The sequence below is a fragment of the Peromyscus leucopus genome, chromosome 5, assembly GCF_004664715.2.
Source record: "Peromyscus leucopus breed LL Stock chromosome 5, UCI_PerLeu_2.1, whole genome shotgun sequence".
Taxonomy (NCBI): domain Eukaryota; kingdom Metazoa; phylum Chordata; class Mammalia; order Rodentia; family Cricetidae; genus Peromyscus; species Peromyscus leucopus.
In genome coordinates, this window is record NC_051067.1 from 35,571,662 (window position 1) to 35,643,750 (window position 72,089).

The window sequence follows — 72,089 nt, forward strand, 5'->3', positions numbered from 1 at the left end:
TGATTTGATTTTCTTATAAAATAAATAAAATAAAAATACACAAACTAAAGAAAAGAAAGATAATACATAATTAAAAACACAAAATAAATATCTGAAGTATCTTTTATGTTTCAAGCCTCTCTCAAATATCCATGGTCTCTAAAACATCTGCAGTCTTTCTAAAATAAGCATCTAAAATCTCTCCAATATTTCAAAATTTCCTAACACAAGGCTCCTGTAAAATAATAATAATAAAAACAACAATAATAATTTAAATGCTTTCCTACTCCCAAAATTAAGAATCATAACCTAGTACTAAATTTCAACAAATCAAAATCAAAATCCAATAGTATAAACAACCCAGAGTCCAATGTCTGGGATTCACTCACAATTTTTTGGGTTTGGACCATAATGCTTCTCTGCTCTGCTCTTCATGGTACACAAAGCTTGCCTCCCAGCCCCAGGCTGGTTCCACTCCACAGCTACTGCTGTCCTTGGCAGACATCCCATGGTACTAGCATCTCCAAGATTATTGTGTTTCTGCTGCAAATGGGTTGCACCTTCATCAACTCCATATCCTGAGCTCTCTTCAGGGACTCTAATCCTTCCATATGGTGACTAACTTCAACTTCTCTCCATGATTCCAGAAATTCTGGGACTTCTTTTGCAACCGAGACTTCCCTTGCCCACTGCCCTTTTGGGCCTTTTTTTTTTTTTTTTAAAGGGACTTGATTTCTTCTATACAGTGCCAAGCCTCAGCTTTTCTCTGTGATTCCTACATGTCTTCAAAACCTGTACCACTTGAGTGACTTCTCCACATCACTAAGTTTAGCTTCCAGCTTGAGATGTAGCTTCAGCCCATCTGGATTCCAGCTTCTGTGTGCTGCCCCTGAGGAAATATTCACAGATTTAAAATCCCTGGTGATGCTGGTCTCTTCTTAATCATCACTAACTGCTCAGCTCCAGCTAACCAACATCAATTGTTCCAGTAAAGCAAAGGTTTCACTTTAATGACTCTTAATTCAAAGCATTGCAAGAATAGCTCTTACAGGATCTTTGAGGGACTCTCAAACTTCCCAAGCCAGGCAGACCTCCATTGTCTGCACTGCTCAAAGCACCATTATATTCCAAGTATCCACAATAGTTCACTACGCTCTAAGCACTCAATATCTTACTTAGCCCAGTATTAAAGTCCTTTGACAATCCTCCCCAAAAACATGATCAGGTTTGTCACAACAGAACCCCATGGTCTGATACAAATTTGCCTTAGGTTTTCTATTTCTGTTATTAAACACCATGACCAAAAGCAATTTGCAGAGGAACTATATCTTGTTTAGATTTCCACATCAAAATCCATCATTAAAGACAGGGCAGAAACCTTGAGTTAGGCCCTGATGTAGAGGAATTCTGCTTCCGGGCATGCATCTCACAGATCACTCAGCCTGCTTTCTTGTAGTACCTAGGATTACCAGCCCAGGGGTGGCATCACCCATAATACACTGGGACTTCCCATACCAACATCAATAAAAAGATGCACCACAGACTTGCCCACAGGCCAATTGGGTTGGAGCATTTTCTCAATTAAAGTTCCAAATCTAAAATGAGTCTAGTTTGTGTTCCATTGGCATAAAATTGCCCAGCACATTTTAGATTACTGCATTTTTCAGTATTGATCAGATAAATCTTTTTCTTATGAAGGATGTTGATGAATACAACTGCTTAGTGTTCTTAGAATAAAAGACTATGGAAAGCTCAGCCCTGAACCAGATATTTAAATAACGCTCCTATCCCCAAGTTTCAAGATTCATTACGGAAGGGTGGAAAGACTCTACAACCCACTGTTAGTTAATGACTACAAAGAAATGACATTTTCGTTTCCTATTTTAAAAATAATTTATTTAATTTAATTTTGTGTGCATTGGTGTGAGGGTGTCAGATCCCCTGGAATTGGAGTTACAGACAGGTGTGAGCGGTCATGTGGGTGCTGGGAGTTGATCCTAGGTCCTCTGGAAGACCAGTGCTCTTAACCACTGAGACATCTCTTCAGCCTCCGGAAATGGTATTTTCTGGACACATCAGGCAGTTGCATATGTGAACTCACAGGAGTCATGACAGCACATATAAGTCCCGCATTAGCTGAAGCCAGAACACCCCCCGCCACCCACACACAAAGAAACCAATATGTAAAGGGAACTTGGTCAAGAAGTTCCACTCCTAGTTAAGGTGTATTGCCCACTACCAAGGCAGGGAGATTCAGTATTAAAGACGTAGTCCCTTTGAGGTATACTATGCTATACACCAGTGTAAGAACATACAGTCAAGACTACTTAGGCGGCATGAACTATAGTTGATTGGATTTATAAAAAGGAGGACATATGGTGAGAGAAGATGAAGTAACAGGAAGGAATTGAGAGAGGGGAGTGAATGTTTTCAAAATGCAGTGAACAAAACTCCCAAAGAAGTAATAAGAATTGGGCGAGGTGGGGGAGACTGTATGAGTACTGAAGATACACAAAGTTCTTTTAGTAATAAAAATGAAACAAGTTCTTTCCTAGTTCTTTTGCCAAATTCCTGTCTTAAACTAAGTAGCAATCTGTTGGTTACCCATTGTCAAATCCTGTGAGTTCATAGTTTATTAGAAAATACATAGATGTCAGAAAGCTTTTAATCACATTGGGTTCAATGAATCCGTTTGCATCTACATATATTTTACACCCCTAGTTTTTCATTAATCTGTGTTAAACAGTTACAGTGTAAGGGCACCAAAATTATTAACTTATAATTAACACACACCTAACTATTCTTTTGATGACTAAAGTAAGAGTGGAGATGAAATGAGGACTACCCTGCCTGAGCAGGCATCCTTGCAGTCCGCCAATAAAGACACTTGCCTTTTTGCATTTTATAATCTATCTGCTGCCTGTACAGATGTTGTAATTAGGTTGATGCCTATCTCATGATACTCAAGTACCAAATGATCCTTCAAAGCAACAGCTGACTTCTTAGACAGCTCTTCTACTTCGGAGACTCCACTTGATAATGGATTGTGGTGAAATTTCCTTTAAAATTTTCTCTCTTGAATGCATGCTTGGAAGAATGGGTCTCATCTTGAAAAATAAAAATTTACTCTTGAGGAATGCTAGATTCTGAATTGGCAATTGCTCAAAATTCTTGTGTTTATTTTATTTCATATTTAATACTTTTCATTTAATTAGAATATAATGGCATCATTTTGCTCCTCCTTTTCAGTTTCTATCTCCTTCTTGCAGTTCCTCTCATGTCCCCACTCCCTCAAAAATTCATGGCCTCCTTTTCTTTAATTGTTATTGCTTCAGTAACATACATATACACATATATTTACAATTACACATATATGTATCTGCATATTCAAATTAGCATATGATTGAAGCCTGCTTAATTCATTTTGTATTTCTTATATGCATATGGTTTTAGGGCTAACCACTTGATACTGAATAACCATTTACAGGGGCTTATTCCTAAGAAACAGTAAATCTCTCTCTCAGAAGTCATTAAATGCGTGCAGCTCTTATCTATGGGTAGGACTTCATTGGCATATCACTAGTGTTGTTATTGTTCAGGGCTAGTTTAAACAACCATATTGATGAGATGTCATGAGTGTAGCTTCCTTGTCATATCTAGAAGACACAGTTTTGTGGGAAATTTCCTAGTCCTCAGGCTCATACTGTCTTTCTTCCCCTTCTTCCATGATGTTTGCTGCGTCTAAGGTATAGGGGGTAATTGTAGATGCAGCATTTGTGGCTGGGCATGCCTGTTAGAAGACATTTAGGTGTTTGTTTTGTTTTGTTACATTTCCTATTTATTGGTAATAGATTGGCAGTGAGCACAACTAAGTGTGTGTCTGCAGAGTAAAATGCCAAGTCCTTTGATTATATTCCAAGGAGTAGTATAGTTGATTCATATGTGAATGTTATTCTTAATTCTTTGAAAAATCTCCACACTGAAATCCATGGTGGACACACCAATTGGCAATGCTGTCCATAGTGAATGAGGGTTCCCATTTCTCCACATTTTTGCCAACATTTGCTATTGAGGTTTTTTTTTTTTTTTTTTTTTTTTTTTTTTTTTTTTTTTTTTTTTTAAGATTTTTAATCTTACTCATTTTTGCTGGCTAAGCTGAAATCTCAAATTTGTTTTATTTTACATTTCCCTGATTACTAAGGATTATGAACTCATTTTAGGATATTTCTCACAATTTTCATTTTGTCAACTATATGTTCAAATCCACCATTTTGTATTGGGTTATTTTCTTGACTCTTACTTTAGAGTTCTTTATATATTCTGAATATTAATCTTCTGTTAGATATATAGCTGGGAAAATTCTCTACCATGGATTTCCTTTTCCCTCAATGAATTGTTTCTTTAGCTACTTAGAAAGTTTTTAGTTTTATGAGGTCCAACCTGAAAATGGTTTTCCTTAATTCTTGGACAAATGGAGTCCTGATGAGAAAGTATTTTCCTACACATATATTCAGAATAGTATTCAGTAATACTCTATTTGAGTTTTCTATTAAGAGTTTCAGCATTTCAGGTTTCACACTGAAGCCTTTAATCCATTTGGACTTGATTTTTGAAGAAGGTGATAGGGATTTAGTTTCATTCTTCTACATGTGGACATTCAATTTTGTCAGTACCATTTGTTGAAGATGCTGTCTTTTCTCCAGAGTGTATATGTGTTGGCATCCTTGTTGCCAGATAGCTATAGCTACTTATATTCATGTTTGAGAATTCTCTTTTGTTCCTTCTGTTTACATGTCCATTTTTTTGTGTGTGTCTCAGTGCCATACTGCTTTTATTATTGTACCTCTGTAACTTGAAATCTGGCATGGCAATCCCTACAGCTTTCATTCTCTGGTCTTTGTAGTTCCTTATAAATTTTACAATGTGTTCTTGTTTTCCCTGCTACTGTGAAGAATCTTGTAGGGATTTTCATTTGGATTACATTGAGTTTGTAAATTCGTTTTGGTAGATCAATCATTATCACAATTGAGTCAATTCATGGGCATGGGAGGTCTTTTTCTCAATCTCTTTCTTTAGTGATTTAAAGTTTTCATTGTAGGGGCCTCATGCCTATTGACTAGGTTTATTACTATGTACTTTACTTTCTTTGAGTCTCCATGGAATGGAGATTTGTTCACGAGCTCTTACTCAGCAACTTTGGAATTGATACATAGAAAAGTTATTGTTTATTTTAAAAGTTAGTTTTGAATTTTGCCATTTTACTGGAATTGTCAATCATTTTACAAGTTTTATGGTACAAGATTCTCTATGTATAATATCTTATCATGAAAATATGTGTAATTAGACTTCTTTTCCCATTTGCATTCCTTTGTTTTCCTTGTCTTGCATAATTGCTTCTGCTCTATTGAAAGGAGTGTGAAAGATGGATAGCCATCTTTTGTTCCTGATTTTTAATAGATTTTCTTCCAGTTGTCTCTATTTAGAATAATATTGGCTGTAGATTTGTCATATTTAGCTTCTATTATTTTGAGATACATTCTCTCCAGTCTACCTCTCTCTAGGACTTTTATTATGAAGGGATGTTGGCTTTACCAATGGTTTTATCTGTATCTATTGAAATGATAAAGCAATTTTCATTTATCAGCCCATTTATATGATTTATTATAATTATTGACTTACATAATATGAACCTTACTTGTCTGGCTACTTATCAGACAATATTTTTAGTGTATTGACAGACAATCCAAATGCTATATGATTATGCTGTACTTAAGTACTCTGAAATATGAGATGTGTTAGGATGCAAGTATGAAATGGTTTTCCTTAGCATCATCTCACATTTATATTTATTCTTGACTAATGAAGTTTTATAATAAGTTTTATAATTTGCTTTCTATTGCTGTATTAAACACCCAAACAAAAGCAACTTGGAGAAGAAAGTTTCTTTGAACTTACAGGTTACAGTCTATAATTAAATGAGGCTAAAGCAGGATCTCACGCAGAAGTTCAAGTAGAAACCATGGAGAACCCATACTTATGTCATTGGTTCCTTATCTTGCTCAGTTATCTTTCTTATACTGTCCAGGTACATCTGCTTAAAGATTACACCACCCACAGTGCAATAACAATTAAGATAATGCCTCATATATATGACTTTGGGATAATCTGAACTGCTGGATTTTTTAGTTGAGGGTTCTTCTTCACTGATGACTCTGTGTTTATGTCAAGTTGACAGCAGAAGTATGAGAATAAGGCATTTTGTGATAATATTGACTTCATCTCATTCTAAAAAATTAATTATTGTCCTCCCAGTCTCTGATGTTTAATGTCATAAAGCCTGGAAGACAGAGATGAGCAATTTCTGTGGTGTTTGCTGGGAAGTGGATGAAAGTAGGAAATATTATATTGCATGAGAAAACCTTGGTCCAGAAATGTGGTTCTTGTTCCAAATCTTCAGATGTACATACATACCACAGAAACGAGGAAAGTAAACAGTGACCATGGGAAGAGGAAAGAGCTGTAGTGAAAGGCAAAGCATGATGGGTAATGAAAATGCCATAAATATATATACACAATGGAATATTATCTGTAAATTAAACAAAATAATAAAAACTGTGGATAAACTTGTAGAATTGTAACATATTGTATGGAGTGAGGTCCCCTAAGTGCTCCAATAATAAACTGTGTGCTGTCTTTCATGTGAAATGCTTAGCTTCAAATCTTTCTTTTTTTCTGTGTGTGTTTTATAGATACCAAATTAGGAAGCTAGAAGACTACAAGTGAGCCACTGGGAGAGGGATGCATTTAGGGAAGAGGATAGTCGAGTATAAGTAAAGTGAAAGTAGAGAGTTGGAATACTGGGAGTAGCAGATTTACACAGGTAACAGAATGATGAAACTGGAGAAATGAAGAACCAAGCGAGTCCTTAATCAGAAGGAAGCTCACATGAATGTGCTAATTGAGAACATATGATCCTTTCATTCAAGTAAAAAACTGTGAGTGGATAGTATAACATAATATATGATATGAGAAAACAAGGGAGACTATTGTAAACTATGGCTTAAATAAGGATAGGGACAGATCATCGGGTAAATGAGGGGTAAGGGTAAATTAATGAGTACTAAGGGTGAAATAAAAAATACCAATGAAAGCCACCTAATTTTGTAAGCTAATTAAAATCCCTTTGAATATGATTTTGCACACAAGTGTGCCATATTAGTGAACAATACTGCTCCTAAAAGGCATAGATTATTGATTGGAAATTTCCATGCCTGATACATGGTACCTCCCTATCAGAGAAACTACAGAGGAACCCCCAAATAATAATGGCTATTGCCATTACTCTTAGTTGTCTATCTTATCTAGATAACAAGAATCTATTGTTGAAACTATACACTTTGATTGCAAGATACAGACAAATCACTCCTAAACTGACCAGAAAACAATTGCTGCTAACTTTCATAGTACTAGAAAATCCTATATAGACTGCTGGACTAAATTGAAATCTCAAAGTACTTTTAATTTGCATTTCCCTGAGGATGAATGCTATTGATCAGATTTGAAATATTTCTCAGCCATTTGTATTAATTGTTATTTCTTTTTCTCCTTTCCTTTTATAGAAAGTGGATTTTCATATACAGTATATCCTGATTATAGTCTCCCCTCTATTTACTCCTCCCAGTTGCTACCCCCTCCTCTCCTCTCCAGATCTACTCTCTTTATATCTTTCATTACAAAAGAACAGGCATCTAAGAGATAACATCAAATGTGACCAAATAAAATATAATAAGATGAAGCAAAAACTATCATACCAAAGTTGGAAACAGCAATCTAACAGAAGAAGAGTCCCAAAAGTAGGCCCAAGACTTAGAAGCATACACATTTTCACATTCAGGAGTCTTATAAATATATTAAGCTAATATTAATAGCTATAATATATGTATATACATACATACATAATTACATACATACATACATACATATATACATACATACGTGCGTGTGCGTTCACACACACACACACACACACACACACACACATACACACACACACACACACACATACACAGAGGACCTGGTGTAGACACATGTAGTCCCTGTGCTTTTTGCTTCAGGCTCTGCGAGCTCATATGTGCCTTGCTTAGTTGATTCAGAGGGCCATGTTTTCTTGGTGTTCCGAATCCCCTCTGGCTCTTAAATCTTTCCATGTCTTCTTTTTCGTCAGGATTCTCTAAGCTCTGAGGGGAGGGATTTGATAGAGACCTTCCATTTAAACTCTCTTTCCACATAATGTTTGTCTGTGGGTCTTTGCATCTGTTTCCATCTGCTGCCAGAGGAAGCCTTTCTGATGATGACTGGATAAGGCACCAATCCATGAGTATAGAAGAATATCATTATAATTAATTTTATTGATTCTTTTTTTTAATACCAGTAGTATTTGGTTTTACTCAAGATCTGTGGGCTACTGGCCTCTGGTTCTTGGTTACCCAAGTAGTGTTGGGAGTGGCTTCCTTCTCATGGAGTGGACCCTATGTTGAATGAGACTGTTTGGCTATTGCCACAAGTTCTGTGACAATATTGCCCTAGCATATTTTGCAGGCAGGATAGACTGCAGGTCAAAGGTTTTGTGGCTGCATGGGTGTCCAAGTTTCTCTTTCAGAAACCTGAAGAGTACCTTCCCACACGAAAGGGACTGGAACATAGGAGTGAGGGCTCCATGTAGGCAACAGCTCTACTTCTCTGACTTCTCTGTGTTCCTTGAGTTTTGTGGGTGTTGTGCTTGACAATGGGGCCTCACTGTGTGTTTGCACGGGGCAACCTGTCCTATGTTTGGAGGATTGCATGAGACTCTAAGTTCTTTGAGAATTTCATACATATATTTTGATCATATTCACTTCCTGTCTTAGCCAGTGTTCTATTTCTCTGAAGAGACACCATCACCATGATAATTCTTATAGAGGAAGATATTTAATTTGGGCTTGCTTACCATTTCAAAGGTTTAATCAGCTGTCATCATGGCAAGGGATATGGTGATCTGCAGGCAGTCATGGTACTGGAGGTTCTGGACTCATGGTACATGGAGCTGGGAGATCTATATTCAGATTCACAAGCAGCAAGAAGAGAGAGACTGTGGGTTTTGAATAGGCTTTTAGAAACCTCAAAGTACATCCCAAGTGACTCACTTTCTCCAACAAGGCCACATCTTCTAATCTTTCCAAATAGTTCCTCTCCCAGGTGACCAAGCATTCAAATCTATGAACCTATGGGGGCCATTCTCATTCAAACCGCCACACTTGCTAATCCAACTCCTCCTGGATCTACCCCTCTCCCCTACTCACCCAATGTTATATTGATTTTTTCTTAAAACCATTGTGTTTAACTTGGAGTATTGAAATATTCTTGGATATATGATCTCCCATGGGAACATATTTGACTCACCAAGAACTATAATCATAGAGAAAACTGACTCTTTCTCTCAGTAGCTATGTATTGTTAATAGCTCCATAGCTAGTGGTGAGACTTTTGCCTTCAGTTCTCCATACTGGGATTTGCTCTTGCTTGAGCTTATACAGGATTGTGCATGTTGTCACAACTGCATGAATTCATATATATCACTGTCCTGCTATGTCCACAAATCATTACTCTGACTCTTACATCATTTATGTCTTCTCTTCTGTAATGATCCCTGAACCTTGTGAAAAGAGGGTGTAATTAAGATGTCTAACTTAGAACCTAGCACTTCACATGCTCTTATTGTATTTGGCTATGCCAGTTGTTGGTCTTTGTATTAGTCACCATCAATGGCAAAAGAAACTTCTCTGATGAAGACTGAGATTTGTATTAGTCTATTGTCATAGTAATAAATCATAAGCATTCCATTTATCAGAATAATAACTATAGACCCTTCCTTAGGACCTTTGACCTGACTTAGCATAGGTTTCTGTGCTGGTAATGGTGCCTGGTATGTATTCTATAAGATTAAATCCAATCAGAAAGCTATTGGTTACTCTTATGATGCTAGGGCCATTATTGCTTCAATTGACATGTCTGGCCACGCCAGTTGCTACTATAGTTGGCAGGGATTACAGCTGGATAAAACTGGTAATTTTCTCTTCCTATACCATGCATAATACCTTCCAGTACTTTGATAGCTAGCTAGTAGGGATGAAGCTTCCAGTTCAGTGCCAGCTTGATTTCTCCGTGTTCTTGACCCCAGTAAGCCCTGTCTTCAGCAATAAGGTATTACAGAACAATAAGTTCTGGAGGGTATACAGCAGCATTGGCAACAGACTGTAATGTTTAGGGGTGAGTGTATGAGATGTTAAACTCCAATGTTGTCCTCCCATTTCCTCAGTTTAGCACTTCCTGTTCCATTATTTCCTTTTTAATCATTTTTACCACTGTGTTCTATTCTCTCTCTCTTAAAAGCCACCCTTGACAATGACCACTTACTAACTTCTAGACCTCTATGTGTATTCCAAGTGAAACATAACAATCTGTAGATTCAAATGTATACATATACATGAAAGAATACATAGGAAATATGTCTTTCTGAGTCTGGATTATCTCACTCAGAATGTTTTTTTCCTAGTTCTATAATTTGTCTGCTAATTTCATTTTTCTTAGCAGTTGAGTAATATCTCATTGTGCAGATATACCACATTTATTCTTTATTCTTAGTTTATGGACATCTAGGATGTTATTATTTCCTGGCTATTGTGAATTCAGCAGCAATGGACATGGATGTGCAGGCATCTCTATAGTAGACTATAGGTCCTTTTATTATATACTCAGGGATGCTACAGCTGGATCATATGGAAGATATATTTTCAGCTTTTTGATGAACTTCTACCCTCCACATTGATTCTCAGTGAGGTAAGTCAAACACAGAAAGAAAACACATATGTAGACACTAGCTTTGGATTGTTATGTATATGTTTAAATTAGAGTATGTATACATGTGAGAAAACTAGTAAGTTACTATGGGAGATAATTTAAGGGAAATGGGATATAATGTAAATAGTATGAAGAAGAAAGGGAAATGATGAACAGGATGATTGAAATAGATTGAGGGATAGGAGAACAGGATAGAAGGGGAGTCTAGAGGGGGGTAACTGAAACTAAAGACTTTGAACATGTCTTCTGGAAACCTATAACTGTAGAAACTTACCAAAATATACACAAGGAATCCTGGGGAGAAGAATGGGAAAAATGAAAGACCTGGAAAAGTGGGAGGAGTGCTATACTATGGACATGAGATAGTTGGTGTGTACATGAATTCAGAGCACCTGTCATCATATACAACTTCTGCACAAGATCAAGGCAATATAGTGGATGGACCGACTTCAAAACCCCAGCCTTTGCTGAGGAGTTATTGGCAAGTGATAGTTGTTGAGGAAGGAGAGTCATATTTCTTTATGTCTGTGGACATATGTAATTCCTCAAAAACCAGTGAATGATACTACACTCCTGCCTTTATGGATAACACTAATATTGGACTCAGTGGCTAAAATACACACATAAATTATGATAAAAGAGGGATATGAAGTTGCAGTGAAGACATAATTATGGTGTTGTGAGGAATAGGGACAGGGCAGGAAAGAATGCGTGTGGTCAAGATACATTACATATATGAATGAAAATTTCAAAACAAATACAATTTTAAAAAAGAATGTGAATTACCATATTAAATTCAGGTGATGATAAATAAAGAACCAAAGTGAACTGAAGGATAGTCATGAAAGAAGTGCATGTGTGAACAAAATCTTAACCCAATGTTTCATGGTTTCACTGCTCTGAATTGCAGACTTTTTAAATTTTAAATGTTTTCTATTTGATGATATAAGGCCATTTCAGTGCACATATGCAAATATACTTTGCACACATTTGACTCCATTCCACAATACAATTTGTTTTTTCTCTACTCCCTATCATGTTAGCTCACTTTGTTCCCATAGAGAAAATTATTTTGACTTATGTATCCTCTGGTCCTCTAAAAATACAGGAGCTCATCTGGCTTTGTAAAATTTTAGACTCCCAAATGAAAGAACATATATTTGCCTATTTAGTACTTGCTTTATTGATTTAATGTAATCATCCAATTGCTTCTGTTTTCTTGCAATCTGCCTTCTTTCATGTTTTCAGTTTTAGAAAATTCCACATATTATATAAACCACATAATGATCTTTTTTTTTTTTTTTTGGTTTTTCGAGACAGGGTTTCTCCGTGTAGCTTTGCGCCTTTCCTGAAACTCACTTGGTAGTCCAGGCTGGCCTCGAACTCACAGAGATCCGCCTGGCTCTGCCTCCCGAGTGCTGGGATTAAAGGCGTGCGCCACCACCGCCCGGCCTCACATAATGATCTTTTATATTTATCTATTTCCTATGTTTGTGGTCATATATGGGAGGAATATTTTTTCAGTAGGAGGCAATAGCCCCAGTAAGCAATACACTTAGTCATGCAATAAATTAGAGGGTCATGATTGTTCAGTCTTCTGATCCTTTATGTACTTATCAAAAAAAAAAAAAAAAAAAAAAAAAAAAAAAAAAAAAAAAAAAAAAAAAACCAACATAGGAATGCACTGGGCGGCGGTGGTGGTGCACAACTTTAATCCCAGCACTGGGGAGGCAGAGCCAGATGGAGCTCTGTGAGTGTGAGGACAGCTTGGTGTACACAGAGAGAGATCCAGGACAAGCACCAAAACTACACAGAGAAACCCTGTCTTATAAACCTCCCCCCCAAAACAAACAAACAAACAAACAAAAACCACAAAAACAAAACAGGAATGTAAATGAAAGGAAATAAACATCATAGAAACTGTCCAGCTTTCATTCCTTGTCATGTCACTTTAGCCAGGAGGGGATAAAAGGAAAGTACTGACTAATATAAAAAAGATGTTAAATTTGGTATCATCCAGAGAAGCCTTTAGAGATACAGCATACAGGGTTGATTGAGATGATGTTTAGACAACCAAAATCAGAGGAACTGTTTGAAGACAGTTGGAAAGAAATCAGGAACCATTCTATACTTGTATCCAAGATACTTGAGGTTCTTCAACAAATATCACAGTGCTAGGGAAATATAGTTCACTTGCACTTGTGTTGTCTGTGAGAAACTTAAATGTTATAATGTCAGGATCCTTTCGTTAATGATCCAAAAAATCCCAAGTTTTAGAATAGGCTGAATGAAGAAATTTGTGAAAAATGTCTCCCTTAGATTCTAATAACTTAATGCACATTGGGGTGAATAAGAGACATAACAAGCCACAGCTACCCTCATCTCACCGGATTCTCAGCTGGTCCTGTTTCCTCAGACTGGAAACTTCTGTGTCCTCACCCCAATAAGAGAAATGTGGTGATATCATGTTCCCCAAAATATTGTGCACCCTAATAAACTTATCTGGGCTCAGAGACAGAACAGCTACTAGACACAAAGGCTAGAAAACGGTGGCACTCACACCTTTAATCCTAGCACTCCAGAGGTAGAAATCCCTCTGGATCTCTGTGAGTTCAAGGCCACATTGGAAATAGCCAGGCATGGTGACACACGTCCTTAATCTCATGCAGTGAGCCTTTAATTCCAGGGAGTGATGGCAAAAACAGAAAGATATATAAGGCATGAAGACCAGAAACTAGAAGCATTTGGCTGGTTAAGCTTTTGGGTTTTGAGCAGCACAGTTCAGCTGAGACCCATTCGGATATGAGGACACAGAGGCTTCCAGTCTGAGGAAACAAGATCAGCTGAGAAGTTGGCCAGGTGAGGTTAGCTGTGGCCTGTTCTGTCTCTCTGATCATCCAGTGTTCACCCTAATACCTGGCTCCAGGTTTGATTTTATTAATAAGACCTTCTAAGATTCCTGCTACAATTCCCTAATGGTTAAATTAGTTGTGAAATATGTCAGTTGCATGCCTAACTTCTGTTATTTGTGAAATATTGATGGGAATATGTTAATGGTATAAACAGATTTTTTTTTAATTAAATGACATACAGCAGTTATGATCATTTGGCTGGCCCTTCAGAGGGTAGCATATATGGAGTCAGTTTTTATTTTAAAAGAAGATAACCATCACAACAAGCATGCATTCAGAAGAGAAAAACTTAAAGGACGTTTCACATCAACAGATCATCCAGTAGCATCTCAGAAAAGGTGTGGTGGAAAGGGCTTAACAGTTGTTTTGTTTTAATATTTTGCACTTCACAATCTTGAGAGAAGATTCAACCTTTTGAGCATTTCTGCCTGCACAGCGGATCAGGTTATAAAATGCAAACTGGCGAGTATCTTCACTGTCAGATTTCAAGGCTGCCAGTCCAGACCACACAGGATAGTTCTCATTTCTTTCCTCTTTACTTTGAATCTGATCAACAAAAGGAGAGTCAAAGATCAATTATAGTTTAGTATTTTGGAGTGCACAACTTTTTAAAATGTGGAATGAATACCTGAGGAGAGGAAGGATTGCTAAACTCAGCCAAACCTATGGATTTTCATGAGAATTGAACCAAGGCACCTAGAATGTGACAAACTGATGTATGCATTTTCTGCCTGATAAACTAAAGTCTTGTGGAAGTTAAAGAAAGAACTGACAGGAAGTTACTTGATTTTAGACATGGATTTGAAAAAAGTACAAGGAAAAATCCAGTGTCCACTCAATCTCTTAAGTAATGTTACATGTCTTCAACATAGTTCCTAACTTGTCCTTTTTTTCTCAATAGGTTCTTATATTGAAACATTGTCCTCTCTTATTTTAAATCAAATAAATTCTTCATATAATGTATACACCCCAAATCTGAGATTCAATAACTCTTGCCCTTGACAGTTTTAGGTGCAAATAATCAAGGGATAACCATGCTACAAGATCTGCTCAAGTGCCTAAGTGATTGACTTTTGGACTATGAAGAGTCCTGTCCCAGTATAAATGATGAGCAGATGTTTTCTTCTGAGGTCCCTGGGATGTGCAGTTTTGAGTGAAACACCCCTTAGATGGTTGTAATTAACAGCTTCTCCTTAAATGGTGTGTCTGTGATAGTTCAGTGCCTACAGTCCTCTCTCTTTTTTTAATTCAAACATATTTCCTTTTAATAGGCATATGTCAATTGCATATATATTGTGTACACCATGGTGATTTGATATTTTCTACAATGTTTAAGATTGTAATCATAGTAGACAGATTTCTCTGTTTTTTATTTGTTCTTGCTTTTCAACTATTCTCTTTCAGTTGTACAAATAATACAGGAGATGTGGGGATGCGGAGTGGCTTGGGAAAGAGGACTGCAGGGAGAAGAGGGAGGAGGGGGGATCTGTGGATGGTAAGTGGAGTGAGTAGAAAATTTCTTAATAAAGAAAAATGAAAAAAATTATAAATACAGTTCTTTTTTTATAAAGAGACATTTTGCAAAACTCAATTCTCCTTGCCCTGGTGACTTGGTTTAGTAAGGAGAAAAATAGAGAAGTGGAAAGGACTGCTCACCTGGATGAGAATGCTCCTAACCCCCTCCAGGAGTCCATTGTTCTTTTCTTTAATGTCTCTGGCTTTGGCGAGGACTGTAGCAGGGATGTCTTTCAAGGAAGGCATTTCTTTCACTAGATGATACATGGGGACTTTCCAGGCACTCAACAAGCTTTCCACTAATTTCAGTAGGGCGATTGGCTAAGTAACCATATTTGAACAATCATATGAAAATAAGTGAAAAGGAACAGCATTAGACACAGACAGTTTTTTTTACTCAAAAGGGTTAATTAAGCTTTCTTTGTTACTTGTGCGTGCATTTAAAACATTCTTTTGTAAATTATATGATGATATGAAATATTGCCATTGACCTTGTGTATAAAACTTGAGTGAATTGAATTCATAAATTCTAGTAGAGTACTTTAAAGTTGTTAGCAAAGTAATAGCATTTATTTTTATTTATTTATTTATTTATTTGGAGCTGAGGATAGAACACAGGCCTTTGTACTTGCTAGGCAAGTGCTCTACCACTGAACTAAATCCCCAATCCCTATAGTAATAGCTTTTATTAAATGTATTCTCATCTCAGCTCTGCCTTCCCTGCTTTCTTTCATTAATTCATCATTATTGTAATAAGAATTATAGAGACAAAATGCTATAGCCCTTAAGCCGTATATAGAATATGCATTCTAAGTATGGGGTTATGCAAGGATATACAATAAAGTTTAGTTTAAATTACCTTGAGATCATTTATGGCAGGAGATCAGAAATGAGAGGTGATAAAGATTAGGAATTAAATGAGATGTGTGATATGTAACCTTGTCAGCATGCTGGGGGGATGGTTACGAACTGGGGAACATCTTAGAATGTTAACTGTGCTCCTTTCTTTAGCTGACTTTCAGGTGTGAAAATCAGCAGAAAAGGCAGAACAATCAGTTAGGAATCAACACTTGGGATCAGAAACATAAGTAGAACCAGGGGGTGGAAAGAAGTGGTAAATGAGTTAGTAACATAAAGAGCTGTCAACATGGTCCATTAGCAACATAAGATAAATACAACCACATTGGCATTGTATAAATCCACATTACTGCCCTTAACAGTGTCAATGATAATTTAACTTTTTCTATATGATATGTGGATCCGTAAGTTTTGGCATTGAAAGAGGGTCCTCGCCATAAAGGATTTATAGATTTGTTAAATGTTACTTGTCAGATTTTCCTTACAATTTATGAACTATATAATAAAATTTCTTTTTGTTACTCACTCCATGTCCATTTCTTGCAGACATTGTTCTCATACTCAATATATTGACTACAATAACTTATAGTATGGCAAAGCCAGTGTGAAAGAAATGCTAAGGGTGGGGACTCACATGTGTCTGCAGAGCTTTATTCCTGGGAAGATCAAGAGAAGATGTGTGGCATTTTTTGAGGTTCTTGCTAATGAGCTGGTGGCTCTGGGCATACTGACTATCCTGGAAATGATAAAATATTCAGTTAGTTGGTGACTAGAAATTGTGTAAATGAATCAATGATCAACACATTAATGAATTTGATAGATGTTTCATTTTACAAATAAAATATTAATATAGTAAGGAAACGAGCCATTTAACTACATTTACATTCAATCTGTAGTCTTATTTTTCTATTCATATAACTTCTAAATTCCCAAACTCCCTCCTATTTACTATTCTTAGCTTTGCTACTCAGCAAAAACCAGCAAGGCTACCAAGTACCAATTTTTTAAAGTATCATTTGTAATAAATGGCATGGTAAACAATTTTTCTTACAAATACCTTGGCATCTACACAGGCATTCCTCATTTAGTTCATTAAGAATAACAAAAAAACTATTGTATTAATAACGACAAAAATAAGTTATACTCTATGCATAATATACTAGAAAATATTAAGCCATGAACCAATTAAAATTGAAAATTAATAGATTTTTTTGTATTCTCATCAATATTTATTTGTTATGTACTTCTAAATCTTTATTTTGTAAAATATCTATTATTCAAAACTACTATTAATGACATTTGGCAGTTTGAACGAAATTTTAGGATGATTCTGAATGTCCTAAGTGACCCATCAGGAAATTTAAATGGCAGAAACAATAATATGCGAAATTAATGTTAGGAATATATAGGCTTTGCAAGGACTGAGCCAACTTCTGACAAGCCCATTAATGTAGAGCAATCATCATTGCTTGTTACTTCATTGACTGGATCAGAACATATGCCATGAAGCCTTAAAGATGTCTTCATCATGAATACCTGACCTAGTTCCCTGCATCAGACCCTTTGTTATTAAATTACATATCTTGACTAGTTTAAAATTATTAGTAACATTTGTGAATATGAAGATTGAATATTAATTTTCTTTTTCTCCTAACATGGCCTCAGTGTCTTTAACTCGATTTAACCTTTGCAAGTCACTACAATACATTCTTCTCTTGTAGATAATATAAAATCTAAATGAGAGTAATGCAAACAAAGACTGCCTACCAGATACTTGAAAGAGAGTCAAATCTTTCCTCAGCATGCCTTGTGTATATTCATGTCACAACAATGAATTAATAAAAATTTAACAATAGCGAAAAAAAGATTATATCTAGCATTCCATGAGACTGCCCTATTTTCTGGTTCATAATCTTGTAGCCTCTATTTTTTTTTTCTACCTATGAAGCTACATTGTTTGAAGTTTGGACCACGATGCTTTCCACTTTAGACTATACTATAAACTAACCATTTCAATGGAGAAACAATTTGGTAAGAAGCTGGAAGTAAGGGGGCAGTACTTACGAATTCAGTGAACATTTCAAATGCTTGTTTACTTATGTGCTCAGACAAACTGACTGCTCGATCAAGCATTTCTCCCAAAGGAGCAAAGCAGCGCCCATTCCTCATTAAACACATGGGCACTGAGGCCACATCCTCCCACAGGAGCAGGTTGGACATCAGTAGTAGAAGCAGCGACCCTGTTAAAGGAGAATAATGACTGTGAGATCTAGTCATCTGAGTTTATCAACAGTGACGTCATCAATCTAAGCCTTTGCTAACAGTGGCCTCCTTTGTACAAATTGTTGTTTAATTTTGTGAGAATAATGAGCATTTTCCAAGGCAGATATTCAAGTAGAGGATTATACTTTCTTATATTCATATTTCGTAATATGAGTGTCTCTTGGCAGTTCTTTATTACTCCTGGAGACTTACTTCTGCAGTCTCCAAACTTTTGGAGTCTAACTTAAGTGTGCCAGTGTGTGTTCAAGCCTAACTCTTCAGATAGTCGAAGGTCTTGTGGTTCTCTGCTGGTTTTCAGTAACACCACTCATGAATTTGTATTATTTTTAATAAAATTGTTAATTTTATTTTATGTGTAGCAGTTTTTTATCTGTGTGTGTGTATGTGTGTGTGTCTGTGAGTGTGTGTGTGTGTGTGTGTGTGTGTGTGTGTGTGTGTGTGTGTGTGAGAGAGAGAGAGAGAGAGAGAGAGAGAGAGAGAGAGAGAGAGAGAGAGAGAGAGAGAGAGAGAGAGAGAGAGACATGCCTGGTACCCAAAGAGGCCAGAAGAAGGGGTCAGTTTTTCTGGGATTAAAGATAAAGTTGTGAGCAGCCAAGTTGGTGGTAGAAACAAAACCCAGATCCTGTTCATTAAAAGCAATTGTTTTTATCCACTGAGCCATCACTCTAGTCCCTTAATTTCTAACTTGAATTCAGTGTCTAATATTAGTACTTTGAACACCAATGTAAGAAGAACAGTTCTGTTTCTGGGTTTATTTTCATGGCAAAATGGGAATAAACTCATGATTATTTATTTACAAATACTTATGACAAAGAGAATGGTGTTATGAAAATGAAGTCACATTGTGGAACTTCCAGCTCAGTGTAATAATGTCATGCATTTCTTCTTTTGTTAAAATGTCCATACTTTTCTTCTGAATTTATGGTTTCTACCAACCATGATGATGAAATAGATTGCATGTAGATATTCTACATTTTTTATTGTCTCTCCCCTCAGTCGTTTGAGGAGTCACCACACTGACAGTGGAGTTCTTGGCCAGCACCTGAGGCTTGTGTTGTGGCAGGCTGTCAGCATCCTACACTGCTACACACTGTCCATGTGGTTGGATAACACAGGCCAGGCGGTAAGAAGTTGCTTTTATCTTCTTCGTGTAAAACAGTTACAAAGTGTTTTCTAATGAGCTGGATTGGTGTCATAATCAACTCATTTTTCATAAAAAAAAAAACCCATAACACATGGATAATTTATAGTCTCAATACTATGAATTACCATCAATGTCCCAAAGTGGAAATTTTATGCACCTTCAGTGACACCAATCTGAGAAGACTCCTTGACCCTCAGAAGCTGTGATAAATGGAGTTGGATATGCACATCAGAAATTTAGAAACTTGATAAAATTTATAATGGAAAACACAAACTAAATATGCAAAATAACTAAAACTATCAAAATACTCTGTGGTATACAGATAAACAGGAACCTTTTCAAATAAAATAAAAATATTTGGATAATTCCTATTATAGAAGAAAGCTGTTCAAAAGCCATGAAAGTTTTCCAAATTTATTTTATACATTGGAGATATTTATTTGTAAAATAAATATAAGCATATATGCATATCTTTAATTTATCATCTGAAAGATTTTCACAATCTAAGTGGAGTAAAAGGAGCTAAGGGTTTTGGCTTATAACTTCATAAAATTTAAAAACTTGCCTTTGTGAAATGTTTGGATGTTAATAATTCATTTTACTTGGAAATATTAGCAAGAAAATAAAGATAAATATTAGCAAAGCGTCCGTTGTATTAAAGAGTACTTTGCTTGACTGAAATTCTCAAAGCTGTAGAGAGCCACATCTGCTAGCTTTATCTATTCTGTGGAGAAAACTGAAAATATGATTCAGTTCATTCAAGTCAAGCAAGACCCAGAAATCAGAATATGTTATAGTCTTCCTTCTACAGTTGTAACAAATTGTACCCACTTTTGTTGTTACTCTGACTAGAAATACCAATGTTTGCAAGTTTGGCTCTATGAGGTGAATCATTCCATGTTCTGGAACTCTCTTCAATACGAATTATTAAAATGACTCACTGCTGGTCTCTACCACTAGAGACAGGTGCTGTTCCTGTTTTCCACTCAGGGCAACTAAGCCTATGCAAAATGTCTCTAGTGATTGCTGGTTGTCTCCAGATAAGAAGACTTCCCTTTCAGAGCCATTGATACATCAGTGCACTGTGCAGTTGTTTTCTAGAGCAATAGTTAGAAATTATTTCTCAGCTCCTTCTGACTTCTCTGGTGGACAATTTCCATTCACTGCATATATGAGAACAATAACACACACACACACACACACACACACACACACACACACACACATACACACCCCTACACAGGCAGGCATGCATGAATGCACACATATGCATACATGCACAGCACATGCACGCGCATACACACACACACACACACACACACACACACACACACACACCAAAACAACCAAACCCAAGAACAACAACAAACCTCTCCAAACCAGTTTCATTTTAAAATAAGGCAATGTTTAATTAAGGTCACCTGGAGGAATTCTGGCGAAGAGTCACTGACATGAGCAGAGTTGAATTAAAGATATCTCTACCTCTACAGAGTCTATTAAAGCTTGGGAACCAGAACACCATGTAGGAACAACACCCCCAAAATAAAACTGCCCAATGCAGCTTTGTAAATCAATGTAATGTGTAAGGTGGTCATTTGAAAGCACCTTAGTAATGAGTTACTTACAAAAGCCTGGATGAGTTAAAGACAGCTGCATCTCTGAGGAGTCCCACAGCAGCACGGCTCCAACTTAAGAAATCTTCTCCACAACAATCATACCTAAAGTTAATTTTCCCTCCTATATAGTGTTTCACACTATCCCCAAGGCCATATACTGCCAGGGGCAGGAGGAAGTAATATGCAAATCCAAGTTGAGGATACCTTGACTCTCCCCCCTCAGGGGCTGTTTTACAGCCTAATTGTCATGATGATTAACCTATGTATAACTGCATTGCTTATTTTATTCTAAGTATGTGGTTAGAGTCCAAATTGCATTGTAATTCACACCAGTAAACTCTGCTTCAAGAAGATATGTGACTTTTCTTCATGTGCCCAAAGCATTCATTATTTTCTTTATCTTCTTATATTTTAGTTATTACTTCTGAAATTTTCACTGAATCTTAGGTGTGTCAAAATATTGATTTCATTGTCTTTGGAGCACTGGGAAGAAGGTCAAGAATGAGTCAGAAATTCTGAACAATTTAGCCTTGTGAGTCTTTTTCCAATATCCTTGGAACACTGATTAGCATTTGCCTTTAAATGGTAAGCACATAAGAGCATAGTGTAGGGCCAGATACAAATGTTTAGAGGGACTTTTGGTAGGTAATCACATTCATTATAAGAAAAAACAGCAAAGACCTTCTAGTTGGAGCCTATGATAGCCCCACTTATAGACTTTCAGTCAGATTTACATGAATATACATGGGTTATATCCATGGAATTAGACTTAAATCCAAATGTGCTTGTCTATGTACCAGTATTAGATAAATCTGTACATCCTGCTTGGCTTGGTAATGTCACTGACTTTGGCTGAACAGCTTCCTTAATGACATTTCCTGGCAGTAGCCAGGATACTTACATTTGGTCCTATGGAAGTCAAATACTAGCATTAGATCTTCTGCCTGATGGATTTATACACTTCAAGCAATCATGACTTGTGGCATCTCATTCTATGGTCTCTTATATTTAGTATTGCTTACATCTAATCCACTGACAGTTTATTACATAAGTAGTCAATAGGGCCGTGCTATTGTATAACTCATAAGAAGCCAGTAACTGGACCTTGTGATATTTCAGTAACTTTGTAGTTTGACTTATACTTCTTCCAACAATGGCAGGTTACTGCCTTCAAATTAACTGTTGTCTTTGCTTACAGAAGGCCCTTGAAATATTTACAATACTAGATGCTATCTTTATATAGTCAACCCTTGCAGATGGTTATCAGAATCATCAATGGCCTGGTATTCTCTGTCACAAACAAATGCAAGTTGGAATGAATTCAGCGTATACAGGAATCATTACAAATGAAAACAGTTATTACATTATACTATACAATGAAAAGATCTCATTTGTTTTGTTTCCTCCAAAGAGTGAAATTGTGGACAACATGGTATACCCCAGGCAGTGCCTTATATGGCTGTAGATACTATCCCATATTCCTTCTTTTTGCAAGGGAATGTTTCATTTTTGACGTTGTACCAATCTAACAATAAGAATCTCACAATCAAGAAATTGCCTTGAGTCAAAGTAGAAATAGTAGATGAATGAGCAGTATTGAAACTCTGATTCACTATGAGGACTCATGAATAGGCCCAATGAGTCATGTACTATGACAAGGGTATTAACCATGCGGAAAGGGACAGAAAAGTTTTGCATAAAATGTTATAGTTATGTGTCATGTTGACAGAGGTTAGAACTGTGATTGCTAATATAGATTGGCAGCTGGATAGGCTCTAGAATCCCCTAAGAGACAAAACTCTGGGTAGTTTCATGAGGAAGAGTCTATACCTTGCTACCTTAGGCAAGAGGACCGATTTATGAGCAGCATCACTCCATGGGTTGTGTCTCAGACTGAAAGAAAACGACAAGGTAAGTGTAAAAACAGCATTGTCCCTGCAGCTTCCTGAGGGTGGGAGCAATATGACCAGCTGTGTCATCTGCCCTGCTATGATGACATTCCACTGCAATATTAGCCACAATTAACTCTACCATATCAAAATTGCCTTTATCAGATCACTGAAAAATGGGGTTTGTGCAAATGTCATCACCCACTAAATGTCAGTGCTCATCATCTTGAGGCACTTCCCAGAACAACTGGTGCTTTGGTGTATGCAGCTTATATTATTTTTGCTGGCCAGGGGCATGACTTGTGTTGGCCATGAGGAAGTGGGGAACCAGGTCCATTCTTGTTTGCAGATCCTTGCCATTTCACCTGGCTACTTGTGTAAGACTGGCTTCAGGCTGACCCCGTGGCCACATCCTGTTTATTAGCCATACATGTCTGCTGAAAGGGCCCAGAGCTAGAAGAGCAATGTTCACATTCAATAGGTCTTCTTTTCCATGATTGCAAAACTCAACCTGATTTCATGTCTTTAGATGACTCTTTTCAATGCTGGAACACACTGTATTGTAACTGGCTCCTACCCATGTTACAGATCTTTTACTATACATTTTACACTGTATGATGTGTTTGGTAGAGATAATTGTCCACTCGTAGCTTAAGTTAAATCCATTCCACTTTTATGTTACTATGTCTATAGCTATATCCTGCTGATTGCTGTCTGTTAAATCCTACAATTGTTATTTGTTAAGGATTTATGCTCTCTTAGTTGAACATTCAGCAAAACAGTAGTTTTCAGTGTGTTAGTGGGAATTCAATACATCTGTAAATTAACAGTGAGAGATTAGTCAGCAGTGCTCTGTGCCCATATATGCCAGTGACAATGACCATTCTGCAAATAAAATGCCTGAATGGATTCCCATTAATGGCATCTCCTTCACCACAGCAACAGGTTCACTGCTAACACCTGTACCTCCTTCTGTCTTCAGTGAACTGAACTCTCAACATTCTCATCTTTAAGAAACATTTTAGTGTGACATCCAGCCCTCAGTCAAACTGTCCCTAGAAACTATACTTGAAGGCGACCCCAGTCTCCCAACATGCTTCTTTCCATGTGTACTTTTCCCACTCTTTTTCTTATTCATTGCGTTTCATTCACTTTAGCACTTTACCAGCCCAGTTTTCACACTAGGCATCATTATTCTGATCTTCCTAGACCTTACTGTTCCCTCTACTGTGGTCCAGACAGGAGATATTCTGAAGAGAAACACAGGAGTCCCTCCTTATATGTTTCACACAATTATCATGTTTGTACTCACAAATTCCCTTCTTATCAGGCATACTGCAGTTGGGAGCTGATGCCTATCTGAGAAAATATTCAACAGTCTCCCAAATTCTGTTCAATAAAGAGATGGATTGAACAACAAAAGGCATCTGCCAGGAATGGAATTTAGCTAGAATTCTGGCCAGAGAAACATAGCTTAGATTTCACATCCCCTATACTAAAAATTGCAATGGAAATGTTCAAAGTGTATTTGAAATCCTTATTACACAATACAATAAAACAGAAAATATCCACTATTCAAGCCTCAGATCAATTTAATAGTTTATCTAGTGTCATCATTTATTTCAATGTTACTATACATGGCTACAAAAGCTTGTTGTTAGCAAAATGTGAAGGTAAAAAGTAAACAAAATCTGAACAAGTGAATCTAAACTGGTCAAAACAGAGCAGCAAATAACGTGAGTGCTCTGTCAAGCAAAATATGAATGATCCTATTCCACAAAGCGTTCAATAAAAACAGTCTTTACAAATGGGAAACATGAGCAGAAGTTTATCAGCATCTCAAAACAGTTCACCAGGGACTCCCTAGCTTTTGAAAATGAATAACTTGACTATTATTGACAAGAAAGGAAATAGATAACTACAACATTCTTTCCAAGCTCGAAAGTTACTTTCTCTTCATATTCTTCAGTATGGACTTGTAGGCAACCAACACCCTAAGGTGACTGACCTGGGAGAAAACATCATAACACATGGAGTTCCTATACTATAATCTCTGGAAGCAGTTACTTAATAAAATCTTTTCTCTAGGGTGCATTAAGGCTAAATTGCTGATGGGTACATAGTTCCATAAACCTGTTGCTTCATTTTTCCATTTTTCCCCAAATTTGGGGAAAACAATTTGATAAAAGAAATTACATTTACTCATTTTATCCTGTTTAAACATGTTGATGGAGAAATCTATCTAATAGAATTCACTCTTCTGTGCATGCTATCATCTTACAATTTATCCAGTTATTGAAATCAATTATATCACTTTTAGATATGAATGTGAGAGAATTTCAAGAGTGCATTCTTAGGATCAAAGTAGCCAGTCACCCAAGTTGCCCTCATCCTCTATTACAAACAAGTACAGATTATGCTGAGTATATGATCCTAGCCAATGTTTACCGTAGCAGCTGTTGCTGTTGCTGGGTCTACTTCTTTGGTAGTTGGAGACAGAAAATTTTTCTATCTTCTTTTTAGTTGCTCTTGGTTCCCCAATCCCTAAATGCCTGACAAACCCAGTAATTCTTTAATATAAAAAATAGATAAATGATGTGACTTTATCTTTTTTTTTATAATATTTCTGTTCCATTTTGGGATTCAGCAAAAGATTGTGTTTATTATAGTAAGACATGCATTGCTAGATGTGTATGAGAGAGATTGTCATGGAACTTAGATTTGTGAAAGGCTAAATCAATCAAGAAGTGTGAAAAAAGAAATGATAAAAGGAGACACTTAAAGGAAAACATGTCAATAATTATGCTCATCTCAAACCAGAGTTTTATATAAGATGTTAGTAGTATGATAGAGGCTATGCTCCTGGACCCTGTGAGTCTGTAAGGCCCGAGTAAGAGTGAATTGATTATGCTTCCATAGGAAATCAATGATTATGTTTTTCTTCTGTGAAGAATTACACTGTACTTTTTATGTAGACTATATTGAATGTGTAGGTTGTTTTTGGTAGGGTGGCTACTTTCATGTGTTAATTCTACCAATCCACTAGCATCTGAGGTCTTCCCATCTTCTGGTGCCTTCTTTAGTGTTTTAAAGTTTTCATTTCATTTCTCAGGGTTAAATTCATGCTAAGATATTTTTTAGCATAGAGTGAATTGTATTATTTCACTGATTTTACTCTCTGTATGCTTATTAAGTATGTATAGAAAGATACTGGTTATTGTGTGTTAATTTTGTGTCCTGCTTTTTGCTGAACGTATTTATCATTGTGGGAATTTTCTAGTAGAGTCCTTAGGGTCTTTAATATATAGAATTATACTGCCTCTAAATAAGAATATTTTGGCTTCTTCCTTTCTTATTTGTATCTCCTTCATCTTCTTCATGACTCTTATAGCTCTGGCTCAGACTTCCCTATTTTTTGGAATATTTTGAGGGATAATTGCAATATTTTGAATTGGCAATTCTTTGAAGATATGGTAGAATTCTGCATTAAATCCACCCAGCCTTGTGCAATTTTTAATTGGGAGATTTAAAATTAGTGCTCCTATCCCATCAGATGATGTGAGTCTACTTTAATTATTTTCGCATCTTGATTTAACTTTTGTATGTTATATACATCTACAAATTCATCATACCCTTTCATATTTTTCTAAGTTGATGGAATATAAATTTTTAGAAGTGCCCTTATGGTTTGCAGAATTTCTTCTGTGTTTCTATTTCCTCTTTTATCTCTAATTTTATTAGCTGTATTCTGTATCTTTATTTAATTTGGCTAAAATTTTGCCAATATTTTAATATTTTCAAAGAACAGATTGTTTCATTGATTTGTTTTTAAAATTTCTGTTTCATTGATTCATTTTTAAAATTTTGTTTTATCAATTTCAGATCTGATTTTGATATCTATTTCTGTCCACTTTTTGGAGGATGTTGTTTGTTCTTTTTTTTTCTAATATGCTCAGGTGTATCATTTAGTTACTGATTTGAGATATCTCATAATTTTTGATGTCATACAGTTGTATAAACTTTTTCTATTAATACTTTTTCACAATGTCTCATAGATGTTTTATATATTGTGCTTCATTTTTATTTAATTCTAGAAACTCCTGCAGTAAAAGTTAAATCCTCAATACTTTTATAGATTTCCTTGTAGGAGTCCTTTAGCATAGTTTGCCAGGGTGAACATCCTTACATACAGTGGTAGCTACTGCGTTTTTATTGTACTTGTAGTAGCAAGTTCAGTTTCATGATTAAGAAAGTTCCTGGGCCCAGTGCTAAAATAAATTTGTGATAGTACTGAATGAATTTTTCCTTGGACTGGAGATGTAGCAGATGGAGGGATAAACTATTTGTATTCTCTTACATCACAGACTTCAATCTGCCATTCAGCCTGATTTGGCTTCTAGTCCACCATCTGGATCAACTTCAGATCATGACTAAGATCACTATTAAAAAAGCAGCAATACTACTAAGAACTTAGAAATATCGGAATACCTTTAAAAAGTCAGTCATTTCTAGAAGCCAACATTCACAGTGAAATTGCAGGAAAGACAGTTATTATAGAGCTTTACCATGAGTAAACAATAACTACTTTTATAAAAAGAAAATTGTAGTGTAACAAGCATTACTAAATAGCTGAAGACTCCTCTAATAACTTACATCCACTATGTTCCTTTGAATTCATATCATCACAGCACCATCCTAGATGCATTCTGTATACTTTCTTCATTCTGTGTAATAAGTTTCTTTTGGTCTACTTTCCACTTCATCTAACATTAAAGTGTTTAATACATCCCCACCTTCCTCTTCTGGTTCAAGTCCCACAGCAGGGAATTCAGAGAAGAACTCAGCTTCGTCACTTCCTACTTCTCAATGTCTGTTCCTTTCACTTTATCAGAATGTAGTGAAAGATTGTGAAAAGAGTGGAAAGTCTCCCACAAACAACTTATTTGGTGAAAAAAAAATAACCCTTATTGCTGACAAAGTCTCAGCTTGAATTCATACTTGGTGGCAGTTGTCTCTTTCATGGCACAAACCACTTCCATGTGCAGTTCTCTGTATTATGCTCTTATTCTCAATGTATTTCCTGTCATTCCTATCTGGGGCTGCTCCAAATAGACAAGGAAATGGATAATTTGGGAGGAACTCATATTCCTCTGTTCAGTCAGGGTTAAAAGGGAACCATCTCATTGTCACCTGGTGTCCCAGTTGTTTTTCCAGAATGTGCCCTTGCTCTCATTGCCTCTAGGCTATCTGGTTGCCACTGCTTCTCTCCCATATCCTTGCCTGCTGAAAAGGCCAAGGGTTGCGCAAAGATTTTCCAGACCCAAAGGCTGTCATTTTCTTACAAACAAATATGTCACCCTTACCCTTGTGCCATCAGACAAAACTCTCCACCTCTTGGGTACACCATGAGTCCCAGGAGCAAATGCACCTTTGACATATATTCTTTCAGCAGAGAAAAGCTCACAGCGTATTATCTGGGACAAGATGCTCCCCTAGCTTAAGAAATGGTAGAGCACTTTCATCTGCATGGCTCTGTATCTACACCCATTTCATCTGCATGGCTCTGTATCTACATCCATCCATAGCTGCTCCATGATTCAGATGGACTTTAGGCTTACCAATTTGATTCTCGTTGATCTTGAGTTCACCAAAGATTCAGATTTCTACAAATTGGAAGATCATCTAATCATTGATTAGAGAAAGATTCACCTCTTTCTCTAATCAATGATTTCTTGTTGGGAACTTAGAGCCTCCCCAGGCTCACTCCTAAAATTTTCTGAAGAAGTTTGCTTTGAGTTCATGGTAATTCTTGATCTATTTTTTTGAGCAATCCTCCTTTACTGTTTTTTCACTCCCTTTTTCAACTCATCTTGATTGCTTTAGAACTTCTCAAATCAAATATACAGAACAGTCTCTGTCACTGAGATCCAGAAAAATGTCACTTGCTCTATATATGATCTATGCTGAATCCCTGGCTGGAGAGGAGATACTCTAAAGATAAACACTGAAGTCTTACCCTTTATTCACCAGTCTGTTAGGTTTGCACTTACAAAATTAGTAGATTTGTCAGCAATGTGGGAATTTAAAGATCAATAATACCTTCAAAAGACTGTTGAAAATCTTCCATCTCCAGCTGTGAAAGAAATGCACCACGCACCCTTATTTGCCAGACCTACAATTAGTGAAGATCTCATATCTCTGAATATTTGTATCTATAATAAAGATTGCAGACAGCCTGGGTCACTGGTTCCCTTGTTCTTAAGATTGTACCAGTGCATTTTTGTAATATCTCTGATTGTAAATGATGTGGTACATATCTATGGCTTTGGATAAATGACAAGAAAGTAACAGGCTTTATTGAGGGGATTAACTTGTAGAACTTTCTCCCTTCCTCCATCTTTTTGTCCAGGCTAAATCAAGTCACTTGATTTTTTGGCAAATTTTTCCCCAAATCTTTGATAGCCAAAAACAGAGGCAGCAGGCTTATTGACCTAGGTGCCAAGAGTAGCTTTATATTAGTATAACCGGAAGTCTAAGTTTGATTAACTGTTCACTGTAGTTATAATGGAGGGAATCCCACCTGGTGGGGTGTTTTACCCCAGTTCAATCATACTCAGGTGATGAATTACACAGAGAAGAATTTTTAGAGAAAAGAGGTTTGTGAAAGAACTTTCTAATTATTCATTTTATTGCCTATTAATAGTAGTCTGGTTATCTAGTTTTATGCATTGGGAAGTTCTTATAGTCCAGATATGTATTGTTTTGTGTTCTTAGTGTATATTTATAAAAAAAAATACTTTTGTTGAGTGTCTTTTCATTATCTAACACTTTGCTTGCCAGGGCACTCACTTTCCTTTTACATGTAGTCTGGTTTTGTATTTCATTGTTCAAGTTTTGGTTTAATCTCAGTCTCCACATTTCAGTGACAGACAAACATTGAGAGTCATCTTGGTAAAGTGCATAATAAGTAGGAACAGGAGATAAATCATCTGGAAAGCCTGAGGCCTGAATCATGGATAGAGTACTGTCTTTGTTAGTTTGTACAATAAAGATTCACATAAATATTTTAGAATTTCTATAGGAATTTTATAGGGATATGAAATTATCAATTTGCGCTTCCTAATTCTAGCTTAATTGCATTCATGGCTAACTTCTTTACTGACAGTCTATTTTGTGATAAGCAAAGATTGGAAGGCTGCCCCATATTCAATCATAGAACAGCATCAGCTCCCAAATTATTTATGTCTAGTAAAGAAACTAAATTCTGGAACATTGAAAAAGGATATACTATGAGAGGTGCAATAGACAGTGGATGAACCCATGCATTTTTCTCTTTAGAATATCTCTTCTCTTGTATTGACAACTTTTAAAGACAAGAGAGCCTTAATGAATCTGTGTAACAGTGGCTGGTGTTTAAAATAGATATGTATATGCCATGTTTTCTTGATATCCATGGGAGCCCTGCCCTTTTATGAATAGAAGTAGATTGTGGGGGGCAGAAGGGAGGTGGGGCATGGGGACTGGGAGGAGACGGTGGGGGGGACTGTGGTCAAGATGTAAAATGAATGAATGAATGAGTGAGTGAATGAATAAACCTAATGAGAAATTAAAAAATAAAATAAAATAGACCTGTATGGTATGAAAGTAATTGAAGTATGGAGACTTAGGAAAAAATGAAAATGCAATAAGTTCACAGAAAGAAGAATTTGAGGCCACTTAGGATAGCTCAGAAGCAGAAATTCTGGAGAAAGTTTGACAGAGGTTCAGATGAACACAAGTGTTTCAGGAATGTTTTAATGTTGAGAGGACAGTTCACTGACAAGAATTCTAAAATGCTGGTACTGAATCTCTTAATGTAGTAGGGGGTTTCTCATTGTATGGAATCACTCCAAAGTCAGGTGTTCTCAAATCCCTTTGAGCTGTTGTTCCATTGGGTTTGAGACCTCCCATAAAAGAATACAGCCTATTATCATTTCTCTTGGTTACCCATATCAACTTGATTGTAAGATCCTATTACTGAAGACATTACACATAGAGATACCATGCTTGATTGACTTAGATATATCATCTCTACTGCATAGCCTTCATAGTGTCAGAAGGTGCATGTTACTGGGGAAGAGAAGTAATCAGCAGCCTTTCCCAGTTATGAACCCTTAAAGCTATAGTGACTGCTGGACTGCAAGCTAAGCTCATTTTTGCAGTAACAGCACAAATGTAATAGGAATATCTGACTATTTCCTAATTAGATTGAAGGTGTTTCCCCACAAGACAAAACTAATATAGATTTGTTATCAGAACCAGAAATAGAGGAATACTGATATGAAATAGAATTTTATAGACATAATACTTTGCACACACAGTTGTCAGTGTATACAAAAGATCTGCACATGATCAATTCAGCCAATTTCCAGCATGGTTATAAGATGGGCTTATAAAGTCCTGACCATGGATAAGGAGTTATTTTCATTCAATGGCTGTTTGGAGAGGGAGATTCAGATTTCCTAGGTGATGTCATGTCATCCCTTAGAAATATAAATAGCCCTGCCTCAGTGGATGTCCTTATACTATTGTGTATACTGGCAACACTAAGTGTACTTGGATTGTTTGTAAAAGTTTGCATGAAGTTGGGAAGGAAAAGTAGTGGTGGGATTACAAAAAGAGTTGGAAGGGAATGGGTTTAATGAACACATTATAGACATGTATGTAATTCCAAACAGCAAATAACTAGTGTCCATTCCAAAGTCAACAGAACCATGAGAATGTGGAGAAACATCTGTCATTCCCACATGTATTATCTTTCTGTCCTATAGTCTCTCTAGTACTTCATTTAGTATTACCAATGAGATACATATTAGTACAAAAGAAAACACTCTTGAGTGTAGATTTTTAATAACCCCATGCATTCAAATACATCTTTTTCCTCTCATAAATGGTGTCTTCCTAAATCTCATTTGCTCTGTTTGTTTTTGTAGGCAATTTTAATTGTGTGAATCTATGAGATGGTAGATGTTAGCATAACATAATGAACATTTGTAATAGGATGGGCTATATCATTAAAAGTCAATGATAAAACCTTCAAACAATTATGAGCTAATATAGGTATTCAGCACCTAGGAGCATTAAAAAACAGAAAACAATTGCTTCTAGTATGTTCATGATAGCCTGGAAATGTAAACAATCTACATGTACTTTAACTGATGAATAGATAATGAAAATGTGGTATGTACATACAATGGAGTACTATTCAGCTGTTAAGAAAATGAAAGTGTGAAGTTTTCAGAGAAATGAGTGGACCTAGAAAAGATGATATTGAATGAAGTAATTTAGATCCAAAAAGTGGATGTATTTATGTGACTCCTAAAACAATGTAGATATCAGCAAAGCCTTGGTTGCCTCTCAGAGTTTAAGGGAGGGCCCTATTGATGAAGACAAGACATTACATATTTAGGACACACAACTCAGACAATTCAAGTTGGATCCGACCTCAAGGCCTCTTCCCTGTGGTCTAGCTTCCAGGACTCCAGAAAATACTGTGCAAGCTACAAAGAGAAGAAAAGCAATTAAACAGTCCTACCCAGCTGAAACACCTATGAAGTATAACAATCACCAGCAAGGCAAGATATATGCCTAAAGGTACAGTGAGTGATACTCACATGTCGATGGTAACAAACAGCCCTCTAATTTGACTTAAGGTTCACTCAACAAGAAAAATTCATCCTTCATAGAGAAAACCAAACCTCCACGCTAGTAAGATCATTGGACCTTAGAAAAAAACACTACCTTCATATCCTTGACCAGGATAATTCATTATTACATTCTGAATCTTATCCTTACAGCTACAGATAAGTGTAGCTGCCACCCTCCACCAAGAAGCTTCTCTTTGCATCAGATGGAAACTGTCACTGAAAACCAAAACTGGACACAATGCAGAGATCAAATGGTCATGAAAACTCCAGCTCTAATAGACACATTTACATCACAGTGACTGCACTGCTGGCTCAGGAAACATTTCAGAAGAGGGGACAGAAAAACAGAAAGAACCACAATATCAGAAAGTCTGCCCTCAACCACTCCATTCTAAAAAGTGGCTCCATAAACGAGAACAGAGTAGCAATATCAATGGACATCTTAATATGGAAGAGGAAGAAACTTCCAGAGGGTTCCACCCCTAGACAAAGAACTGCAGGCAACTATTGACTGCTAGAAGGAAACAGCCTTCCCCACAGATGAACAACCCTCTTATGGGTTGTTCAATGAAGAGTCCTCAGTTTTAACACTATATTCATACAAACAACAAAAATAAGCTCATCAGTTTGTATTTTTATATAACAGCACACACATGTGTGTGCATAAAACAAATATAAAATAGAAGAGACTATCAACTTGAGAGTGGAGTCATCATAGGCGCGGTTTAAGGAAGGGTCTTTGGGTGGGGCTGGAGTGAGGAAATGGAGGTGGAATGATGTAATTCTATTTAAAACACTAATAAATAATTGACTATTTCAGAAATGAAATTAGCAAACAAATATAAGCAGGGGCTGGAGATACGGCTCCGTGTTTTAAGAGTTCATATCGCTCCTACAGAGAAAATGAGTTTGATTTCCAGCATCAGGGCAGCATGGCTCACAACCAACAATAGATGCAGCTTCAGGAGATATAACACCCCTTTCTGCCCTCCATGGGCATTGCACCTGTGAGTCAAACCCAGACTCAAACATATACACACATGCATATAATAGTTAACATGAAAATGAAATCTTAGAAAAATCAAATAAGATACAACTTACAAATGAAATACTCCATGACTTATTTCAGTTGATTCCTTTAAATATCAATTTTGGGCAGAGCAGAGTGAATAGGAGTCATTGCCACCTTTATGTCTCCATAAGACATTGTGTTTCCTAGGAGCATTTTGCTTCTGTATTTATGAGATCTTCCAGTGGACAAAAGAATAGATAACTTGGGAGGAACTTGAACTGATAAGCCCAGTTCAGGTAAGTGGGGGAAAGGACAATTCACATCTGCCAACCCAGTTATCTTGTTAAGAACGCTCCTGATTTGTTGGCTTATAGACTCTTTGGCCACTGCTTTTTATTAGTCACATCCGTCTGTGGAAAGATTTCAGGGTTACATGAAAAATTTCCACCACAAAATGCTTTCCTTTCCTCTAAAAAATAAGTTCAACATATTTGTCTTAATCTCAGGTAAGACTCTCTACTTTGGATACATACCATGATCTCAAGCAGAGATGTGTCTATTGTGTGTGTGTTCCCTTTTATTTGAGGAAGTACACTGTATAAAATTTTGGCAGGATCATTACTTAACATAGGAGATGTGATATCATTGTCACCTTTATGGCCCTGTTTTTTAATACATCCAACAAAGCTCAGTGATCCAAACTGCTTTTCATTAGTCTTGTAGTCACCAAAGCATTAGAATCCTAAACACTATCAGGGAACTACCAGTTGAACTTCTTCTTCTTTTGAATGAACTCTTCTTCATACCTCATTTTCCCAGTCTGCCTATGAAGTGTGTGACAGTGAGGCTCCAGGGGCCAGCTGTCTAATATAACAGTGTCTTAGATATAAACGTACCACAAATAAGAGACAGTGGAATGAGAAGTCACATGCTCTGGTTTCATGATAAAAAAGACATCTGATTAGATAGAAGAAAACGTAGCATTGCTTGACTTCAGTAGTGCCACGTGATAGCTGGCTACTGTTGAGAACTGTCACAAAGATAACTTTATTAAGTCCAAGTTAAGATTATTGCTGAACCAAATCATATGTATCAACTCATTCAATAGTGTCCCAACTCATATAGGTGTAGCCCAATACATCTAGAATAGATTAAAATTAATTTCATGGAAACAACCTGATTGTTACAATAAGCCTTGCTCAAAGTCTATAGAGGTCAAGTCTTAGGCACTAATGAGAAATTCATTGATGTTGTTTCAGGATATGAATGTCATTTACTAGTGCAAAAGCCTTCTAAGGATCTGCATTTGCACCCTGTGTTACTCTTGTGGGCCTAGAATATAATATAATGGCAAACAGCTGCAGTGATCCATGGATACCTGCAAAGACTCATAAAAGCTAAGCTGCTCAGCATGTGATTCATCCTGTGGTCTTGTGTTCCATTGTTCAGAAACCATGAAACAAATAGGTCATCTTATCCAATATTCAGGAAATATTTCAGAAGTAGTCACCAAAATACACAAGAATCTAAAGGAAAAAAAATAAAGGTCTAAGGCATAGTTCTTTTCCTAGCTTGTGAAATTCAATCTTCATAGGGTAGAGATGACTCTGGTTATTTATAATTTCAATTGGAGCTTCGTCTTGACCCTGAAATAAGCTGAATGATGTAGCTATGACCACTTTAGTCACCATTGTTATGATGCTGTTGAAATCCTCTGAGGGGAAGGAAACATGCAGCCGTCACTGAGATTGCAGGCGTGTACTTCCGCCTGCCTCCTAGCAGTTGATGGCCTTGGGCATGGTGTACTGCAATATGTAGCGGTGGAAAATTAACTTAAAGCAGAACGGCTTTGAAGCAGCTATCCCGAATCAGCAGTCAAGCTGTGGTCAGCTCTTCAGAGATGTTGCTGTCTTTGACTAAGCCATCCCTATGTAAGTAATTCTTTCCCAATTTCTTCTAGGTGAGCTTAAACAATGCATTATTTTGCAAAGCTGGTTTGGACCATTTGCCTCTTTGGTGTTTTTGCTCTTACGCATGGTCTGAATTGACCTTTATTTATGCCTAACTCACAAAAGTAAATCTACATGGAACAGAGAAGTACTTTCTAATCATTGCTCTAGAGCATAACTGCACAGTATACTTTGACATCAGTGATTCCAAAAGGGAAGCCTTCTTACCCTGGAGATAGACAGCAATCTCTAGAGACATTTTGCATAATCTTTTTTGATCTAAGTAGAAAAAAAGAATAGTACTGTGTCTAATGGAAGAGACCAGCAATGAGTCTGCTCAGCAATGTACAACATGGAGAGCTCCAGAATGTGGACTGACCAACCTCTAAAAGTCAAAATTGCAGATACTGGGACATTTGACTGTAATGAGACCACAGAATTTTATAAATTCCATACCGAACTAATGTAGAAGAAAGCAACATGTTCTGGTTCCTGGGTCTCTGCTAGGAGTTGTAGGAATTGAGTGAACTTTATCATACCTTCAATTCTAGAAGCAAATTAGACAAGGCTAGAAGAGCTATACTGTTTTGTCAATTTCATTCAAGCAAAATATCCTTTTCAAAACATGAATCACTACTAATATTTGCTTTTCTTTTCCTGACAATATTTCCAATTAAATGGATTTGTTAACAAAAACAAATTGCATTTTGTGAAGTGAAAAACTGAGTCATTAGTTTCCTTGCACTCTTCTTTTTTATTTTTATTTAATTTCTTTCCACATCAGAGTTTCCCCTCCCTCCCCTTCCCCTGCTCACCCCTGACCTCCCTCTCACCCTACCCTCCATAAGCTCCTCAGAAAGAGTAAAGCCTCCAAAGGGGAGTCACAAAGTCTGGCATATCAAGTTGAGGTAGGACAAGTCTTCCCCCCCTGTATCCCTACGGAGGGATACCCTGAGCAAGGTGTTCTTCCATAGGGAATGGGCTCCAAAAAGTCAGTTCATGCACTAGGGATAAATCCTGGTCTCACTGCCAATGGCCCCACAAATTGCCCAAGCCACACAACTGTCACCTGCATTTAGAAGGTGTCGTTCGGTCCCATGCAGGTTCCCCAGCTGTCAGTCCAGAGTCAGTGAGCTTCAACTAGCTCCAGTCAGTTGTCTCTGTGGGTTTCCCCATCATGATCTTGACCCCTCGTACTCTTCTTAAACTATGAAAATCCTTCAGATGACAAATCGCAGGAAAGCAGATATATTTATTTAATATATAAATATCTATGAAGCAGAATACAAATTTGAAGAAGCATCATGTTTTTTAATTTATTTTCTAGAATAAAAATTTTCTGAAGTATGTTTTCTTTGCATGCAAATGGTTGATAGTTATCTTGTGTAGTGCAAAGATTTTGGTTTATTTAGTTATTTTTTAGTATTTAAGTTTAAGCATTTTTCATGAAAAAAATCTTACCAGTGTCCTAATTTTATGTTATACATTTTCCAATTGCATTCATTAAAAGTTTCATGGAACAGAGAATTTTTTAAAATTTGTATTACTAAATGTGAATGGATTTTTCATGCTGAGACATATGCTAGTTCAATCCTGCTGAGTGTGTAAATTACTGATATGTTACAGCTCTGTTTCTGTCCATCTGTGAAATAAAATTGGTGATGAAACCAACACCAGTCACTGTAAAAAGAAAAGGGAGATTATATGATAGAGTCATAGAAGTAGACAAAAATCTAAACTACCAGGGCATGTAATCAAAGGTAAAATTTGTACTTTACAAATAACAGTGCCTGGTGACATTGAGCTTCAAGATTATGGGCGTGGTCTCTGCCACCCTAATCTATATGAAAGCCCAAGACATTTAAGATAGGCCAGTGTGGGGTGCAAAGTCTATAGTGTTGGCATTTTGCTTCCCACACAAACTAAGAATAGGATTTAAGGAAAATCACTTAACCCTGTAAGGCTCCTCATTGGTCAATATAGTTTAATGATAATACACTAGCCCAGTCTACCTACACAGTTGTTGTGAAGCTCAAATTCACAGAGAAAAAAACCTGAAGCTTTTGGTAGCATGGCAAATGAATGGGATTATTATTGTGAGTGAGCAATGCTAGCTATAGAATCCTTTTCATGGCAGGATTCTCTGCATCCTCAGTATTGAGCAACAGGCAATTTTGTGTTTATTTTTTTATCAGGCATGAAGCTGAAATGGTAGTGTGTTGTCCTTGTCACAGTGTAAACATTGTCTACACTATAACAAAAATGTATAGGAGATAGTGACTACTTAACCTCTGCAGAAATACCCAATACGCTAATCTGTCCCCAGAGAATGACTTAAAAACACTCACTCAATAGTTTTAAGCTCAAATGTTTGAAAACTTCATAATCATTTCTGATAACAATCCAAAAAATAGGAACTACCACCAAAGTTCAGAAACTATATATCTGTGCAAATGTAGTTACTTAATAGGATTTTTTCATTAGAAGATGTCTGTTCAGTAGCACAGCTGTACAGTGACAGAGCAGAGAGTGGCGGGTCTGGAAGAGGTGACATTTTTCTTAGTAACCAAGAAAGAGTCATGGTTGATAATCACAGATGGAGAGGTCCAGTATAGCTTGTGTTTCTTTTCTATAAGTAGGGGTACTCCTGTTACTGTCCATGTCAAATCTACTCCATTGGGAGACTGTGACTTCTGCTCCCGTACATGACAAGGCGAGTGACCGTGGTGAGGTGTCCCTCAAGGACCTGTTTGATCATGCTATTGCACTGTCACAGACCACCAGCGCTCTCACTATGGAGATGCGAAAATTATTTGTAAGTACCTCAGTTACTTCTGGCTTCTTCACAAAAAGAGCCTTCCAGCCAATGACTCTAGTGTGTTCTAGTCTTAACTAGAAATCACCTGGACCATATTTCTAATAATACAAGTTTCATAGATAAGAGAAAGCAAGAACTACTGAAGAGTAAAACAAGGAGGGTAGGGGCAGTTTTGAGATATCACAAGGATTTTCAAAGAATCCGTTGACTTACAAAATTTGCTTCTAGTGACATGCTATTTTTCTTAAAATACATTATTCTTAAATTTACTTTTGTAACATAATACCTACTAGTCACATCTCAGAAAGAGATTTGACTTCCTTACCTTGTTGGCAGGAGGCCAGTCTCCAGTGGCATCTTCAGTTATCCACTGCAGACATGCAGTAGAGAAGTGCAGTATAGTGACTTTCCTAGAATGTGTTAAACAAATATCAACTCTTTTGATGCCGAGTAGGGAAAAAGAAGAATAATCAAAAGCTATTAGCCTCTCAGAAACTCTTAAATCCCAGGAGTCATTGTATAAAAGATTTCCAGTTCAGGCTTATTCTGTGGGAGGGCAGGTTTAGAAGGGACATGAGTTATCTCTTCCCAATGGCTGTATGTTATCTATTTGACGTCAGGCAGCATTTGTAGGAGATAATGGAGCCAGAGAATTCATCTCTGCATTTACAGTATGCATGTGCTCATTCTGTGCTTACTCACGAGTTTCCTTTCATCCCCTCATGATGTTTTAGTTCTCCGATGGTTTCTCCGCAAAAATGTTCAAAAAATTTGTAAGTACCCCACTGATTTCTACCTTCTTCAAAGACAAACAACAGTAACAAAACTAATATCCACACTGGGGGGGGGGGCAAGAAAACAAACAAAAAACAACTCAAAACCTTCTTGCTAAGGTTTGCAATGTTATTTACATGATAAACACCTCAAAACAAATCTCAAGGATTTACCTCCACAAGTAAAAAAAAATATCCCTCACTAAAAAGAGAATGCTAGGAATCATTGCTTAGACAATTCAGAGGCCAAAGTTTGTTCAATTGGAGGGATGGTTTAGGAGAGAAACTGGATTCTCTTTTACTGCTAATTATATGCTATGTATTCAAGTGAATTAATGGCAGGAGAAAAGAGATAAGGCTTTCAATACAACAATGGGCATCCCAAGAATGTCCATATTTGATATAAATTTGTGTTTATATTGTCTTTTTATTCATAAGATCTTTTTATTCCCCATTTTTGACTAATATCCTTTAAGTCTCAATATTCATAGTCATCCATTAAACTTCCACAAACTAGCTTTTAACAGATTTACATAAAAGATATTTCAAGAACTATATTTAAATCAATATAGAATTTAAATTTATATATTGATAAATATGTAAACATTAATTTCTCTTTTATGTTTTTAATTGATTTGAAACTTGCATTTCCTAAGGAGGATCACTATTTCTTATCTAATTACTCACAGATATTAATAAATTTACACTTAGTAATATTGAAAAAATTGCATTCAAGTATTATGTTTTACTTTGAATGGTACAAGTTATATGTGTTCAGTGGTAGTAGAAAGAATATTTACAATTTTATAATGCCTACATGCATTTCAGTTTAGACAATCAAAAAATAAAGACTAATGAATATAGATTCATAGAAACCATGACAGTGTGCTCAACCCATAAATACAGGTTATCTCTAAAACCCTTCATATTTTGTAATTTCATTATTTTTAGGGTTTTTCCTTCAAACAAAAATTTTTGATGTGTGAGAACAGAAGAGTTTGATAAAGAGGGAAAGAGTCTGAGAATTCAAAAATAATTAGATAAAAAACAAATTGAGATTACAAATTTAATAGGAAAATTCTAGATAAAGGGATAGCCTTTTAATTTCTTCATCTTAGATTTTATGTAGTGCTCATTTGTAAAAATTACAGATCTACTGAATTAATTCATATGCTCATTATGGATTCATTTACTCAATCCCCAAAACTGAACTAACACAGTTTCTATTTTAACATTTGTAGGTATTGGATTTCCTCAAGAATAAGGTGTACATGACCGAGACTCTTAACAGCTGTCACACATTTTCTCTTAATACTCCAGAAACTGTGGAGGAAGCCCGAGATATCTCAGTGAGTACTCAGGCCAGGTTTTTCACATAATAACTCAAGCAACACATTGGCTTTGCAATTTTGTAGATTGTTATAAACACTATAATTACACCTGCAGGGAAATGGGGCAAGAGTGATCAATTAAATAAAAAATCTTGTGCGATAGTTGATAAATTATAAGTTAAAGCAGATGTTAAATAGTATTGTAGGAGAGTCATAAACTCTCAAAGCCACACAGAAATATCCTGTCACTGGATTTTATTTATTATTATATGAGGGCTTACTAACTGAATTGGATATCCCTGGATAAAAATACACTTATGTGTATTCTCTAAGATGTGTGAAAGCCATTGCCATTATTATCTATTATAATATCTCCTCATTGACAACATTTCTCAATACTGACCACTACACTGACTCTTCTTGATTCTCACAATTCTCCTGGTTCTTATTTTTATGTTTGTATTACTTCATGACTTTTGTACTTTCTTCTGAGCCTTAATAAAAGTATCTGTACAAATTAATCCTGCAACTGCATTCATAATTATTATGATCTTTCCTTTCTGAATTCCTGCCATAACTTCTCTCCCAATGAATTAATTTGACATCATTTTGAAAACAATAAAAGGAAGTGAAGGAATAAGATTTAAAGGAATAGAGAATGTTTGTAGATGTTTTTAGAGACTCACTCCATGACTAGGCACTTCATAGACTACTCTTTTTAAAAAACAAAACAAAACGTTACTACAAATAGCCTTGTAAAAGTTAGCTGAGATAACAAAAATGAGGAATTAAAAATATTAATGCAATGGACCTTTACAGTAACTAGGAGGAATATCTGGTATTTATCAACTCAAGCCCTTGTTCTTAGGCATATGCTGCCATTATCTAAGCAACCTATATTTATGTCATCACCATTTGATTTGCCTCTCTCCTTTTACTTTTTACAACTTTCTATTGCTATGCCCATTGGATTCCTTCTTCTCTTCATTTTCATGACCACTGGAATAGTTAGTGAATGTTAATATAGGAGGCATTCTAAAACGGTTAATTTCATGTAAGATTACTGCAGGGAGCACACACCCGGAGGGTCAGAATTCCCTTGTGATTTCTATCCATGTGCTCATTAAAGTCAAGGTTGTATCATTGTTCTTCTGATGTACATGCCAAGAAACAGATTGTCCTGTTAGAGACAAGGGGCAAAGAATCATGTTGACTCAGGATATCACATTTATCAATAGCACGTGCCTTCAAGATATCTTTTTATTAATATTGTAAAATAACCTAAATGTAGTAAACTAGCACAACAGTGATCAATCTAGTTTATTAGAAAGGCGAATCTGAGTTAAATGATAAGTATTTGATACTTGAGACATCTGTCTTTTCTAAATCATGTTTGCTAGGAACCTTCTGAGTTACAAGCAAAGCCTTGGTGTCCCATGGACAAGCAAAACAATCAAATATGTAAGATCTCACATGGGGAGCAGATGGTAGAATTTCAAATGGACAAGAAAACATGATCAATATAGCTCATGACAAAAAGTAATTTATATAAGTTATTTATATGTTTTTATTATAAATTTAAATTTATATTTTAAAAGTTATTTATGTAAGTTTTTTATTCTGGCAGAATGTAGGTGAATGGTTGAAATTTACAGCTCTACACCACTTTTATCTACAAGAGTGTTTATGTTATTTTTTCTAATTAAAAAATGCATGTAACTAATCCTCATGTGCTTCATTTACCTTAATATTGTTGCTCCTTTATGATATATAGTTTGAAAACTTCCTGAAAATGATTCGCAGCTTAGTGCATGCCTGGAATAAGCCTCTGCATCACCTAGTGGCTGAACTCCGTGATATGAAAGGTGCTCCTGCTGCTATTTTAACAGGAGCCAAAGGCATTGAGATCCTAAACAGTGAGCTTTTGGAGAGCATCATAATGATACTGAGCAAGGTGAGCAGTCCTCTTACCTCCCACTTTTCTCCTTCCCTAATGACTTTACGTCTGTAGTGAGTGATAAAATTGACACACCGCACTTCATAAGAGCACAATATAGGCACTCCATCTTTGTAGCTGAAATTTTCTTGGTCCTGCCCAGGTCCTAGAAAACTTCAGCTACACATCTTGCATGCAGCTAAACCATTATGATGTACATAAAAGAAGCTATTCTTTACAGTCATTTAGAGAGTAACTTTCCTGAGCAAAGTGACATGCTCCTGATTATTTCCTTGTCTCTTAGCACATTCACCCCTGGCCTGTCTGCCTCCTAAGTGAGAAAACTGTCATCAGCTCTTTCATTGTCCCTTGGCAAAACAGAAATCTATGCTCAGGTGACAATTCCCTGGTCATCTATCTCTTTAGTCACAAAATACCACACTTTAAATGGTATCAATTTATTGTAAGAAAATGGAAAAGCAGGTTTCCATCCTAGTTTTTAAATGACAGATTTTTAGTATTCTGTGCTAGATTTCTGAAAATCCATGCTCCCGACCAACGTTGTACATTACTAACATTTCCCCTAATATATATCAGTATTTAGAAGGGAAAAAGACATAAAAAAATACAATCAGTAATGTTAAATACAATCATACAATCAGTGGTAATATTAAGTGTCTGACTACCCGTTTGGTCTTTAGGTTCAACCTGGACTGGAGGAAAATGAGACATACCCTGACTGGAAGGATCTAGATTCCTTACGGGCTGCTGATGAAGAAAGCCACTTTTTTGCTCTTTATAAATTGTTCTATTGCCTTCGTGTTGACACATATACAGTTGATATTTACCTCAAGTACCTGAGGTGTGTGCTTGTTTATGGTGACAGCTGCTACGCTGAAGAATTTTGAAAAGATCCTTGATGAGCCATCCTTTTAAGCTTCTTATAATTTCATACTTTTTAAAGTATGCAGGAGTGTAATTGTTCTCCTTTATAAAATAAAAAGAGACATTCTAGCTATGCCAAAGTGTGAAAATACGTGTCAGTATCTTTGGTTCATTTAGCACTAAATGTATCAGTAGCACTGAGAACACCCTAACACAAAGAAATGTTTGAGAGACAAATGAGATGACTTACCACTTACTTTAGGATCACAGTGAGTATGGATCAAGTTGTTAGAATAAAAGAGTGGCATCAATAAGAAAAGTATAGCCAAAGCCATGCTACTTAGAACTTGGAAATAATGGGATACTTTGAGAAACTCAACAATTTTATTAGTTATTTGAGAATTTTGCACCAATTGTTTTAATCACATTTATTCCCAACTCTTCCCTAAACATGCAACTTTGTATCCTTGTTTTTTTAAAGTTTACAAGACTAATTATTGATGTTCATCTCCTCAGCTTCATCATAGACATATCCTATAAGATCTTTTTATTCTGTGTTTAACAAGTCTCCTTTAAAGTGATTTCAACCCCATCACATGCTGAAATTATATAATGCATCCACTTCACTTTCTTGTGGTCCAAGTCATACAATAAGAAAGGCTGAGATGGACATTTCCTACAACTTATCTTTTCCTGCTTCTTGATATCTATTCCTTTGGAAAGAGGACCAAGAAAAAGGGAACACTTCCTCTATGGGCAACTTACAGGGTTCTTTCAAAGACTTACTGCTGAAGTTGCCACAAGGTGAATTACTTAAGTTGAAGATACCTCTCTTAGGGTCCTTGAGGCTCACTAGCATTTTCTTAAAACCAGCTAGAGCACTTCGGCAGAAGACATTCCTGGCTATATTTTCCTATCTGCTCTAAATCTCTGCCATTTGTATCATACTACACCCTTTCTTCTTTGTCCAGATGCCACTCTACTGAAGAAGAGTAGCTGTAAGTATGATTTCCAGAAACTGACAGGGAAATACATCAAGATCACTGTATCAGTGGAGTCACAACAGTGAAAGATCACTGCTGACTCCACCCTGTGGTCTCTACCAATTCTTGTCTCCTATTCATACAAATACGTACTACAGCAATAAGAAATAATTAACACATGGCACCAGAGAAAACAGATGCTATTATTCTCTTCTTTTTACTCCTCAAAGTAATTTTGTCTAGGAACAATCATCTTAGAGTCAGTCACACAGACATTCCTTAGGAAACCACTAATCCTAAGAACAATCATCTTAGAGTCAGTCACACAGACATTCCTTAGGAAACCACTAATCCTAAGAAGACTTCAATATAATGTTAAAACACTTAAATTTCATTTACTTCATCTTGACTCTTAGGACAATGGAGACTCAGTTTATCAACTGATTATGACTAATTAGGATATAGGCTTATCTCACTGTGGGTCTCCTGAAAGGAAAGACTGCCAGGTACTTTCCAGTAAATATTAGATTATCAAGGAGGTTTAGAAACTAAATGATAATCCAGCTGACATCTTGATAGACCAAAAAAAAAAAAAATGACTGAAAGGGAACCAAGAAAATAGAATTATGGAATAAAATACAATAAGGGAATAAAAGAATAAAGGAAAAAATCAGTAAAATACAGAGTATGAAAGATAATGTGCTGTCAAGATATCCAACTTCACGAGAACTCTAAGCTACCTTACTCTTTGACTCACATAACCCATGGTATCCCATGTTCTCCTTTCATGCCTCTTTTGTTCCTTGCTTTCCTAGAGGTTTCATCATTAGAAAAAAATCTCTTCTTTCATCCATGGGAATTTTACAGCTCTAAAGCAAAACAAGTCTAGATCTTTTTCTTTTAAAGAATTCAAGTCAAATTTCTACCACATGAGAAAAATCCCTGATGCGCATAGCACCAGTGTTTCAGCCAAACCCTTCTGGGCTCTCATACATAGCCTAGGGAGTATTTAATCTAAACCTTGCTATGGTTCCATATTTTAGAACAGTAGAGAAGGTTGTGCTCCATGCTAAGCTAGCAACGTCTTCATTACCTCTTGGATGTAGGCAAAGTGTTAATTACGCTGATATATTTCATCTTTCTTTTCATTCAAAAGGCCAGAGATCGTCATGAGACCCACAAATAGTTTATATCTCAGTTATTGGTTGTCAAAAGCATCTTACAGTGTTCTCTCTTAACATTCTTCCCATTGATCTATGCCTGTTTCCAACACAGGTGATGGCAATTTATTGGAGGGTATTGGAAATAAATGACAATTCAATTCTGTGAAATTTTCAGTGTTATATAAGTTTATAATAAGAAGGAATTTTAGACTTCTGGGAAATCTCTCCAGTGTGACAGTAAAAGGCCTCAAAGTGGCCTATAATTGAAATCAAAATTTTCAGACAGATTTATTGTGGCTACAGGTAGTATATAGATTCAGCAAAAAGTGACTGGAAAGGATACTTAAAAGACATTTTGAAACAACCCTTCTTTAATGAGAGTGAGTGAGTGTACTTAACACTCTGGGTTTCAATATAAGATGGCATTTGAAGGCATGGTCTCTCTGCAGCAAGAATAACAACAGTGCCATTAAAATAGAAAGAGTCCGATTCTGGAAATGGATATACCTAATAAAATAGAGAATTACTCATCGTGAGAGTAATACAGACCCAAAACAGCCGTTTTCAAATGTCTATTTTTCAGGAGATTTGGTTGAATTTTAAGAGAAGGGTCCCAGAACTGAGTTGATGTACAATGCTAAGACTTGAAAAGAAATGTAATAAGGGCATTTTAATGATGAAGTGTTTATAGCGTATAGGACCAATAGAGGCATAAGTGGGCCATGGTTCAGTGTGGGGGTCTGGCAGATGAAAGTGACAAAAAAGCTTTAAACACAAGACTAGATGGAAAAGTTAATGAGGGATAACCCAAGAGAAGAGGGGATAAAAAGAATGAATTTTATGACCAATTGAACATGGACTTGATTTTCCTAAATGACATTGACTTTTTACCAGAACTTAGCAAAAATGAGTAATTCTAGGGAAATCACAAAAATGAGCTGATTGAAACACTTTAAATATATACTGTCCCACAACCAGAATTTCTATTGTTTGGCAATGATGAGTTATAAGTCACTTGTCCTCTTTAAGGACTTTGTATAAGAGAGGTCTATTCTCTGTCAATTTTCACAAGTATTTTTTAAAGTTAAAAATGAAGCCATCCCCCAAGTAACTCCCCAAACAATCAATAATGGCTTACATAAAATTTACAGTGAATATACTCAGCAAACATCTGTATGTACAACTACATAATGTGCACGTTTGTCTGTTACAAACCACTGGATCTTGATGCCAGCTTCATGAAGAATTGTCTGCTTCTGTGTAGCTGATACCTTCAGGGACATCTGTCACTTCCAGCACTATTCCCAGCAGAGCATTTGCTGTCTCTCAGTCGGTGGAGTGCTTGTCTCTTGCTCCATTTTTTTTTTCTTCAATCTACTCTGTCCCTGACACACTGCGAATTGACTGGTCACAGAGCAAATGGACAGACTGTGCTGTAATGACTGCCCATTAGAGGGAATGGTGCCCACCATCCTGTGAAGGACCCTCAGACTTGTGGGACTATATGAGGACAGGCAGGAGATTGAGTCCAGTGCAGGCAGCATGGTGACAGGAGAGGGTGCTCGAGACTAAGAGATATGACAGGGCTGTTGCACCGGTGTGTGTTGACCTGAGGTTACTGTCAGGATTGTACAAGTCTCCAGGCTTCTGACCCTGCTGGTCTACACTGTAATGTCTGTAGTGACTCCACTGGACCATGGGTGTGTGTGTGTGTGTGTGTGTGTGTGTGTGTGTGTGTGTGTGCGCGCGCGCGCGCGCGCGCTGTTGTTCTTTAGGCACATTCAATTGCATGATTAATGCACTTGGTCCAGAAGGTGGCATTCCTGTGCACTGCTGTGCTATCTGTGGTGAGCTTCAGAGAGAGGGAGGCTGAGGTATCTGATACTAATTAGAGCCAGGAGGCTGCAGAAACCCTATAGAAGGACATGGACAAGTTTGCTGTGCTAGCAGGATCATACTGAACATGGGTACAGGCCCTGCTAGCAGGCCTCCTTCCACAGGCTGACTTGAGGGACCAGCATGGGCTGTTGGAAAGGTGGCTGGACAATATTTTGTGAGTCACTGCATAGTAGAGCTTGGTAAGAAGGCAGCAGAGTGAACTGAATTCAGGGCCTTGCATATGGCCTCCCATGCCACTTCTCTGTTTGTTGAGGAGATCCTGGTTCTGAGGCTGCTGGACCCCAAGCACGTAACTTGTGTGCTGCTGGCTAGGAGTCATGAGCTATAAAATAGGCTATTGAGAGAGGCAGCTGTTGACCATGCTGGGGGCTATAGGCCACCAGGTGTGTATATGTGTGCGTGCCTGTGTGAGGGGGAAGAGAGAGAAGTGGATATTGCTAGCTTGATACTGTCCAAGGATATTAAAAATAACTGGATCTGTGGAGGGGCCTGCAGGTAGCCTTGAAGTGACAGGATTCGTTGTGAGTAGGTGGTAGAAGGAGAGAGGTGCAGTGGTTGGAAGTAGGGAACAGCTAGCTTGTAGAAGTCATGGTGGAGCTAAGTTGCTGAGGATGCTGGGGGAATATTTGGGGCTGGAAGAGAGATGAGAATGGATCAGCTGCCTCAGTTGAATGCCATTTGTCTGAAGGGGTTGTTGAGGTCATTTGCCTACTGTGAAATCATGGGATTATTCCAGGGTGATGGTTGATGAGGAGAGGGGGTCAGAGCAGGAAGTTGTTGTTGCTACTGTTGTTACAGCTGGGCAGTACAAGGGAGAAGGCCCGACAGACTGGAGTGAGATGACCTGGTTGCTCATGTTTGGGCCACCTAGTGCCGCACCTGGCTGCTACCACTGCTGTTGGCTCTGATGAGGATGGAAATTCCACTGGAGTTCCTTGATTGGGTGATAGGATCACATCATCTGGACTGAACCTTCTGAACCTGCGCTGCTCTGAGGCCATGGCTCCAGGGATTTGAGTTCACCATCTATGCTACTCTGGCAGTTGCTTGAGGTGTGGCTCAGACTTTCTAGTTCCCCATATGTCATTTAGATAACTACTCTAGTCAGTCTCTGGGCAAAAACTCTCTCTCAGACTCTTTGATATCCTCTCTGTCTTCCATTGATTTTATTCTGCAGTGGAACTCTGATCAGTGTATGATATCCATCCACACTGTCCTCATCTCTCTTGAAATGAATCTCTATTGATGTAGAGATTCATAGTCAAACACTAGGCAGAGCTTGGGGAGTCTTGCAGAGGAGGGGGGAAGAAGGATTGTGGGAGCCAGAGGGGTCAAGGACACCAGGAGAACATGACCCACAGAATCTACTAGACAGGGCTCACAGGGGCTCACAGAGACTGAAGTGGCTATCACAGAGCCTGCATGGATCTTCGATGGGCCCTCTGCATGCATGCTATGGTTGTTTAGCTTGGGGGTGGTTGTGGGATTCCTAACAATGGAAACAGAGGTATCTCTGACACTTTTGCCTTCTGTTGGTACCCTTTCTCTCCTACTAGGTTGCCTTGTCAAGCCTTGATATGAGTGAGGGTTTGTGCCTAGTCTTATGGCATCCTGTTATTCCAAGTTCAGTTGATATCCCTGGAAGGCCTGCTGTTTTCTGAAGGGAAGCAGAGAAGTGGATATGTGGGAGAGGGGAAGTGGGTGGTAAGGGCTTGGAGGAGAGGAGGGAAGGGAGGCTGAAGTCGGGATGTATTATATGAGAGAATTATAATCATAAAAAGGAATTCTCTATTCTCATCTTTTATGAATCCTGAGAACCAATGTTCAAGGATAATTGCATTGATGATTTTCTTTCCCAGTTTGGTCAACATTGTTGGCCATCTCTAAATAAGTAGCTCCCTGTTGTAATAGCATTGGTGATATGAAATTGTCTGTGGGAAGTTCTTGAACAGGTTACTGTTGCCATTAATAAGCTGCAGAATCTCCTGCTCTAATTTTCACAGGATCATTCTATCTCTTGGGCTCTTTTTCAGATTAGCTAAATTCAAATAGGTCTATTCCAGTGGAGTCCGTATATTCTTGGCAGGAGTCTCTAGATAACATTTCCCTTGAGAACTTTTCTTTGCTTTTGACCTTGCCTTCCCTTTCAAAGATATCCTTGTGGATTTTCTTCCTCCCTGTCAGAAAGAAGGCTGATACGGAGTTGTACAACAATGTTATACATACTGTCAGGCTGCATACCAGCTTGAACTTGGAGCTTGACTTGGTTCTTTTCCTGGTGTAACCATGCCCAGATGTTCTGCTCTGTCTCCTGATATAAACCAATATCTTCATCATCATTCTCAGCTTCTTCCTACTTGGAGTCTTAGATATAAACCTGTTTTTGTTTACAGATTCATCCACCAGGTTTTGTTTTTCTGATTCTTTCATTGTTCCTGGACTTTCCTATATACTGACTGTTTGACATTTCTTTAGCACAATACAGTAGCCTCCATGGATTTCTGAGTAAATTTCTCAGTGAATTCAGTGTGAGTATAGAATCTCATTTAAGGAACAAATTTACCCCAATCTCTGACATACACACCTGGGTTCATCTATGCAGATGAAGTGTTCAGAACAGTATTCATCAAGAATAATTTTGAGAGACACTGAGGAACAACAGTAGGTAGCCTCTGGCAATTCACCTGGCCAGAAGGGCTGGAGCTGGTGAGTCACCTTATCTTCTATTTCCGCTCTTTACTCAGCTGCTGCTAGGCCCAGATAACAGTCTGAAGGCTGTGGGGTTCTTTCGGTGTCCTTAATTGGAGTCTGGGGTGTGGAGGCAGGGGAACAGAGAGGGAGAAAGAGTGGGCATCATGAAGGAGGTAGAGAAAGGAAGAAAGAGGGGCAATTCAGAAACGAAGAAAAACAGGGAAGGTGAAGTCCAAACTTTTTAAAGTCTACAATTTGTCATGTTACAGTATAGAACTATACCATCCCCAAGAGCTCAGGCTTGAAGTTGAAGCTTTTATCAGCATTAGGGTGGTGGGAGATTTAGGAGATGGAACCTGGTACAAGGAGATTTCATTGTGTGTTCCTCTAAGGGGATTCTCAACTTTCTCTCTCTCTCCTTCTCTTCCCTTTCTCTCTCTGTATATGTCTCTGTCTCTGTCTCTCTCTGTCTCTCTCTCTCTCGTGTGTGTGTGTGTGTGTGTGTGTGTGTGTGTGTGTGTATATCTTTCTCTGTCTCTCTATGTACATCTCTCTTTCATTCTGTTTCTATCTATTTATCATCTGTATGTATGTGTTTTTTCTTTTTATTTCTTTCCTATTGACACAAATATGTGACTAAGCCTCCACAATGTATGGTCTTGCCAATGTTATGGAAAGTACAAACAGTGGACAAAATCACCCAGAAAGAATGTCAAGGATGAAGAATTAGTTCAAGAAAAAAGTATGTTTACATACATGGAAAAGTAGATTATATAAGCATGACTACTCCTGAAAGTGACCCACAAGATAAACAAGAGTCCGTAGGCCAGAAAAGGGATGTGAAATAAAAATGGAAGGTATGGTGAATTTGCTCAATTAAAATGTAGCAAAACATTTCCCCAATTGGAGGAAGAAAAGGAAAATACAAACATACAGGAAACTTCTAGATCCTGAAATAGATAAAATCAGAGAACAAACTTCCATGTCATTATAGTCAGATATCCATTACAGGAAATCTTCATTCTTAACATACCTGGATTAATAATCACTCCAGAGATACAACTCTAGGCCCTGCATTGAAGCTGTTGCCAGAAAGCATTAACAGAAGAGCTAAAACCAACCCAAATGGAGGTGAGGTATATTATAATAGCATAGGCTGGAAACTCATTCTGAATGATAGAGAAAAAGAAAAATCCCAGTGCATTTTAGTAACACACTCTTTCATCTAGGCACCCAAATCTATGCAAATGCCATCATGTTGCTGCTACAAAGGACAAGAGCTATGAGTGCAATTGTGCTTTCCTTAATAAGGTGGAATGTAATCACAAACTGTAAAAAAAGTCAATTCTCCTTAATGTAATTTGCTTGTGTCAATTATTTGTCACAAGGAGATGTGTGTGTGTGTGTGTGTGTGTGTGTGTGTGTGTGTAGAAAGAAAGAATAAAATAAAATAGAAAGGTAGAAATTGAGTAACACACACATATACACACAGAGAGAGAAAGAGAGAGATACAGAGAGAGAGTGAGAGAGATAAAAGATCAGAGACGGAGTGATAGTGAATAGGAAATAATGGATTTTTTGATTTCAGGCTCCAAGATGGCAAGAAACAGGACAGGAATAGGGAGGAGAAGGGAGAGGAGAAAAAGAGAAGAAGAGGAAGAGGAGGAGAAGGAGGAGGAGGAGGAGGAGGAGGAGGAGGAGGAGGAGGAGGAGGAGGAGAAGAAGAAGAAGAAGAAGAAGAAGAAGAAGAAGAAGAAGAAGAAGAAGAAGAAGAAGAAGAAGAAGAAGAAGACAATTTATTGCACTGCCTGGGCCCAGTTCATGGCCAAGGACAGAGCTGTTTATAAGTTTTTCATTTGGAACATTGTAGAACTCAGTACTGTCAGGGACATTTCCAAAGCAGTGTCTTTGATGCTTATATGCTTTCCAAGCTCCATATCAAGTTACATTGATGCAAGAGTAGTGACATTAATTGCAAGGTGGTCAGGAATCCATCACTGGAAACCAAGGAGAACTAAATACCCCATCATGATTTAGAGTTGCTGGTGCTGCCCTACCAACTCTACTAAAGCCCATGTAAATATCTCTCTTCATAAGGACAGAAGCAAAACCATCTGGTAAAAAATAAAATAAAATAGAAATTATACTTAAAAAAAGAAAAAATGAATCATATGCAACCTAATAAACAACTCAATTTCTAATATTAACCTGGTAAAATACGGAAGAAGAAGCATCAGTCCAACCAAGTTAAAAAAAATTGTAGGAATGAGTAAGACGTGAATAATAATCTTAAATGTAAAAGGTCTTAGCTCTATGATTAAAGATTCAGTTCTCCATTTAAGAGTCCCTGTGTGAAAGGTCTGGTTAAAAGATTCCACATAAGATCAGCATTTTAACATTGTAAAAATTAAAAGAAAATTCTACAAGCCATAAGAAAAAAAATCAGTGTTATTCACTGGATGAGAATCTAGGATCTAGTTTGAAGGATCATACTTCCAAAGATCTCATTTTAGACCATAAGGTAAACCTTAAGTATGAAAGATACAAAATAGTGTCCTGGAGGGTTTTAGAATACACAGTGGAATAAAACCAGCAATCAGTTATAAGAAAAACCAAACTTATTATAAAAATACCCAGAGACCAAACTAAACAGTATGCCATTAAATAAATCAAGGTTATGTATTTAAACTCTGGAATAAACTCTGGAACAAGAATGGTAACAATGTTTTAGAAACTTTGGGATTCAGCAAAAGCAAATCAAAGGGATTTTTAACACAGGTGAGTGCTTATGTTGAAAATTCATTGAGATATCAAAAACTAAGTCTCAAGACAGGAACAACAAATGAAACTTCGAAGGGGTTTATGTGGTGATATTTTGATTATACACTTATAAATAAAGCTTGCCTGGAGATCAGAGAGTAGAGCTAGCCACTAGAGGCCAGGTAGCAGTGGCATACACCTTTAATCCCAGCACTTGGGAGGAAGAAGCAGGAAGACCAGGAGTTCAAGGCCATGCTGGGCTACTGAGATTGAATCTGTCTAAAACAGAGCCAGGTGGTGGTGGTAGCTCACATCTTTAATCCCAGCACTAGGGAGATGGCAACAGGAATATGAGGCAGGTGGAGAGAGGATTAAGCCATTCAGTCTGAGGATTCATAGAGACAAGAGCTTGCCCCCTTTTGGCTGAGGATTTAGTAGATGTAAGAACTATTGGCTGGCTGCTCTGCTTTTCTGATCTTTCAGCTTTCATCCTGATATCTGACTCCAGGTTTATTAATAAGAGCAATTAGAATTTGTGTTACAGGTTTATGTTTGTAAATAATACTTGTCATGGCAAATATTAATGAAAAAGAAACTAAAGGAACTATATAAAAAAAACACCAAATAAAGTTTTGGTTCTTTTCAAAACATAAAGATTGACAAATCTCTCATAAAACAATTAGAGAGATCACTCAAATTAGTAAAATTACAGATAAAAATGCATGGATGCAAAAAGCAAAACATGGAATAATTATGATATACACTGAAAGCATTAATTAATGCAAGAAATAGCTGACTGTTTAACATACCAAAACTAGTACAGCATGAAAAATATAAACAGATCAAGGACTAGCAGTGAGATTGAAACAGTGATAAGCTCACAGAAGGAAGGAAAGGGCTGGGGCTGATGGATTCACAGCCATTTTGCCAAAGTTTTAACAAAGCATTAAGATCAGTGCTCTTCAAACAACTCCATAAAGTATAAAGGGAGATAACAGCATCTGATTCATTCTTTAAAGCTTTTACTATTCTAATATCAAAACAATATCAGGACACAATAAAGTGATGGATCAATTTTTATTATATACCCAGACTGAATATTCCTAGTGGAAAACGTGAAAAGCAAATTAGTAAAAAAAAATAGTGTTATTGACCATGATCACGTTAATTCCACTCAAGAACACAAGGATGGTTCTCATATGAACATCAACAGGAAGAAATCAAGGAAAGGAATCCAGCAAAGTTCAACATCCTTTCATCATAAAACCTCTGTGGAAATTATGTATAGAAGGAACATATATCAACATTATAAAGATTATGTATGAAAAACAAATTATATTACATTGGAGAAACCTCACAAATATTTGTTTGAAAATAAGTAATAAGTTATTTCTGTCTTTGCCTCATTTTCAAGTAATACAACAGAAAGAAATCAAAAGAACACTATGAAATAGGTAATTAACTCTTGATGCAGATACCATGATCTCCTACATAAAAGGTATTACAGACTTGACCAAGAAAATTTCTTGCATGTGATCAGCACTTTCAGCACAGTTGTGGCATGTATAAGTAACATGCAGTTCCTACCTATAACTTGATGCAAAGAAGACAGAAAAATAAAGCCTTTCACAATTGCTTAAAAAAATAACATACTATAACCAGAAATAAATGTTTCTAAAGAGGTAAAAGATCTCAACAACAACAAAAACAACAACAAAAAAAAACCATAAACATAAGGTAAAGCATAATGTAAGAAGTCCTAGAAGATAGAGAGACCACACATACTCATGGCTTGGCAGAATTAATATTGTGAAATTTGATATGCTACTGAATGTCAATATCTCAAGTCCCTTAATGGGCAAAATCACAATGACATTCTTTGGAGAATTTGAGAAAATAATTTAAAAGTCATAGGGAGGAAAAAAGGTTCTGAAAAACCCAAGCAATGTGATGAAGAAAGAACAAGGTTAGAGTTATAAAATTTCCTCATTTAAATTTGTACTAGAGATCAATAGTGACAGAAACAGCATGGTATCAGCACTTGATCAAACATGTAGAGAAAAGAGAGAGAATGGATAATCCAGAAAAAAGGCAGGTGAGATGGGTTAGTGGGTAAAGACACCACTATGAGGACCTGAGTTGATTCCTGGATCCAAAGGAGGAGAGAGAGAAAAATGGTCCTGCAAGTTGATTTTTGACCACCACAAAAGTGTTTTGATGCATGTTTTGGCAACTGTCAGCCCAGATACATACATGACACATACACATAAATTACTTAAAATTACGTTACTCTAAACCCATAGACTGACACCTATTTAACATTTAAGAAAAGTATAAAATCATAACATGAAAAAATGCATTTTAAAAAATGTTACTGGCTAGATGTGGAACAAGGATGACTGGACTGCTACTCACATCACCAGTGAGGCTACCTGGAAAACGGGACCCCAAAAAAGACACGGAGAAATGGATGAGATCTACATGAACAGCCTGGTCATGAGTGGGAGCAATGAAGGGCGACGGTCGAGGGAAAAAGAGTGGGAGATCCTAGCTGGATCAAGAAAAGAGAGGGAGAACAAGGAATAGGAGACCATGGTAAATGAAGACCACATGAGAAGGGGAGGAAGCAGAGAGCTAGGGAGGCCCACGGAGATCCACAAAGATACCCCCACAAAAGACTGCTGGCAATGGTCGAGAGACTGCAGGAACTGACCTACTCTGGTGATGGGATGGCCAAACACCCTGATAGTTGTGCCATAAACCCCATCCAAGGACTGAAGAATCTGGATGCAGACATCCACGGCTGGGCCCCTGGTGGAGCACTGGGAGTCTAATTAGTGAGAAAGAGGAGGGTTTATATGAGCATGAGCGAGAATTGTTGAAGCCAAGGTTGGATAAAGCACAGGGACAAATAACCAAATGAATGGAAGCACAGGATCTATGAACCAAAGGCTGAGGGGCCCCCAACTGGATCAGGCCCTCTGAATGGGTGAGACAGTCATTTGGCTTGATCTGTTTGGGAGGCAGCTGTGCAGTGGTGCCGGTTCCTGGGCTCGTTGCATGAGTTGGCTGTTTGAATCCTGGGACTTATGCAGGGACGCTTGGCTCGGTCTGGGAGGAGGGGACTGGACCTGCCTGGACTGAGTCTATCAGGTTGATCCCGGTCCTCGGGGGAGACCTTGATCTGGAGGAGGTGGGAATGGGGGTGGGCTGGGGGGGAGGGGGAGGGGGGCGAGAGGGGAAGAACAGGGGAATCTTATGTGGAACTGAATGGTGTTGTTAAAAAAAAATGTTACTGAAGAAAGTGTGTGCACACCTAGAACAATGAAACTAGGTCTGCATCTCTCCAAATGACAAGTATCAATCCAGAAACAGATGATAGACCCTTTGAAAGACCTGGATTGACATACACTTACAATATTGAACATGTACATATTTTCCACAGGACCCTAGTACACCAGAAATTATTCCAAGAATGAGCAAGTGGAATTTCATGGAATTAAATACCTATTGACAGTAATAAACTATCAAAGCAGACAGAGCGCATAAAGAATGGGAGAAATAAAACAAATCTTTGTCAACTCTATGTCTGACAGTAGACTATTACTAATCACATCCTTTTCTATCATGTATTTAACCATTCAGGTCTGTCTTTCTATCTATCCATCCTTCTACTGTGCTCCAGAGAATAAATGCAAAGACTTAATAAATATGTGAAGAATATTTGTTCAATATATTTGCTCATCAGGAAAACACAAATTAAAATGTATTCAAAACATCATCTCACATGAATCTGAATGGATATATACAAGAAGACAAATTGTGTCAAGGCAATGGAAGGAGAGGATTGCTTATGCACTGCTGGTGGGAATGTAAGCTGATTCAACTATTAAAGACATCATAGTGTACATTCTTCAGAAACTGAAAATAAAAACCTCCAATGCAATTCTACCAGTATACTATATACCAACAGATGAATGAACAAATAAAAAACGACAAATAAAAAGCAAATGCACACACACTAAATAGACTTTAACCACAAAGAAGAATAAATAATGCCATGTGTTATAAAAGATTAAACTTTATACTCTCTTATTAAGTGAAATAAGCCAGACTGAAAGAGACAAATGCCAGGTTTGTCCCCTGATATGAAAAGTACAGATTTTTACACACACACACACACACACACACACACACACACACACACACTATATGCACACATGTAGAAAATAGAACATGTTGGTGAGAACACCCCCAAAAGTGATCATAATGGGAAAGTATAGCTATGGTTCAAAAGAATACAGAATTATATCATAATGTGTTTTCCATAATGTGTGGATTTAAATTACATCATATGAAATTATGCATTGTCTTCTATGAGGACAAGAAGGAGGCAGAAGACACAAACAAATTTGTGGGAGTGAGTGAGAGCCAGGTACAATGAAATACAGAAATGAAATATTATTCCTAAAAGCATGATTTTGTGTAATAATTGAAATTTATTTTGAAAAATAGAAATATCATGAAAATATAAGAATGAAAAATGTACTTATTAGTATTTAAAGAAGAAAAATCATTATATTAATATGTGATAAAGGTAGATATTAAAGTAAAATTATTAGAAATAGAGACACATAAAGCCTTATTTAATGATAACTAAAGCAATCAAACAAGAAAGCAAAATTATCCTAAACATATATACACCAAACCAAAATAGCCTCAAGTACAGTAAACAAAATTGTTCTGAGCTGAAAGGATCAATAGATGAATCTATCATTATTCTAATATCTTAATTTTTCTGGATGGTTTTCATGAAGGGAAATTGACATTTTCAAGTTGTTCTGTATCTTTTGACAGTATCATGCAGTTTGCTTTCTACTCTATTTACTTACTGTACTACATTAATTCACTCAGAAATATGCAATAATCCATGGAATACTGGATTTAAACTCAGTTGATCATGGTCAGTGAACTTTCAACTCTGCTATTCATTTTGGCTTAGCAGTGTCTAACTTAAAATATTAGTCTGTGTTTTAACCTGGAAGAAATTGTTGTACAGTTTTCTTTTTTGTTGTCCTGTCCCCGTCGATTTAAACACGAGGGTGTTAGTACTTTAAAACCATGGGTTTCATAATATTTTCTTTGTTTTGAATTTTATTTGTTTGATTTAAATGTTAAGGTAGGTTACTGGTATGGGACTTGTTGTTATGGGACTGTAAAAGTTCAGCGAAGTAAAACTATAAAGCATATGTATATTATAAGACTACAAGAACTGGTAAGTATGTTGTCTTCCTATTCAGCTCTAGCAGTATTCTGTCAAACATTTAGAAGCCTGTGCCAAAGCCAAGGAAACCATTCTAGTGTCCTTGCTGTTGTGTGGTTACTTTTGTCTTTTCTTTATTGTCACCTTTGAGTTTGACCTTGGTATAACCTAATGGGAAACACATTAGCACAATGAGTGTCTTCAATAACCTCACACATTGAGGAGTGCTTTTCCACTCCTACAGGGTGTCATTCTACAAAACCTAATCTGTTTTATTTGCCCTTTTTATGGATAGATTCACTATCTATAAAACAGTGGAGGTTAGCATAAGATAATGAAACCCTTTGCTACCGGTTCCAACAATTGTAACTGATGTTGTCCTCAGCATCTAAATAGTTTTTTTAAGGTAACTACCTTTCTTTCAAATGAGAATGTTTTCATGGCTACTCAAAATCATTCCTCAAAGATGAATATTAGCAGACCAGGGTATCTCTGTGTAATATACTGTTATCTGCACGGATGCCTTTGCCTTCACCCTCTAGAATCCTTTCGAGTGGGGCTGTAGAAATGTGGAAGAATGCTCAGAAAAGTCAGGCAACAATGGGAATATGGTCACATTTCAACTATCACTCCAGCTGCTTCTTCAGAATCCTTCTGGTTTTCACGTATCTTGGATGCCCTTGGGCCACTGCATGTCTATCAAGCAGACTCATCTGCTGAGAATGTCCAGGCCTGCATTTTCTACCATAAAAGGCTCTCATTTTTTCCCAAACAAATATTTTTTTACAGTAAATTTATATCATCAAGAGATACTCTCAACTCTGGTGTACAACATGTGCCTTGGGAATAAATTCATCCCTAATGATTGTTTTTCCCCTGGAGAAAACTGCTCAGTATATTATTTGGGGCACGATTGCACCCAACATAAGAAATGTTTAATTGTGTCCACCTTCATGTCTCTCTACCCTACCCAAATTCATTCACTGTTCTCAGTGCTTCAAATGCATATTGGGGTTACCACAGATGGATTTGGTCTTACATTTACCAAAGATCCACCGTTGTACAAATTGGCAGGAGCTGACCACATACACCTCTTAATCCAATCAATGAACTCTTGTTCAAACTTTATAGCATTCACAGAGGCACAGAAGCATTGCTGCTGACAGAACATTTTTCTGAGGAAGTATTGTTATAATGTCAACACAACTCCTGCCATGTTTTTCCTTTCAAAAGCCATGTTTTCTTCCTATTATCATCACACCTTGATTGCTTCTGCATTTCTTAAATGCAATTGACATGGCAATTTCTACATTGAGATATAGCAAAATGTCCAATGCTGTAAATGTGATCTATGCTGAATCACTGACTAGTGAGGTGATACTCGATAGGGAAACACTACAGTCCTAGCCTTTACCTATCATTATGCTAGGCTTACACTAACAAAAGAAGTAGATTTATCTTAAGAATTAGAAGGCCAATAACTCCACTAAAACAATGTCCAAAGTTCTTCTACTCTCCAACTATCAAAGGAATGACCCTAGTATTACAACATCTGCCAGGTAAGCAGTTGGTAAGAATGTTATAGCCAATACTCTGTATATGCACTAGAGAATGGAAACAACCTGGATAACTCATGTTACCCATAGGAACACACCATTAAAATTTCCTAACGTTATCTCTAACATATCTATGACTCTGTATAAATTATAAAATTGAAGCAGTATTAGAGAGGGAATTAAACTGGATAATATTCTCCTTCCTGAAACATTTTTGTCTGGGATAAATTCAATCAATATTTTCTTTTAACAATTTGTTTTATAAATCATTTGTGGAAATAGAATATTTAAGTAACAAGTATATTTCATATAATAATCTAGGTGCCCAGAAACAGTTTAGGTTTAATGTAGTCAGAAACACAACTTTGATGGGTTATTCCTAGTGGTTAGAGTGTAGAGAATTCCTATCTGTTGGAATACACCTCGCCCACATTCAATTACCCTGGGATATTGGTTAGACAATAGGCTTTAGTTGAGAAAAAAAAATATTCTAATTATTTATTTTCTTTCTTGACAGTAATAGACTAGTTATTCAGTTTATTTTGTTGTATTTTATTCATATTACTAGTTCACTCTAATGAACTCTTCCAATCTAGATATGGATTGTGTTTTGTGCTCTTGGTGCCTTTCTATAAAGAGGTGCAATTGTTAAGTTTGCTTGGTTGTCTGAAAGTAGCTTTAACATTTTGCTTGAGAGAGCACTTACTTTGATGTTCTCTGTAGCCAAATTTTGCATCCATTTGTTCGTATTTTAGGTTGATTACTCCTTTTATGAACATCAATTTTTATTACAGTAATATTCACAATAGCCAAGTTTCAGAAAACATGTGAATGATTCTAGGTTAATTTCTATCTCAACAGACATTTTGAGTCATCTTGGTTAACCATTTATTAAGTGTAGATAGGAGATAATTTTTCTGTCTAGTGTGTGACTTGAGCTATGGTTACAGCACTTCCTTCGTTGTATTGTGCCACAAAGACTCAACTAACTTAGAATCTTTATATCAATTTTATAGGCATAGGAGATAGTGCGTCTATGTTGCTTGTCGTCCCTAAACAGATTCTTGTTGAATGTCATGCCTGGCAGTATTCTTTGTTGGTAGACCATTCCTTTGGTAAGTAGATATTGGAAGACTGTCATATATTCACTCAGAGATAAGTGTCAACTCCCAAATGCTCTGTGCCTGGCAAACCAACTCTTTGTGAGTGTAAAGATGACAGCTGTAGAATGGTGCCATGGAGGTGCTAACGAATGCAGTTCTCTGTAGAATCCCTTGTCTGTCTGAGCTACAGCATAGGGATAGAAAAGGCTGTGGTGGATCTGGGTTATAGTGGCTGGAGTGTAAATTGGGATTATAAAGTGCTAAAGCAATTGAGAAAGAATTAGTGAGAATCAGAAAAGAGTGTCAAAGAGGAAGCACTGGGGGAGGTTTGGGTTAGCCCCAAGTGAGAATTTCTAGGGAAAGTTTGATAGAGTGGTTGATGTGACACTCAAGGGTTTCTGGAAGATTAGAAAGTAGAAAAGACAGTTTCATAAAGAATCAAGAGGTGCAGATATAGGCACCGAACCTGCTAATGTTGTAAATAAGATCCATTGGATAGGAATCACTCCAAGGAAATTCCCTAGGAATGACCAGTGTTGCCCACCTATGTGTGCACACAGCACCTGTGACGAGGCTCTCACTGTTAAATTATGGATATACTGAACCATGTTGATTTTGCCTGATCTTATCTGATATCAGAAGGTAAGTAGGGTCAGGCCTGGTTAGTACTTGTATTGGAGAACCTTGAAAACTTAATAGTGTGCTGAATTCTAATTGGGAATTAAGTGGATATAATCTTGAAATTCATTGGAGAATTTGAGCAGCAAGATGTAGATAAGTAGATTGTTGCTAGAGTTTTCCTGCCTTGCCCACAGTCAGGACAAATCTTGGTCACCCGCCAGTCCCACAGCCGCTCAGACCCAACCAAGTAAACACAGAGACTTATATTGCTTACAAACTGCATGGCCATGGCAGGCTTCTTGCTAACTGTTATTATAGCTTAAATTAACCATTTCCATAAATCTATACCTTGCCACATGGCTGGTGGCTTACCAGCGTCTTCACATGCTGCTGGTCATGGCAGCGGCTGCAGTGTCTCTCCGCCTCAGCCTTCTGCTTCCCACAATTCTCTTCTCTCCTTGTCCCACCTACTTCCTGCCTGGCCACTGGCCAATCAGTGTTTTATTTATTGACCAATCAGAGCAATTTGACATACAGACCGTCCCACAGCAGTAGATGGAGAATGTGTCCATTCCTCTCTTTACTTCTGGTCAGGGTAAGCAATGTGAGATGCTTACACTAAGGCAGCTCAGTGTTCCTGTGAGTGAGTCTCAAATTGATGAAGACTAATGACTTATTGGTAATAATATTTATACAAACTCCATTTTTGATCATGAAGATCAAATACTTAACAAAAGCAAATTGGGTAAGAACGTTTATTGTTTATTTTATTATGAGGGGACACAGTTCATTATAACAGGGAATGTGAGCCTGATGATCACATTGCTTCCATAATCAATAAAAAATGATTGATGAATGTTGTTGAGCTACTGGTTTTGTCCATTTTATTTAATCTGAGTTACAGGCCATGGAATGGTGCTGCCCCATTTAGGTGGTCTTCGTACCTATGATAGTCTAATTTTGAGACACCAGTGGTATTGCCACTCTGTAAATCAGTGTGGAGTTTGCTCACAAATGTAGAAATAGACCTACTGCTTAGGTCAGCTATATAACACTTGGGGATATAACAAAAGGACTTTATATTCTAGCACAGAGATACTTCTTCATCCATGTTTATTGCTGCTCTATTCACAATAGTTGGAAAATGTAAACAGCCTAAATGTCCATCAACTTATAAATGGATAATTAAAATACTGTACATACACATAATAAGAGAAATAAAATTATGAAATTTACTGGTAAATAGGTAAAGCTGCTAATACTCAACCCAGGTCAAATTCTCTATCACAAATAGACCCTAGCTTTGAATCTTTTGATTTGTATGTTTAAGTTGGAGTAGTTAGAAATAAGGAAATTAGAAAAGGCTCCTGATATGGAGGAGCAAGACTTCAAGGGTTGGGGATAGGGGGAAGGGAAATGATTGAATATGATGAGTGTAGTGAGTGTGGCAAGAGAGGGAAGGGCAAAGGAGGATTTATGAGCCCAAATAACACTAAAACCCTTTCAAAAAGACTAATGGACATCCACTAATGTAGAAGCTTCCAAAAATACACACACACACACACACACACACACACACACACACACACACAAATGATTTAAACGAAATATGCTCATGCTACAGGGTGATGCCTCTCCAAGATATCACAGGCAATCAAAACAGGTCATGGTGCCAGGTGTGGGTTATCCACCATTCAGTTATTTGTCAGATAGTCAAAACAAATCTACTTACTATCATTGCAGCCAGTTATACTCCAGAACTTAGTAAGACCATTTTGCTGAAGAGCCCACATTATCTGAGTCATGAGACATATGGATATCAGACAGGCACTAAGCTTCATTCCTATTAGTAAACTTTCAAAGTGCTGCAAGATGTTATACATGCTATGGGGGAAAGGAAGCAACCAACATCCTTAACCAGAAATGAACCATGTAAGCTACAATAATAACTGAATTGCCAAGATATGCCCATTGGTACAACAGCAGCATGAGCACAATGAGAAAAACCAGGCACTTCCTGGTTAGATTGCTCCACAAAGCAGAATCATGTCTGCTCTTGTTAACTGGGCTAAGAACCTATGGCTAGGCAGGTCCTAGGCCCTGTGAGAGAATCTACTGCTATTGTTATGCTAGATGAACATAATATTAAACTGCTTCCCAAACACCTATCATTACACTCATGTACTAGTGGAGTTCTCAACATGCATCAAAGAAGGTACATTCTATAATAGATGATTAATACAAAGATACACAAGGTGTCAAAATGCAGAGAATAAGACATGTGGGTTCCTAAGCCCTCAATAGGACATCTATATTACACCGTCTTCTCCCAATTCTCAGGAATCATAACTGAAAAGGGGTGGTGTGATGGCTATTCCTGGGTGTCAACTTGACTACTTCTTGAATTAACTAAAACCCAAACATCTGGGTATATCTGGAAGGAATTTTTTCTTAATTAAATTGTTTGAAGTGGGGAGACTCAATTTTAATCTGAATCTTTTAAGGTGGGAAGATATATCTTTAGTCTGGGACATGCCTTCTGCTGGTAGCCCTTATAAAGGACATGGAAGAATGAAGCTAGATCTTTGCCTGCTTGCTCTCACTTTTGCTGGCAAGTCCATTCCTTCATCGGCAATAAACCCACTTCTTCATGATTCTGGCATATGCTAACGATCAACTGAGATATCCAGCCTCATGGACTGAACAACTCCTGGATTCTTGGACCTTCCATTGGTAGACAGCCATTGTTGGACTACTGGACCAGAGCCTGTAAGCCATTCTAATAAATCCCATGCATATATTCTAAGTCTGCACCTCTAAAGAACACTGGTAAGTACAAGTGGTTTTATTATGGGAAATAGAAGCAGAGGAGGAAGGCTGATGAAAAATAGCATTTCCTAGAAAGGGCATTACTATTATACAAGAAGTCCTAGCAGCTAACATGTGTACATATGACCTGTACATGATCAAGTCAGCCAAAATTCCATCATGAATTTCTTAGGTTTCACTTCTGTCTCAGATGTTTTTGGAAATTGATAACTACTGGGCTACAGTAAGTTTTCTTCAATAATGCCACCCATGACAGGCTGTCCATGAGCAGGGGATGGCCCTGTACCCATGTGTGCACTGGCAGTACTACTTGTAGTTGGATGGTTTTAAAAAGTACATGACACTGGGAAGGAAAAGAGATCATGGAGATATCTGAGGAGTTGGAGGGGAAGGAATGGGGGGTGAATTTGATCTCTCTCTCTCTCTCTCTCTCTCTCTATATATATATATATATAGTTATATTACAATTTCAAAGAATAAATAGTAACATAAACAGATTTCACATTTGTATGATTTTGTATTCTTTAAATTTATTTATTTATTTATTCATTCATAATAAAATACAAGTGTATCATTTCTCCATTTCCTTTGCCTCTCTCTAACCCAATCCCTTTCACCTCTCTTTTCTCTTTCTGGAAACTCTGGCCCTCTTTTCTTTAGTTGTTATTGATTCATATATTTATACCTAAACATATAAACACAGCCTACACAAGTGCATTTAATGTTTCTTGCATTTACATGATTCCAGGGATATATATATATTACACTTGGTATTTGATAACTGGAAGCTCATCTCCAGGGACGAATTTTCCTACCTTCTTCATTCCTTATTTGCCTGTAGTTCTTTATGTTTGTTTGTTTTTTGAGACAGGGTTGCTATGTATAGTTTGGATCTCACTCTGTAGACCAGGCTGGTCTAGCACTCACAGAGATCAACCTGCCTCTTCCTTCTAAATGCTGGGATTAAAGGCGTGTGCCACTGCCGCCTGGCTGTAGTTCTTTATCTATGGGTGGGTCGGTCTAATTAAATTTTCCTCTTCCATGTTATTGTGTTGAACTCTATTTCACTTTCAATGGAAGATGCTAGTCAAGAAAAACTTCTTTATCCTACACAAACTTTTCTTGTCCTGTGATTTCTTTTGTTCGTTGTTTGTCACCACTTATGAGATTAACCAAGTATAAAGGTAGACAATCTTGCTTCTGGAATTTCTTCACTAATCTCATTGTATGGGATGTGTCTTTTTCCACTGATGCCAGGTGTCTTCCTAAATTCTCTTCTGCTACTCCTATTATTTTATACATGATTTTGGTTGGCTGAATCTGTGTGACAGTAGATGTTAGCATAATATAAAAGCCTATGACAATGTCTACAAATAGGGATAAATTGATGTTGTCATTCTTCATCTAAGATATTTTATAAGTTAATAGAATCTAATTTAATTCAAAGTTTCTATAGCTTACATAAGTTGTTTCTTCAAGTTAACAAGGTTGAGCACAGCAGAGTAAATGGGAGACATTACAGCTTTTAAATCTCTACAAGATATTTGCATTCTCACCCAATTGTGGTTGCACACACCTTTAATCCCAGTTCCCAGGGACCAAGGTAGTTTAATCTCTGTGAGTTCAAAGTCTGTCTGGCCTATGTAATAAGTTACAGTGCAACCAAGACTTCATGGTGAAACCTCATCTCAAAAAAAGTAAAAATAAAAATAAAAGGTAGAAAATATGTTCTCACATTAGTGAGACATTTGACTTCATTTTCTGTGGGTGATTCTGGTGGGTAAATTAATGGACATCTTGGGAGGAACTTACACTGATAAGCCCAGTCAAGGTCAATAAAGAACTCCAGTCTCATCTGCTGTCCATTCTTGTTTAGAATACTTGTAGTCCCTCTCGTCTCTGTGGCTACCTGTGTACAATGCAACTGCATCAGCCAGACATGTCTGCTTGAAGGGTCCAGGGCTAGAGTCATAGTTTCCACCCCAAAATAATAGTTTAACTTACATACCATACCCTCTTGTAAGGTGTAACACTTCCCAACTGTGGCATACATCATGATTTCAAGCAGAAATGAGTCCCTAGCATATTTCCTTTCACTAATAAAAGTGTGCTGCATAACACAGAAAATACTACATTTTCACCCCTCCCATTCTTCTATTTCCTAATCCAGCCTCTGCTGCTCAGTGCTTCAAATGCTTTTTAGATGATAATGACAGATGTTCATCTATGGGCTCTTATATGTTTGGAGATGAGATGTGTTTCCCTTTTCTCTTGGATTTAGCTGGTTTGAGCTATTGAAGAGTGTATAATACAGACAAAGACAGAGACATAACTTGGTTCCTACTATAGAAACTATGTAGTATGAGATTTGAAAGTCCTGATGATCAGGTCCCTGTGGCTGGGGATGGAAGCAAGGATCCGATCTTTGCTTGGAGAGGCAAAAGAAGTTGAAAGTTGGCCAACATAATGTTTAAACAAAATGTATATTCATCTTCCTTTAGCCTCTTTTCCATCTTTCTAGCCCCCTGTTTCCTCCCTTCGGAGGCCACTCTCAATATGGTTGGGGGTTTTAACATGACCATCACTTTGGCTGTATTCTGAAGACAGACACAAGGATGGGTGGCAACAGCAATTAGGTGTTCCTGGGAGGACTGATTAAGAGGCTGCAGTAGAACTTAATGGTCAAGGCTGGGGATCTAAGATGAAGTAAGAATTTTGATGCTGCCTTGCCTCCTCTGAGCATGTCCAATATCTAATGTAACATCTGCAAAATACATATAATGATAATAACATCCCTGCCAGCAGTCTAATGAAAATAACTGTCCATCTGATCTTGAAGGGGCACATGTCAGAGTGAACATGCAGGCAAGCCAACAAAAATGTACTTGACACACATTTTCATATGTATTAACAAGGATAGTGATGTCATTTCCCCCCCTTATCTACAGTAATTTTGTCAAGTAATTCATTGCTCTGGTTCAATTTGAGTTGCTTGAAAAACTTTTTCATATCCCTAACCACCTTGTAAATGATCCCTTTTCTTTGAATTCAAACAGAGAACGACAGAGTGTGAGAGGAAAACCCAATGATAATTGAAAAAAAAAAACCATATTCCAAGGCTAAAAATATAAAATTCAATATTGTCTAGGGTAAGATTAATGAATTCTCCCTGGAGGAAGCTATCAGCGATTGGCTCCAAGAAGGATAATATCAGTCACTAGATCTGGCCACCAGTAGGGGGTTTCAGGAAAAACTACTTGAAAGAATTATTTGGCCCTTGGATACACAGAGATTAGAGTAATGAAGGAAGGTGTCAAGGGGAACTTTTCTTTGCTAGACTATCAAAGAGAGAAAATGAAAAGCAACCCCACCAGTATGAGGCTTCAGCCATGCTATTTTTGGCTGAGGAGCCCCATTTGAAAACCAATCAAAGAGCAGTCCTGTCTCTGATGCCTCTCAGGTTTGGCTAAGTAAGTACTGACCACGAAAATCTGGAAGGTGAGACCTCAAATTGATTCCATCAGGATGATGTCATCTTGGGTTGCAAGAAAGGATTTCTGTTCTCCACCAATTAAAAGGATACAACTGCATGGAGGGCAAAGTAGGACAAACACAACAAAGTACACAGAGGAGACTCTCTGGGTGAGGAGGGAACCGGAAGTGGTATTGAGTCTGCTGAGGTGGTCAGGAATTTATGTTTGGGACTGGGATGAGTTGTCTTTCCCCCTCAGACTTGACTGCCAAAGGAGATAGCACAATCCAAAGACAGTGAGATGCTTGGTTCTCAACAGAGAAGCCCTCTGAATAGTTCCCTCTGGCATGGAAAAAAACCCACCGAATCTTTGGCTTGGAGGGAGAGAAGATCCTGAGAGTCAGTTGTCTTAAATATTTAACTAAAAAGCACAGTGTTCTACCTGGAGCCTCTTTCCCTGTCTCTGTGCCCAATAAAGATCTGTCTCTTTCCTGGGTCCTCAATAGCCTCCTACAGGGTTTCTATAAGTGTTCAGTAGGGAGGCTCTAGTGACCATCCATTGATACAGGCTATTGCCAGTGTGTTGGATGCAAATGGTAATAGATACATGGAGGCAGAAGATCCCATAATGATATTTGACTTACATAGTTCCAGCTTGCTGGCTCCTGCTGTGCAGTTTCCCTAAGGAGCCTGCTTAGTCCAAGTTAAGGCAATTCCCAAGCCAAACCGCAAGCACAGACTCACAGTGACACAACTGTAACAGTGGCAGTCACATGTATTTGGGTTAGGTTTAATCCTGTGCCAATGGTCAGAGCCTGTAAGCCTGGCCGAAGATTTGTGGTGGCAATGTTCACATGCCAACAGGAAGACTTCTGGTGTTGTTGTTTGGCCAAATTAATTTGTTTGCCTACAAAAATATGTTTTCCAACATTTATATTTTCATAGTACAGTACTTCTGTGCCTAATATGCAGAGGCAAACAATTTACAGTGTTTCATGGATATTGACCTGGCTATCAAACGTTAAATTGCTCAGAAGGTGTAACTGTTGCTACAACCTTGTGTTTGAATGCTCGGGAAATGCAATGAAATAATTATGTGACCCCATCCAAGATACAGAGAACATTCCAGAAGAGGGGAGTGAATGACCAAAGGACCTGGAGGAAGTCAGGAATTCTGGGACACAGTTAATTTCTTAGGGTATGGAAGCAACTCCAGTCTTCATTGAGCAGAGGTTGTGGAGATTGACAGTATCCGTTGGGCCCAAGGCAGGGCCGCAACACAGTAAACAGTACAGATATGACTAAGCCAGGTGTCCTGATTAGAGGCTGTTACACCCTGTCAGGGTAAGAGTCATGATATCTTTACTTCCTCCTCTGCCGCCAGCCCTCCCACACAACATGTGGCGCTGGGGATGGTGTGAGTGCTGGACTTCATAGAGGTGAAAAGTGAGTCAGGCAGGACTTGAGTAAAGCAAATTTCATCAGTCAGCTGCAAAGATGTGGGGGTACTCATCAGAGATGCAGCTGTCCTCAACTCAACCATGTTCCTGTAACTCAGCCACTCTTTCCCTAAGTTCCTCTAAGTAACTTCAAATGCTGCATTAACTGCCAGTGCAGCTTTGAATCACTTCCTTTGCGGGTGACATTGCTGCCATATCTAAAGTGAATAGAAATTTGTCTAAGTGGGATAAAAAAAAATCCTGATAGAGCTGAGAAAGTCTAATTAATGCTTTTTAAAATTCTTATTTTTTAATTAAAATTTTATTGACCCCTCTTCTCCCTCCAAATCCTTCCACGATCCTCTCAAATCCGTGACTTCCAATCCTCCCAGTTCTGATTCCCTCTCAAATTCATGATTTATTTTTCTTTAATTATTATTGTTTTACACACACATTTAGTTAATAAATATATAAATATATATAAATAATTTTTTAATTAAAAACACCTAGGCCCAGCTGTATTCACAGCAAAATTCTACCAACCTTTCATAGATCTACAATCAATATGTCTTAAATGATTACTTTTAAAGAAACAGAAGTAAAACTTGAAAACTCCTATGAAGCCAGCATTACTATAATACCAATACCATTTAAAGACACTGCAACAACAAAACAAAACCAGAAGACGGTAGATATCCCTGATGAACATATGTGCAGAACATACTTGATTCAAGGATACTTCAATATACTTAAGTCAATAAATGTAATAAATCATAAAAATGGGCTTAAAGAAAAAAATTAAATGATCATCACAATAATGATTGGATTTGATGAAATCCAACTTGCACTCATGATAAAAGTACCATGGAGAATAGAACTGGAGAGGGAACATGCTTCAACATAATAATGATTATATATGACCAAGCCACTACCAACATTATAATTAGTGGTTTTGAAAACAAACGTACACAATATACTATTAGGTCAATTGTTCTCAAATAGTGGATGTGCTGGTTAGTTTTTGTCAACTTGACATAATCTAGACACATCTGGGAGAAGAGTACCTCAGATGAGTAATTGCTTCTATCAGGCCTTTGGGCATGTCTATGGGGCATTTTCTTGTTTGATAATTGATGGGTGAGGACTCAACCCATTATTGGTAGTGCCATCCCTAGGTGGATGGTCCTGAGTTGTATAAGAAAGGTAAGGGGAAATAGATGAGATTTCCATGAGTAAACTGGGGGTGGGGAGGGCTACAGAAGGTCGGGGATGGGGGATGAGAACATAAGGGAATGGGATAGTCGAGGTGGAACAGGGACGGAGTGGGAGAGCAAGGAAAGAGATACCATGATAGAGGGAGACCTCACGGGGATAAGGAGAAACAGGGTTCTAGGGAATTTCCCAGAAATCTGAAAGGATGACAAAAATGTAACTTAACAGTGGGTCTTAAGTATCATTTTTGACCCTTACGTGCAGGCAACACTGACCATTAGTTGAGAAACTGTCTGGAGTGATTCCCAACCAACCATAAATTCTGCTTCCATGGAATTAGTGACATAAACAAAATCTGTATTCTGTCTTTTTAGAGAGCTGTACACTAGACCACACACTCTTCTACAAGTCCATAGGCACTGTATTGGACTCTCTTTAAATATTTTCATAGCAAATCTGCTTTGATACTATCACCGATCTTCTAAAATTCTTGTGGGTTTGACTATTTTCCTAATTGTTTTTCTTTTCTCATTCCATCTAGATTACTTTAGCACTTCCCAAGCTCAATTTGAATGTGAGTCATTGTTGCTCAGATACACCAAACATTCTCTTGTGCTTTGTGTAGCCCTTGCAGGAGAAAAGATACTCATGTGATAACTACTTGTGATTTGTGCTTTCCTTTTGATCCTGTGATGTCTTCCTCAATTATTCTCCGATGTATTTGCATGGGGATCTTTTATTCTACCTGTAACTCACAAATTGTGCTAGTGCAGCTGGCCATTAAGGCCAATGGATTCAACTATCTGCACCTCACCTGTGCTGGGATTACAGGCCCATGATATCATACCTAGCACTTTGTTTGTGTGGATGTGATGCAGGTCCCCATGGTTACCTAGTGAGCCATCACCTCAGCTGTAATACTTTCCTTTGAGGTATATTTCATGAATTATTGATACTGCTTCTTTACATGTACGTGCAAAGTTTACCAGCTTGCTTGTTGCAAATGATCTTTTCTCTTTCCAATAGGAATTTGGCGATGCGTTGAAAATATGGTGGCTGTGTTTATGCGAGTTTCTTTCTGGGTCTTCTATGACCTCCATGGTCTACATGTGTGTTTTGTACTAGTACCATGTGCATTTTTGTTTGTTTGTTTTTTATTATAATGACTCATTTTCAATTAAAAGTGTTTGCAGTGATGTGCACAACATTGTTCCTTTTTGTCTAGAGTGCTTTGACTATTCATGTGTTTTATGCTTCTCTGTGGAGTTTAGGTTTGCTTTTCTACTCTCTAGTTTTCTAGAGAAGAATGACATTTTATTTTAATGAGCATCATATCTGCAGACAAGATTGATAATATAGTCAATCTCAAAAATCTTAATTGTGTCATTCTGTGGTCATGAGTGGGTGTCTCTTTTCTAGTATCTTTGTGTGTGGTGTGCAGCATCCTTTTCAAATTATTGATTATCTTAACATTTTCACTGCCACCATGTCTTTCATCACCACATTTAAATGTGCTTCTAGGTTTTCCTTTGAGAAATTTGTAAATGGATTTTTTTCTGATTGCTTTCCAGGAATGCTCAATACTGATAGACATGAAAGCTACTAATTTTATGTTT

General features: G+C 37.3%; 2 protein-coding genes and 1 pseudogene across 3 annotated transcripts; 1 reads left to right on the forward strand and 2 right to left on the reverse strand.

Moving 5' to 3' along the window:
* Positions 1 to 13,971: 13,971 nt before the first annotated feature.
* On the reverse strand, positions 13,972 to 21,316 carry LOC114701853 (prolactin-2A1-like). The gene is made up of 5 exons (XM_028882050.2): positions 21,213 to 21,316; positions 18,225 to 18,400; positions 16,795 to 16,896; positions 15,444 to 15,623; positions 13,972 to 14,333 (listed from the first exon to the last, which is right to left on the reverse strand). Exons 1-5 carry the CDS (start codon positions 21,241 to 21,243, stop codon positions 14,142 to 14,144), a joined length of 681 nt encoding a protein of 226 aa, XP_028737883.1. The 5' UTR covers positions 21,244 to 21,316; the 3' UTR covers positions 13,972 to 14,141.
* A 14,306-nt stretch (positions 21,317 to 35,622) lies between these two features.
* On the forward strand, positions 35,623 to 43,631 carry LOC114702170 (prolactin-7C1-like). Of its 2 annotated transcripts, none has more exons than XM_028882501.2 (6): positions 35,623 to 35,721; positions 38,376 to 38,554; positions 39,292 to 39,330; positions 40,572 to 40,679; positions 42,436 to 42,615; positions 43,299 to 43,631. In XM_028882501.2, the coding sequence occupies exons 1-6, from the start codon at positions 35,691 to 35,693 to the stop codon at positions 43,503 to 43,505; spliced, it is 744 nt and encodes a 247-aa protein (XP_028738334.1). In that variant the 5' UTR covers positions 35,623 to 35,690; the 3' UTR covers positions 43,506 to 43,631. The 2 variants fall into 2 exon arrangements, with proteins under 2 accessions (XP_028738334.1, XP_037061749.1); XM_037205854.1 differs by having other exon boundaries at positions 38,379 to 38,554.
* A 3,233-nt stretch (positions 43,632 to 46,864) lies between these two features.
* Positions 46,865 to 49,957, reverse strand: LOC114702161 (annotated as a pseudogene).
* Between the last annotated feature and the right edge of the window lie 22,132 nt (positions 49,958 to 72,089).

Excerpts from the sequence above, each read along its gene's own strand:
- LOC114701853 (XM_028882050.2), bottom strand. The coding sequence starts at position 21,243 with ATGCAGCTGTCTTTAACTCATCCAGGCTTTT. Across the intron at positions 15,624-16,794 it reads ATAAAGCTCTGCAGACACAT|CCAATCGCCCTACTGAAATT; the intron begins GTGAGTCCCCAC and ends ATGGTTACTTAG. Across the intron at positions 14,334-15,443 it reads TTAGGAGCATTCTCATCCAG|ATTCAAAGTAAAGAGGAAAG; the intron begins GTGAGCAGTCCT and ends TTTGTTGATCAG.
- LOC114702170 (XM_028882501.2), top strand. The coding sequence starts at position 35,691 with ATGTTGCTGTCTTTGACTAAGCCATCCCTAT. Across the intron at positions 35,722-38,375 it reads TTTGACTAAGCCATCCCTAT|TAGGGGTACTCCTGTTACTG; the intron begins GTAAGTAATTCT and ends CTTTTCTATAAG. Across the intron at positions 39,331-40,571 it reads CAAAAATGTTCAAAAAATTT|GTATTGGATTTCCTCAAGAA; the intron begins GTAAGTACCCCA and ends TAACATTTGTAG.